The sequence below is a fragment of the Lactuca serriola genome, chromosome 4 (assembly GCF_051521515.1).
Source record: "Lactuca serriola cultivar US96UC23 chromosome 4, Lser_US96UC23_V15, whole genome shotgun sequence".
In the NCBI taxonomy this organism is placed as follows: domain Eukaryota; kingdom Viridiplantae; phylum Streptophyta; class Magnoliopsida; order Asterales; family Asteraceae; genus Lactuca; species Lactuca serriola.
In genome coordinates, this window is record NC_136411.1 from 283714614 (window position 1) to 283786702 (window position 72089).

At 35.1% G+C, this 72089-nt stretch overlaps 1 protein-coding gene and 1 long non-coding RNA gene across 4 annotated transcripts; both read right to left on the bottom strand.

Annotated features, from left to right (window-relative positions):
- Window positions 1-27967: 27967 nt before the first annotated feature.
- On the bottom strand, window positions 27968-30866 carry LOC145097091 (uncharacterized). 2 transcript variants are annotated; one of them, XM_079034591.1, is made up of 4 exons: window positions 30760-30866; window positions 30561-30635; window positions 28742-28837; window positions 27968-28277 (listed from the first exon to the last, which is right to left on the bottom strand). In XM_079034591.1, the coding sequence occupies exons 3-4, from the start codon at window positions 28833-28835 to the stop codon at window positions 28135-28137; spliced, it is 237 nt and encodes a 78-aa protein (XP_078890717.1). In that variant the 5' UTR covers window positions 28836-28837; window positions 30561-30635; window positions 30760-30866; the 3' UTR covers window positions 27968-28134. The 2 variants fall into 2 exon arrangements, with proteins under 2 accessions (XP_078890717.1, XP_078890718.1); XM_079034592.1 differs by lacking the exon at window positions 30760-30866 and adding an exon at window positions 30731-30755.
- A 14842-nt stretch (window positions 30867-45708) lies between these two features.
- LOC145100626 (uncharacterized) lies at window positions 45709-47311 on the bottom strand. 2 transcript variants are annotated; one of them, XR_013705168.1, is made up of 3 exons: window positions 47005-47311; window positions 46083-46286; window positions 45709-45961 (listed from the first exon to the last, which is right to left on the bottom strand). It is a non-coding gene; the product is annotated as an uncharacterized LOC145100626 (long non-coding RNA). The 2 variants fall into 2 exon arrangements; XR_013705167.1 differs by having other exon boundaries at window positions 46369-47311.
- Window positions 47312-72089: the final 24778 nt, after the last annotated feature.

Sequence of the window (72089 nt, forward strand, 5' to 3'; positions counted from 1 at the left end):
CAAACGTGTCACGATCTGTAGTAATATGGAAGCCATAGAACTCGGGTGACATGCTAAATCTACTTGAACGCCTAAGATGTAATGACTTGTCCATCGGTTCAATCGGAAACTCTTCCTTTAGTGGACTGCTAGTATCATCTAAGGTTCTTTCATTAGTTGACTCTTGAATTTCTTCAAGGTCAGTGGTACTCCTACTATCCTCTCTGAATATGATCTCTCTCTCTCTCTCTCTCGACTCATTTTTGTGCTAGAAAGACCACGTTTTCACTAGGTCTATAGAACAAATATCCAAATGAGTGCTTTGGGTAACCAATGAAAATACACTTCTCACTTCTAGATGCTAGCTTATCATGAGTCTCTCGTCTCACGAAAGCTTCACAACCCCATACTTTGATATGTGCTAACGAGGGAACTTTCTCTGTCCACATCTCGTGAGGTGTTTTGGCAAGCTTATTTGTATGGATAAGATTGAGGATGTGGATGAACTGTCTCTAAGGCATACCCTCAGAAGTGAATTGGAAGAGAATCACAACTCATCATGGAATGAACCATGTATAACAAGGTCCGATTACGCCTCTCAGCTACACCATTCAATTGTGGTGTCCCAGGAGGATTCATTTGTGAAAATATTCCACATTCCTTCATATAGTTGTTGAACTTGATACTAAGATACTCTTTGCTTCTATCAGATCTTAGCATCTTTATCTTCCTACCCAACTCATTCTCGACTTCATGTTTAAACTCTTTGAATTTTTAAAGGTTTCTTACTTATGCTTGATTAAGTAGATATAACCATATCTACTATAATCATATGTAAAGTCACAATGAATCGATTAGCATCCCTTATGGATGAACTAAAGGGTCCACACACATCTGTATGTATGAGATCCAACAAACCTTCACCTCTTACACAAGATCCAGTGAAAGGTGATTTTGTCATTTTTTTCCCTAATACAAGATTTGCATGTATCATTTGAGCTTAGGTCAAATGATTCCAACACTCCAACCTTCTAGATTTGGGCGATGAGTTTCTTGTTAATGTGTTCAAGACGTCAATGCCACAAGCACGATTTTTCTATACCATTAGAAGAATCAATATCAAAAACATTATTGTCTTAATTATCAACACACGTCATAGTTTCTAGACACCATCACAACGTAAAGCTTAAAATATAAAAACACCATTTTTATAAGTAGAAATAGAACTATTCAAATCATTAAATGAATATCTAAAACCTTGTCTGAATAAAGCATGAAAAGAAATAATGTTATGTGTCCTCTCTGACGAGTAGCAACAATTTATTAAATCTAAACAAACACCACTACTAAGCATTATACTATAAAATCCAATCTTAGTGACAGGAGAAGACTACCTATTCCCCATGATCTAGTTCATTCTTCTGTGCTCCACCTCCTCACTTTCTCTTAGCCCCTGCAAATCAAAAAAAATGTAAAATTCATATCCTGTATCAACGACCCAAGAATGAGAAAATGATGAGTTATTGGATGAAGTAGTATATATATATATATATATATATATATATATATATATATATATACTTTGGGCATCTTCGTTTCCTATGTCCCTTATCATTGCAGTAAATGTCACAACTAGCTAGAAATTTGGATGTTTGTAACAACAACAATTATATCAAATGTGAACCAAAAATGTGAAATCATGTATGATGTTTATTCAATAACAGCAAAACTTCCATCAAACACTTTATAAAATCACATCAAATAGTCAACAAAAGGTTGGAAGCCCTAAAAATCCCGGTTTAAGTCCATTTTGGACTATGATTTCCTTATTGGGCCTAATGGACCAATAAACTTCCAATTTGACTGCTTTGGGCTTAGAACTCTTATATGGGCTCTAATTTGGACCCACTTTCATTTATTTTAACATTTTGGTCCATATTGGGCCTAGAATGAAATAAAATACCCTAATGGACCTTATTGGGTCACAACAAATTTATATAGCCCTAATGGGTCATAAAAATCATTCCTTGATTTATTTGGGCCGAAAATTTCATAATTAAGTCATAATATGGGCTTAAACACAAGAAGCCCAATATTCTTCCTTTCCTTTCTCCTCTTATCGGCCCAACAACCCAACATGGAAGAGAGTTGACTTTCATTCGCCACCTCTTTATAACCTCTTGGATCTCCATGCAATAACTCATGTTCCCATGCACACATCACTTCACTCACTTCTCCCCCCCCCCCTCTCTGTTTCCTTCGGCCGAGAGTCTCCCAAACACACACACTTCACAACAAAACTCTCTCTAAATCACTCAAGACTCATCCCTTCTTCTCCATCCAAAAATCTCGAAATTTTGCTTGTGTTTCAAGAGGATTTCACAAGATAATCATCATCCTTTGGTAAGTTTTCACATGTCTAAGTTATAAAACTCCTCTCTCATGTAAGATCACTCATTCTAAACAAGATTTTGGTGATCATACTCCTAGAAAACTCCTTAAGTTCGAGATCTTACAAGGAGGCTTGCTAAGATCAAGTTTTCTTCATTTCTTCCTTCTAAACCAAAAACAACAAGCAAAGGTGAGCTTCATACCCCTTTATTTTCGGTTTTCATAAGTTTTATGGGGGAGAATACAAGTAAAATGTGTAGATCTATGTGTATGTGTATGCTATGTATGATTTTATGCATGTATGTGTGATTTTATGTGTTTTTGTGTTGAATATGTAAACAAAAAGGGAAGAAATCTCGAGATCTATTTCATAAGAAGGAAAAAACATGATTCTAAGTTATTTTACACTAAACTAGTCAAGAACAATAACTTATAAGATTATGATAAACATATTTCACCAAAAAACTCATTTTTGGGCTTAAATTGTTAAAAATACAAAAGTTGGGTTAAAAGTTGCCAATCACGTTTTCTTAAAGGTCCAAAGAGTCAAAACAGTTAAAATAGTTGTTTTTATGAACATTATGATCTTCAAAGGACTTAAAATGTAAACATTAGCTTAATGGGCTCAACTTTGGGTTTTTCGGCCCAATAAGCCCAAAAATTGCAAAAATATGACATTTAAAGGGGCTGAAATGGTAAATTCGTCAAAACAGGGGATAACAAGTGTAACAAAACTATTTCAAGGATTAAGAATGCTTTTCTTTTCCAAAAGGGATCAAAAATGTTAAGTTTTTGGATTTTGGGCCAAAATTGTAAAAGTTGCAAAAGTTTGGGTTTTAAACCAAAAAATACTTTTCTGGAAGGGCTGAATCTGCCAAAGAATAAAATTTGAGCTAAAAACATCATTTAAACAAGTCTATGATGCAAAAGTGTCAAGAAAATGTTTTAAGGGCTTAAAATGACTTTTCTTTTATATAAAAGACTAAAATTGTTATTTTATAAAAAGAAAGGGGCTAAAAAGGTTAAACAACTATTTTTACACCAATTATTTTATTTATAGAACAAAGAGTCAAAAATACTAATCTACGGCTTACAACAAAAACATCGAAAGACAAATACACGTATAACTCCAAATATCGTTATAAACAAATCACTCGGTCTGGAGTCGATACAAAAATACCAAATCGTACAATCAAACCCTCCAAAAATTATACAATGCTTAAGACAAGTAAACGTTCCAAAGACCTTGGGCTGAAAGCCTCAAGTCATGCTTGTTGGATCTTGAAGTCCATTAACATGACCTTTGGGCCCAAGGGGATAATGATTATATGTTATTGGGCCTTCTATGACCCAATTTCATATAAAGGTACCTTTAATGACTTTTAAGTGCTATTGGGCCCTAGAGATCCAATAGTATTGTCATAAGGTCAAAGTAATCAAATGGGAGAAGGGCCAACGTGTCGTTCGCATCCCCGACATCCTAAAATAACTCACGGAAGTAGCAGGACTTCGTACTCCTCTTCTCCCCGTTTATTAGGATTATGAGTAATCAAAATAAACAAATTCAGGTTGTTAATCAATGGTAAACAAGGTTGTTTGGATTAAGTGAGTGATAACGGGTGACGCCTCTAAGGATCGTTCGTAAACTGTAGTTATAACTAGTCATTACTAATGCATGATTATAACAACTCACAAACCTTAATTAATCCAACACCACCCAAGTAATCAAGGAAGAGTAATCAAAAATCATTCATTGTGGCGGTATCACTATTCGAGAAATAATTGTATTTTATGTTTTCGGAAAACATCGGGTTTTTCGGGGAAGTTCAACATTTTGCACTTACGGTTGATACAAAGTTTTTCAATTATACACGTGTTAAAATCATCATGCATATATTTACGGAATTTCACACCTTTTTATAAACAATTGTCTTTTCAAAAAATATCGGATTTTTTGGGTTTTACTAACTACACGAATCATTTTTATCACAACATTACTTATGAACTCACCAACATTCCATATGTTGACCGTTTTCCAAAATAACTTGTATTCTCAGGTCACAGGTAAACTGAGGAATAAGTACCAAGTATGCTAGTGTGTTTTGTTATTGAAAACTATCAAACAGTTTATGTATGGATTCGTAACGTTAAAACAATGTACTTGATGTGAACAATTCCAGTTGTAATATATTGATGCATGGTGATGTTTATGTTATGATTCATGTATATTCATTGTGATGATATTCAATTTAAGTCACGTAAGCCCTCGGATGTTTCCGCCGTCTGGTTCGGGGGTGTGACAGTAAAAGCAAGTGGGCTCTTTGGGATCGAAGGTGTGAGAAATGTCAGGACTGGGCTTGGCCATTGGGTCACTGCTAGATGACCCGACACGGGCCTTGACCTTCCAGTTCTGATTGGGAGGACCTTTCCTCTTCTTCCCCTTTCCTTGACCAATGGCCAGAATGGTAGCTCTAGAAGGATTAGGGTTTGAGTTCTTACCCTTCATTCCTGCCTCAACAGTCTACAGTAGGTTGTGCAATTGAGCCAAGGTGGTCTCATTGTTTTTCAAATGATAGGTCGGGATCAACTTATCATAATAACTTGGTAAGGAGATTAGGACTATGTCAATAGCAAACTCCTCAACACAACGCACATTTAGCCTAACAAGGCAATCTACGTATCGTTTCATTCTTTGCACATAGCTACACATAGATTCTCCCTCATTCATCTTGAATTCCATGAGGGATGTGACCACTTCGTACTTCTATTGAATAGTTCACTTATGGTACTTTTACATAAGGCACTTGTTCATCCCATAAAGCCAGCAGCCCTCATAAAACCTTAGCAACTCAGGGGTCATAGTGGTGACCATGACACAAGCAACTTTTGTTGCATCATCGTAGTGCTTTTGTTAGGAGGCGTATTCTTCAAGAGTAGCTTTGCCTTCTTCAACTTCAATAAGTTCTTTCTTAAGAACATACTCTTTGTTCTCGAATCTAAGGGCCATCTTTATATTCCACATCCAATCATTATAACCGGATCCATCCAATATGACTTTGGAGCAGATAGAGAGCAATGAGAAGTTATGGTGGTTGGAGGAGCAGGAAGCAGAAGCATCAGTTGGAGTAGACATTTATAAAAGGAAGCTAGTTTTATTTAGATAAGAAAAATCCTTAATATAGTAACCTAAAATAAATATTAAGGCTAGGACACAACTATATAATTCACAACTTAGAATAATTTAGTGAAATTCCTAGGTTTTTTGAGATTCAATGAAACTATTCAATGGCATATTTAATTGCAAATTATGCTCTTCTGTTTGTGAATGGGATGCCGAGGATCACAAAAAAGATGTGAATAACCATGCAAATGTGCTTGGTAACCTCATTATCATTTATCATCCCAATTGATGCGTTGGTAAACCACACACGCTCCATCAACAATGATAATTTATGAGATACCCATTACAACTCTTTATTAGTCCCTATTAGTGTGATGGTTAACCACACACGCTCCACTAACAACTTATAAAGTATAATGTGCAATTTCATGGGTTAGCATACTAATTCACATATTTCCTAAAGTAACTAGATTTGGGATTTTTATAAAAACAAAAAAGGTTCTAGTACTTTTAAATAGAATTATACCTTTAATGAGATTTAGTTGTCCTATCAAATCCTTAATGCTAACGAACCTCCACTAATCAAGGAAGCGGTGAGTGAGAGTGGACACCCATTCAACTACCATCTTATAGATAGTTTTCTTATAAACCACCCCCTCCCCCTTATAGACTAGCTTCATGAATGAGGCATACTATCAATTTGACTGACTGATTCTTATACGTATAGTAATTAATCCTTTAATATTATATATAAGGTGTATTTTAAAACTTTTCAAAATACTAGGTTTATAGTTTAAATTTAAAAAATTAATAAACTATTAATTTAAATTTAAAATAAACCAAATAATTTAATATTTATCTATTAATTTAAAAATTAACTAAAATGTTAAAGTAGGTAAGGATTAACTAATTAAATTAATCAAATAATTTAATACTAATCCTAACCTTCTAAATTTCAAAAATTATGGTATAGGATATATCCAATTTTATAATTATCGTATTCAATTCAAATTAAACTAACAATTATCTAAAATAGGAAACCTTAACAACTAGCCATATTTTCAAAAACTTGGGGCGGAAGGCTAGGGTTTCAAAACCCTAGCCCAAAATTTAGATTACAATGGGAGGAGGCTAGGGTTTTGACAAACCCTAACCCTAGTCGAAATTATAGGGTTTTAGGGTTTAATTTCTATAAACTCTAATTGATCAATTTTGCTATTATAGTTAATCAAATGAAAACAAGCTAAACGCTCTGATACCACTGATAGGATTTAGGTAAAACAATTAAAAATAAAACACTTAAGTTTGCATGCAACCTCTATGTTTTCTCTATTGAAACTGTAACAAAGGACTTCAAATAAGAAACCCTAAGAACCCTAGTTAATTTTCGAAAACACAAATTAGGGTTTAGGATTACATACCTTAATTGTTATTATAGCAAATAACAATGATCCTTTCTTGTAGATCACTTAGAAGCAAGCACCATAAGTGTCATGCCTCTAATGGAATCACACCCAAACTAGCAAGAGAATGATTTAAGAGAGAGGAGAGAACACAGAATAATTTCGTCCAGGCCTTAGGCAAGATAGAAGTGAACGAAATATGGGGCTAGGGATGGCTTTATACAATTGAGGAATCATGGGGCCAAAGATAGGGTTTAAGGGATAAGCCCTAGATTGATTTACTTGGTGACCAAGCAGCCTAATCTCCTTATCCAAGGAGCCTTGGACGAAATCTTCCACACTTATCCTAGAGGAATTTTGTCCACTTAATCCCATGAGATTCTAGATGCTTCCTTCAACTTTCAATAAATAACCAAACAGTCTATGTACTTTTAATTAATCCAATTAATTTATGATTAATTATTAATAAAATAATATCTTTTCAATTCAAGTATATAACAATTATAGTGATGGGCTTAGACACCTAATCCAAAAGATATTTTGTTCCTATGCTTGTAGGTAAAGGAATGAACGAAAATTAATGGCCTTAGGGTCCTATTTATATTTTAGGTAACTTGTAGGTAAAGGCTTATTTGAATTAATTAAATAATAGATTTAATCATGATTCAAATCTTGTCCTTATATGCAACCAAGAGGCTTCTGGAAGCCCTAGAAGAGCTTCCAAAATTGTCCATGCCATGGAGGGTTCTAGAATTTCTTCATTTGTTCAGCTATTGAACAATTACATTTCACCCCTTGCACCTTAAACTAATTGCAATTAATTCTTGATTAATTCTTATTAATAATTAATTAATTCTAATTGATTTCTTATTAATTTATTAACCATGTTTGAAGGATCTGTCTCCCAAATTTTTATGGACATTGACAATGGCAATATTGGTAGTCCATAAAAGGTTTATCTTCCCAATGTAAAGGGATTTGCCAAGGTCAAACCGTTTGACCATATGGTAAAGAGAAAGGATAACTATGAGATAGTTCTATGTGCTAATCCCAAAAAGCTTCAAGTGTTTCTATTGCTAATTAAAGGGGAATTGGATGTGAAGCTACGCAGACTACCTGAAAGATCTTAGAGATAGTAAAGTCAAATTATGCGACTCTGCTTCGGGTACATCCACTATATAACTCCATTATTTTATTAAGTTCCTATTCATAGATTCTTAATTCATGATGTGATAGTCACATTTTGATGTTTTGCAGAATTTAAGAGAAAGAAGGAAGCTTAAGAGGATTAAGCTGAATCTGATCGTGAGAGATGGATCTCGGTCGCATAGTTCAATGATCAGATTTTTGAGCTGCTGCTTAGGAGTTATGATAGATTGCTTAGTAAATATCTAGACACATAGTTTTCATATATTAGTATTGTAAGAACAAAAATTATCCGCTCATTATCCATAAAGTGAATTTTTGTTTTTATCTGGTTTACTTTATGTTTCCTTGCATTGGCATTTATGAAAATTGGTGGCTACATTTCTAGTAATGTTAAATATGGATTTGATTCTTAATTATATCATTTGTGATAATGTCATGATTAACCAAGTGAAAAGGAATTCTCATCACCCAAGTTTCAATTGGATAGAAACTTGGAGTCATACAATTTGAATTGTGTGATGTATGAGTACCTTGATCATTAGAAGATCATGACTAATTCGTTGATCACATGTTTATGTGAATCGAGTGAAGGACTAACGGATCTAGTACACATTGATGTGGACTATTTAGATCCACCACAAAGGACGATAAGTCTATTCGTCATGGTTTACTGATGGTTTGGTAAATATGATTATGTTTATAAGACTAAGCATAATTCTATCACCTTGAAAAGTTTTCAAAGTGTAATAGAACGAATAAGAAGAATCTGTTAGGCAGAAAGATAAAGGTTTCTCCAATCTAAAAGGAAAGGAGAGTACTTTAGTATCATGTTAATGATTATGGAACCATGTCAAAAATTGATCCTTGAAGAAAATCTCAGTGCAATTGTTTGACTAAGAAGAGGAATTAGATATTGGTGAAATGGTTTAGTCAAGAGATGAGTCATACTTCGTTTCCAATCAAGTTTTACAGTTGTACATTAATACTATAAATTGTATCTTGAAGCTTGTTTTATACTAAGTAGGTTTATAACACCTCATAAAATGTGCAGTAATAATGTTTTCTTACTCTGACACATTTTGAATTGGTAGTTATGATGTTTTTGGATTTAAAAACAAAGGATGAACTAAGACCAATTCAATGAAGTGTTTTCTTCACAAGAATCCACACTAACTTTTGAATATTTTTTTACTCGTCAAGGAATGCTCCTTGAGAGAGAAACATATATGTCGAGAATTTAGTGGGAATCTTATTGATCTTGAAGAGTTTTAGGAGTCAATCAAGAATAAACCTTTTAGTTATCACTAGCACACGACCCTAGGTTGATAACCTATCGTGTTCAGTTGACACATTCTTGTTTATATGCACCTTCATGTTGTGTTAGAAATGCTTATGAGTTCTATGGTTCTCATTTGACTGCAAAAGGCAGAGCACGTTGGTCGGTGATAGTACTGTTGGGTTTTATTTTAAAAATAGTTTCATAAACGCTAAAAATATGGCAACGGGAGACTTTAATTTTTTTTTGAAATAACATAAACATTTTATACCCACCAAGGATCTTCTTGAAAGTTATAGAAAAATAAAAACACCAACCAAAAAAGAGGTGAAAAATAACAAACTTTATAGTTCTTTGGGTCCTCTAGGGAGGCTTGGAAGTTGATGAAGAATGTGGAACCTTTGAGACACCAACAATAACTCAACTTGATGTAGATGCTAGTCCAAAACTCTTAAACCCTTAAGCTTTAAGTTTTTATCAAAGTAAGAACATAAAGAGAGCAAAAGATGCAAGTGATCTTCAAAGCATGAAAAATAGATGAGAGAGTCTTACCACTCTCTACATTTCATGGTTTTAGAACCAAAAGCCAGAGCAAAATGAAAGCCCCATGAACCTAGTGTTTATAGCATGAAGTAAAGTCCATAAGTCATTAAGCATTTATCACTTTATGACTTTAGACATAATTGTCTCCCATGCTTGTAAGACTAGCCATGCCCTTTCATTATAATAATGGAAAAGCCATCCATCTTTATGTCCCCTCTTACTTTCGACCATCATGAAAGAAAAGGAAACGGAGCCAAAAACTTGATGTGCACAAAAGTACCCACTAATTTTAATATTTATAACCTAACAAACTTAGACTATCTATGCACTTATAGGCAGTGTACCTAGTCAGTTTATAGTATAGCTTAGGTAAGTCGGGTGTCGATCATAGGGAACGGTGGATTAATTTAAAATATTTGATTATATGTTACAGGTCACACGAAAATAATAAAGAAAATAATCTCAAACTAACAATTAATTAACAACTTTCGATAAACTAACAGGAAAGCAAATCTCTTCAGGTACTTTGGTTTAGATAAATTACACCTTAAAAACATAGACAATTGCATATATAAATTCATTTATTCATATTCACCGATTCCTAAAATGATTAGATTCGCGTTCACTATAACCAATCCTTTAGCAAACAAGTCAATTTAAACAGTGATCAGTTGATTAAACTAACATGCTTCCTAGTAATCAGTTCGTATCAAGCAAGACTTGTAAATATAGTTAATCAATTTCGACATTTAATTAACCTCTTGTTAATGGTCATCAAACAAGGCTCACACATTAACTTACTTATTCTCAAATTAATTCTAGTTTCACATTCGTTATTTCTAGTCTTATAATCTCGATGGTCATCAAAAAAAATCATAAGAGGCAAGCAAATCAAGCAGATGTTCATACAACTTAATTCACTTAACAATTAACAGAAAATAATCATCATTAACACATGAGGATCTTTTAACAAGCTTGGCAAGATAAATTAAACACAAATAAACTATTTAATATAGCAATTAGTCTAATAATAAAAGCTTCATTCAATCATAAACACAAAGTAAAAGGTTTTTACACCCAAATCAGAAACTAAATACAGAAAAGTACCACAATGGAATGCTAAACATGGTCACGTTAACAAATCATATGATTACCGACATGTATCCGCTCTCCAATCCTTCCGATCTCCGCTCCCGTTAGCTTAACGGCCTTTCGGCCGCCTTCTAGACCCTCAAAACGGCTTAACAGAAGTTAATTGTCGACTAAATTAGGTTAGAAGTCGAATCCCCTCTCCTGGTTAGCTAAAAATCGACTTTTATAATCTTTGTGGCCGACCTAAGTACGTTGGGCGTACTTAGGATTACTACGCGATCAAGTCTATCCGGTGCAAGCGTGTACGCAGCACATACCATTAACTTACGCGGGGCGTAACCCACTTCCTCAGCATATTTAATTTCTTTTAGCTCCTAAGTCCGGTTTCCGCTTCGGTCTTTTCTTTTGTGCTTTATTGACAACGAATAGCTGCAAAACATAATTCAAAGCATTATGAGTACTTTTTAGTTCTAAAATAGAATAAATAAGGCCAAAATATTAAGATAAAGTGCATAAAAATATATATAAAAATACACATATCAAAATACCCCACACTTAGCCTTTGCTTGCCCCCAAGCAAATTTACTTTTATTTACTAATATTGCACTAAACAATCCATTTAAAACTCAGCCATTATGCCAAGACCTCAACGCATACATTTGTGTCTAAAAATTTTCCTAAAGTACCCCCCCCCCCCCAATATTTTAAATACTCACAATCTTCATAAACACTCGCCCACTTTTTCCGAACAATGCTCATTTTATGCAACCCTCCGAATCCATCCGCAGAAAACCTCCTAACCTCAAGGTATTTTTATTTGAGCAACCCAAGCATACATAATCTAAATAACTTCTAATTCATGATACCATACTAAAGTTTTTGGAATTCTTCATTTCTTATCATTTGATTTTTTCTCGATCTCTTTGAATTCACTTTTTTTTTCTTTTGATTTCTTCGGTATCTTTTTTTTTTTTCTTTTCTCTTTTTCTCTTTTTTTTTTTTACATATTACATGTACCTCACTTTTTTCACTCAAATCCCTACATGCTTAAACAGAGGCGTTCAACCTCAACCTTTATTGGTTAATGATAATAATTTTCCTGGATATATTTCAGGTTTAGGCTGCTAAACATATTGCATCCCTCAAACCAAGCGGGGTTATGTTTTTGTTCCATGATTTCACTAAAATAAGGGAGGCCACAAATGCACTATAACATATATTGGCTCAACTAAACATTTGAGTTCTCATCGGATCATTTCATACAATATTAGCAAAAATTTAAATTATCACTAGAATTTTCTAAATTAAACTATTATTTCAAGTTTTTTTTTTTTAAATTTTAAATTATTAAATTTTCCAAATCTAGCAATTTCATTTATTCTTTTAATTTTAATTTACTTTTACCGACCCCCTACCCCACACTTATTTCATACAATGCCCTCATTGTATGCTAAAACGAATTAAGAACATAAAAAGGAGAAAAAAAAAAGAACAGACTCCCCTGGGTAGTTGTGACGAGATCGAATGGGGCTGCTACAAGCTGCTTCAAATATCGCCGAAAGACTGAAAACTGGAACTGCTGCATCTGAATTTGCCGAAAAATAAAATCAAGACCACCATCTTCGAAAATGTGGTGCAAAATATTGCAATTAAATGCAATGTATAGTAACCATGACGTGGGAAAGTGTCAACCACGTCGTCTTGTCAAGAATGACATCCTCTTCTCGCGATGAAAATCCCCCATAACATAGGAAAGTGTCAACCATGTCGTGGCAGCCGGGACGATACTTCTTCCTCACATCGAAATAAAACTCTATGGTGTGGGAACTGCTCATCCATATCATAAGAGTCAAAACATTGTGAAAATGCCAATCCTCAAAACGATCGCTCACGAAATAAATATGCACCCCACACTTATGACAAATTGTGGGTCTTGACTATAATCTTCAACTCTCATACTGCTCTCTCTAGCAACAGTCGGACCTAGCTGTTGAACTTACTGCCAGCTTCCTAAGGGCGAAAATTCTGCAGAAATCTAAACAACCAAAGAGCATCAACATGGAAAACAAAATTAAAACAAACTAAATCAAAGTTTAATTACATACCAAATACTAAAAAAAAACTAAACTAAACTAAAAATAAAACAACAAAAAAAAAATAAAAAGGATCACTCATCATCTCCATCATCATATGGTTGTGTCCCAGAAGTACCGGCCCCATTAAATCGTGACTGGAATGGTGGTGGAAAGGGAACCGAATACTGAAACCCCTGGTGGGCAAAGAATGCGTTCAATGCATCCCCATACCACCGCTGTTGCCTGTCCACATGTGCAACATACTCGCTAAGGCAGTCAATGCCCTGAGCTAGGTAGCGCATATCAATCTCTCGCTCAGGTCCCTGCTGCGCTCCCCGAGGAGCAGGTCGATGCCGCTGGACCCGTCTCGGCTGTGGCTCGGCGGCACCCTCATAATCTGCTCGATCCCTCAAAACACCATCACCACCCCGCTCTAATACGCGCATCAACTCCAATAGCTGAAGACTCATCGGCCTCATGTCGTGAAACACCATCGATCTCGTGATCTCACGCATCAGCATCTGATATGATCGAGCTAACCGCGTGATAAAATGCCCTCCGCAGATCGGGCTATCCCCCCGAAGACCCCTGGCCCTCCGTCCCAAATATGCAGCTAACGCAACGGGAAGGTTCAGGTGCCTCCTTGGAGTAACTAGTGCCCATAGAAAATACAGGTCCGTCGAAGGCACTCTCTCACTATTCTTGTGATGCGTGAGAGACATAGAAATCAACCGGTGCAACATTCGGTAAGTAGTAGACTGAATCATCCCCCCTCGAGCGGTAGATGGTGTATAAATTCCTCCCGTAATCTCGGCCCAAAAGGTGTTCTCGTTATAGTCTTCTGGCCGGTCTGTGAGACAGTCAGCAAGGAACGTCAGGAAGTGGACACTCTTCGTCTCATCGGCTGTGTAAATACCAACCCGAGTAGCTAGCTCTATCACGCTGCATTCCCGGCTCACTCCTCCCAGTCTGAAAGCAAAGGTTGTCCTGTCATCGAGTGCCTTCCTAGGATCATAGGAAACTGTAGCGTAGAACTCCAGCAAAAACTCCCGATATACAGGCTCCTGGATCCTGAACAAACGCGCCCATCCCTGACACACAAACAATTCCACACCACTCGCGTCCGAGTGTGTGTATTGCAAAAATTCCTGGATCAATGCAGCAAGTCCAGTCCTGGTAGCCAACTCCTAGTCAAATGAGGGTGCAATATCAATCTCCTTTGTGAGAAGCAAGCTCAAATTGGTAACATAACACGCCCGGGTAGCATCGTTCAACGTTTGCGGAAATTGTAGAAAACGATGATCAGTCACATCCTCGGGTGGGTTGGTTCTTTGCGTCCTTCGAGCCATAATCTACACAAATAAACACAAAACCAAACAGAATATAACAGCATTAATAATTTTTTTTTAAACCAAAAAATTGGTCCTTTGACATTGAACTTACGCGGGGCGTACGTCCAGCATACGCTGGGCGTACGTCCAGCGTACGCTGGGCGTGCGTCCGAGTTCACTAATCTGTCCCTGTTCGTTCTAAAATTAATACTCATCTCAAAAACTGTCAATTTAAGCTCATACGCAAGTGGTCTGATAAGTCAAACACATGGGGCATACATGTTAGCAAACGGAACCAACCGTGCGGTCCAAGGCAATAGAAAAATCAATCCTTCATGATCTCTTTGTCTAGTGACAACACTTAACATAAAATCATGTATAGCAGTCAAGAAATCGAAGTCAACAGGGGTACCCTTAGCGTACGTCCCTGAGGTCAAATCGATGGTGTGGGACGGGATTAAGACGAAATTAGGTTCGAGGGTTCAGTGTATTAACCGAAATCGGTCCATTCAAGCCCTAATCAACTCATACATTTGCGAAATCGGCCCTAATTCAAGAACCTCATAAACCCTATATTTCGAACAAAGGCTAAATGCAGCTTATTCCACCGATTGAAACACAAATACATGATATTGAGTAACCGAAAAGCTTACTTGTGTGTTGGATTTAACAAGAAACACAAAAAATTGAGAATCTTTGGAGGCTTCTTCCGTCCACAGCGTATGCGAGAAAGAGGTTTTGAAAAGAATAACTAAACAGTCAAAGGGTCAAAAGATATACCTGGTCGCTGATGTACGCGGGGTGTAACACAAGGGTACGCGGGGCGTAACCCCATCCCCCTGAAATGTTCATTCGCGATTCGGGGCTCATTACGCAAGGCGTAATCCTACTTACGCAAGGCGTAAGTTTAAATGAAAATTTCCCTTTTTCTTTTAATTGAATTTCCTTTTCTTTTTAATCATTTAATCTAGGGACTTAAAATCTAAAAAAAATTTCTTTTTAATTTCTTTAGCTAATGATGACTTCACGATGAGTGATAAAAAATTAAAATATATATATATATATATATATATATATATATATATATATATATATATATATGAGACGTCATAACCACTTATCTTTGTCGAGATCAAACGACAACGGTTGATCAAAAACCTTTGCATGCAAGAATTGGTTTGCGAAAACACCCACTTTCGGGACCCGTTAGAATATTTCCTTTGTTTTCCTTGCACATTTAACTAAAAGCGGAACAAGAAGTGACCTAACTAGTCAAGAACAGCAAGAGCTCGGTCTTCCACTTAACCACCACAATACGCCTTGCTATACTACGCCTCATGGATTGAGTTGGACAGATCAACAAAGTAGTAGGCTAAGCAGGTCAAGAATTCCCTAATCGCTTTCATTCCCGAAACCCATGCAAAAAGTAACGTCAAGCAATGTGTACAATCCCAAATTCCTGCAAAATAAAAACAAGAACCTTCCCGACAAGTGAAATGATATCATCAAAAATCAAACTAAAAATAAAAACTAACTAAAAACAAATAACGAATAATCAAATAAACTAAATTAATGACAAACCGTTCGCCGGCAACGGCGCCAAAAACTTGATGTGCACAAAAGTACCCACTAATTTTAATATTTATAACCTAACAAACTTAGACTATCTATGCACTTATAGGCAGTGTACCTAGTCAGTTTACAGTATAGCTTAGGTAAGTCGGGTGTCGATCACAGGGAACGGTGGATTAATTTAAAATATTTGATTATAGGTTACAGGTCACACGAAAATAATAAAGAAAATAATCTCAAACTAACAATTAATTAACTACTTTCGATAAACTAACAGGAAAGCAAATCTCTTCAGGTACTTTGGTTTAGATAAATTACACCTTAAAAACATAGACAATTGCATATATAAATTCATTTATTCATATTCACCGATTCCTAAAATGATTAGATTCGCGTTCACTATAACCAATCCTTTAGCAAACAAGTCAATTTAAACAGTGATCAGTTGATTAAACTAACATGCTTCCTAGTGTTCAGTTCGTATCAAGCAAGACTTGTAAATATAGTTAATCAATTTCGACATTTAATTAACCTCTTGTTAATGGTCATCAAACAAGGCTCACACATTAACTTACTTATTCTCAAATTAATTCTAGTTTCACATTCGTTATTTCTAGTCTTATAATCTCGATGGTCATCAAAAAAAATCATAAGAGGCAAGCAAATCAAGCAGATGTTCATACAACTTAATTCACTTAACAATTAACAGAAAATAATCATCATTAACACATGAGGATCTTTTAACAAGCTTGGCAAGATAAATTAAACACAAATAAACTATTTAATATAGCAATTAGTCTAATAATCAAAGCTTCATTCAATCATAAACACAAAGTAAAAGGTTTTTACACCCAAATCAGAAACTAAATACAGAAAAGTACCACAATGGAATGCTAAACATGGTCACGTTAACAAACCATATGATTACCGACATGTATCCGCTCTCCAATCCTTCCGATCTCCGCTCCCGTTAGCTTAACGGCCTTCCGGCCGCCTTCTAGACCCTCAAAACGGCTTAACAGAAGTTAATTGTCGACTAAATTAGGTTAGAAGTCGAATCCCCTCTCCTGGTTAACTGAAAATCGACTTTTATAATCTTTGTGTACGACCTAAGTACGCTGGGCGTACTTAGAATTACGCGCTGCGTACATAGGATTACTACGCGATCAAGTCTATCCGGTGCAAGCGTGTACGCGGCGCGTACCATTAATTTACGCGGGGCGTAACCCACTTCCTCAGCATATTTAATTTCTTTTAGCTCCTAAGTCCGGTTTCCGCTTCGGTCTTTTCTTTTGTGCTTTATTAACAACGAATAGCTGCAAAACATAATTCAAAGCATTATGAGTACTTTTTAGTTCTAAAATAGAATAAATAAGGCCAAAATATTAAGATAAAGTGCATAAAAATATATATAAAAATACACATATCAACCATCATGAAAGAAAAGGAAAAGGAAGTTTATATTTTATAAACTCAAAGTTTATAAAATATAAACTTTGTCTTTTCGCTAAAAGACAAGAGGCTTTAACTAGTCCAAAAGTTTGTTCTTGAATTATTAAATCATACATTATGAAATAATATGTTAGTCGCTAATGAAAATTAATTATTTCCTAGAAATAAATAATTTCCAATTTAATTATAAGAGTTTTATTGAATATTTATTAAAATCAATTTCTAATAAATAATTAATTGTATCAAGTTGTTGTAACTTAATGCAATAAAGCTTTGAAAGCTAAGAGGGAATGTTTATATAAGTTTATATATATATATATATATATATGTGTGTGTGTGTGTGTGTGTGTGTTAAAATCCATGATGTAATAAACTTTCCCAAGTCAATAAGTCAACAATGAATTAAATGGGTCAAAGGTCAAAAGAGCAAAACCACAAGAACATGGGATTTCGATTGGCACTAGACCGAAATCACGTGTGATTTCCATTTGTGCCAAGACCGAAACCACAAGTGATTTCGGTTGGTGTTGGCCGAAATCCCCTTTAATTTTGGTTCAAATGTTGACCGAAATCTCTTATGATATTTAGATAATTATGTCACTTGATTGGTGGGTTACTTTTCCAATACGATTAATTACACAAACCAATGTAAAACCTCACACCGCCTTATCCTCCTACTTACCATATATAATCATGAAATAGGATCCTTCACAAACACTTCTCAGTAAACATATCACCTCATATTCTCTCAAGTCTTCAAACCCATTCTTCCCACTCTTGCTTTCTCTCAAAAACTAAGACCATCTTCCTAGCTAATTCAAGGATTGTTGTAAGTATTTCTCATCTAATCTAGTGTTCTTACAAATACATTTCATGTTAGTTCATCAAATTTACACATTATTATGTGTTAAAAATATTAGGATACGACTACCGTCACGTACTCTAAACTCGAAGAGCATCATTTTTGCCTCGTTATCTAGCCGCAAACACGCATAAGGTGAGTTCATACCCCTACATTTTCCAAATTTTTTCTATGTTTTAGGGGGGAATACAAGTGGAACACAAGGAAACTTGTGTTAAATTACAAATCGTTACTTATGTTTTCTTACATTATATATATATATATATATATATATATATATATATATATATATATATATATATATATATATATATATACATACATACGTAAAATAATGCTACTACCAAAATTACAAACTTTTACATGCAAAATCATTAATACACAAAGATTTTCATTTCGACGGAACATACATTTACAGACTATAATAGGTATAGTTTATGGAATATTCACACTATTTTTACACTATGAAAGGATAATACATACACTTACAAGAAAAAGGGATTTTTCATATGTAAACCTGTTGATACAAATTTTGTGAGACATTTGGCTTCACCGTAATTTTAAGTACATAACATAAGTCATGTATTATAAACCATAATCTCTTGTAGGGAGAGCGTGATACTTGTGTATAGATCTATACGGGACTGACAATCACGCACGTAAACTGTTAGCTAGTTAGACCAGAAGGTCTGACAAATGTCATAACATTCCGACGCCTGAAGAACGTCGTCACAGGACAACTAGTCGCTAGCATGGTTATAATAACTCACATGGGGTATTAACAACACATTTTGGTTTACGGGGCTAACAAACACTTAAATGGTTTTATATACGTATAAAACTACATACACTATTTTAAGTAAGGAAAATACTTATACATTTTGGTCTCGAAGAATTTAAGACTACAAATTCATTTTATAGAAAATATTGGATTTTCTGGAACAAACACTATCATTTCATGAACAAACGGCTTACAACTCATTTTATGGAAAATACCGGATTTTTCTAGAAATAAAAACGATACTTTACACAGAAAAGTTTACAGTTACTCATTCAAATTCTTATGAACTCACCAACTTAATTGTTGGCACTTTTTCAAAATTACTTTTATTCTCAAGAAACCAGTAAAAACAAGTAACTATCAGTTTTTTAGGACGGGACGCTAAAGCGTCAATTCATTTTGTCATTATGCTGTAATTTATTTGGAAACATGTAACTCATGAAACAATGTAACCTTTTAAATTATATCTATGGTGGTTGTGTTGCTTTATTTACTATTACTCAATTGTTCTGATATTGTACATGACGTCATCCGCCCCCGAACGTGTACGTCGTTCTGGTTTGGGGTGTGACAGATTGGTATCAGAGCATTGTTTATAGTGAACTAAGTATATCAAACCACGTAAGATATACAAACTATAAACAAAATGGGACTAAAACTCTTTGACGTAACATTTTCGTACAAGTATACTTTAAAATATTATGATATTTTTATAAAAGTATAAGTACAATCATACTCACTAGTTCAGTGTCGTGACAGTAACAAAACAAAAAAAAGTATTGAGATAAGTTGAACACTACGAATAGGCCTCGGGGTATGTAATCAGATCAGGGATGAATATAGTCTGATCAACTATATTTATCTGGGATGTGACCAACGTATGTCAAGGAATGATCGTAGTGAACAACAAGTCTAAAACTTACCAACCCCTCATACCAAGAAACTCTAGAACAAAACATACAAGTTTAAAATACTATAGGAGTATTTTATGATACAAGAACCATAACAAAAACGCCTAAGCCTCGATATTTATAAAACTAGTAATCATTAGGAACCTTCTCACAAAAATAAAATCAAATCCTTCACATAAAAACTAAAGACCCTTATTGGTAGATCTATAATTGCAAAGTGTGTATGCTAAAGTTATATATGATTAAGATTCTATAGACTTAGGATTTATGATTCATCTTTAAATCTTGTTCCTTGTTTGGTTGTGGGTTTAAAGTGGAGCTACTTATCCAACGGTCTATTCGATCTTGATTATATACAGCTTGTATACATTAGGTAATTATAGAAGGACCTAGTATCGCCACAATTTTATTATTTCTATTAAAATTTTATTTTTTCCTCAAAAATATTACAGAATTATACACTTAATTTTTTCATATATTTATCATATCCCTATTCTCGCACAGACGCAATGGCAGGATTTCACAAACCAGGAGATCCCTATTTCCCTCACCAAGGGAATGTTGGTTGGATCATAGAGGATCCTGAGGAAATGATGGAAGAAGACCTCGAAGACGATTCAAAAGAGGAAGAAGATGAGGAGGAGGATCAGGAAGACACCGACTCGGAACCAGAGGTCTATAATCCACCTCTTGTCCCCACTCCCAAACGAAACTTTCAAGTCCTGACGCCTCGATGGGCGGTAGATTTAAAGAGATGGAGCCAAGAGCAGGACCAACGCCCTCCCTACGATATGGAACGAGGCTTCTACAATCTCGACAGAGGGGGCTCAGCAGAGCAGACAGGGATCTCCCTGTCATAGTTTGTCGCATCGCTCAACATGGTGAACAAGCAAGGGCATTCATCAACCACCTTATGGAAGTTGGTGTTACCACTGAGATCACCGCAGTTTGCCTTCGTCGCCTGAACAAAGACCATGATCTGACCAGGAACCACACCGAGGCTCTTCAAGAGGAAGTGACCACAGCTCGAGCTGAGGTTAGAGAGTTTCGGGAATGCCAAGCTACATTAGAAGGACGTGTGATAGAAGCAGAACTCAATTGATAGAAGCCAGAGCGGAGACTAGGGCAATGCATACTTTCATATCTACATTTTATGGCCCTCAGAACAACACCCGTCACGAGTAGTGCTCACATTTTGATATGAGATGTCAAACCAACCTTAGACCATTGTTCTTTACTTGTTATCTCTAAGCACCTTATAAATACGTTTTTTCAACAAAAAATAGACACAATAATCTTGCTCTTTGTTTAAAAAACAAATCAAATGTTTCCTTCAGATTTTAATGTTAAAAATCATCGATTAAATTATAATGAAACAAGAAAAACAACGTAATCATATGCCAAAATGCAAAAATGGTACAAACGTTATTTTTTATTATTATTATTTTTTTGTCAGATGCGAGTTTTTCATAAAAATAAGTATTCAGGATTCTATCGGATAAAAAAAGTTGACTGTTTAAAAAAAACATTGGTTGTGTAAAATCAGTAGATTTGTTAAAATTGTCAAATTGAAAAAAAATTGTAAGGTTTTATTTTTGAAAAAAAATTAAAAATAAAAAAGTTTATGTTTAAATAGAAAAAATCATAAATGTAAAGTCTTTTATACAATTACGGAATTACCTATTTAATCTTACCTCAAAAGATTAATTTATTGAAGTATATACGAAGCTGTACCCTCGATCATCCCTCACATGCATACTGTACTTTCATGTGAAATGCTGAACATAGAAAAGATTGTGTTGCTTTCTTGTGAGCTATGTCACCTACCCCTAAGATAAATTGCTACATTTCCATATATACCCTTTGCTATAAGATTTGGTGCTTCATACAATAATAAAGTAAATATAAGGTCTATTACACGAAATTGACCTCTTGTAAATAGACTTTAAATTATTGAGAAACACTTACCTTACTGCTGTAGTTTTTATAATTTATTTGGTGATTAAACAAAATTGACCTCTTGTAAATAGACTTTAAATTAGGTGTAATAGACCTTATATTTACTTTATTTATATATATATATATATATATATATATATATATATATATATATATATATATATATATATATATTGCTTAGTTTCATAAAAAACATTATATTTTAGTTTTTTTTAACCATCAAAATAATTTTTTTTGAACCGCTAAAAGTTTTTATTTTTTCAAAACCGTACATAAAACTTTAAATGTCATAAAACCATTATATTGGGATTTGTTCTGTTTAACAACTCAAAAATAAATAAATAAATAAATCGTTTTAACCATTAAAATTTTAAACTTTTTTTCTAGAATAACATCTTTCACCTAAAAAATAATATTCCAACTCTTTTTGTTTTTGTAACTCATTAATCGAAGAGAGAATAAAATGGAGTAGTGTGGCAGAGCAAAGACCAGTTTTCACGCACCGATTAATCATCCGCTTCAAACATTAGGCTATGACTTACTCTTTGGAGTCACTGCAAGTAAACATCCATGGTCACAGGAACTGAGTAGTGTCAGGATTTGAACATGAGACAATAGATTATTTTCCATAAATTTTATCAAGTCACCACAATTCAAATGATTTAGAATCATGTTTGGTTGGCATAAGGAAGAAATGAAATGCAACATTCCTCCTCGCATATGTTTTTGTTTTCTTTGGTTAATTTTCATTCAACAGGAAAGGATTTGTTTTTTTTTTATTCCTTTTTGGAAATATAATGATGTATATTTATAAAATAACATTTTTTATTTATTGATTTTACTCTAATTAATTGTATATTTATGATAAAGTACATTTTTAATGACTCGTTTTATTTGTTGAGCCAAACAAAAATGACAATGAAATGTAATTAACCATTTCATTATTTTAGTCATTCCCTAAATTGTTCTTTTCCTTATTTTAAAGTTGTTTTTTTTTGTAAAAAAACAAAACAAACTTTATTGGTTTAAAAAAAATGCATTAGTTTTTATGGTATCTGTTATTTTCTTAAGGGATAATGACTTAGAAGTGTAACATAGTTTATGTTGTGTTCACGTTTAGTCATTGAAGTTATTATTTGTTTCACATATTACCATTGAAGTTGTTTGGATTGTTCACATTACATCCTTATGATCGGTTGTTGTAGGTAACATAGTTTAGGTTTTGTTCACATTTAGTCCCTAAAGTTTTTTTGTCCACATATTAACATTGAACTTTTTTTATTGTTCACATTACATCCTTATGAACTTGTTTGGACAGTTTACATTATATCTTTATGACCTTCCAGCTCTTGTCGTCTTCTATGTTGCTATTGAACCGTTTTTCAACTAAAACAATTGATTTAGTGGTTTAAAAGAATAAAATAGTTTTTATGGTATCTGCCATTTTCTTAATGGATAATGACTTAGAAGGGTAACATAGTTTAGGTTGTGTTCACGTCTAGTTCTTGAATAGATTTTTTGTTCATATATTACCATTAAACTTGTTTGGATTGTTCACATTACATCCGTATGCCTGGTTGGTGTATATAAAATAGTTTAAGCTTTGTTCACCTTTAGTCCCTTAAGTTTTTTTGTCCATATATTAGCATTAAATGTTTTTTGATTGTTCGCATTACATCCTTATGAACTTGTCTGGACAGTTGACATTATATCCTTATGACTTGGCAGCTCTGGTCGTCTTCTATGTTGCTATTGAACCGTTTTCAACTAGCTCATATGCGAGGTGTTTCAGTTTGAGCTCGGACCTAATCAATCTTTCATCTTCTTTAAATTGTCATAACTCATATGTTTGAAGTTGGAATATCATAATCTTTTTCAGCACATAGTTTTTTGTGTCTAGTTCATTTTAGACTATATAAACACATTTTGTTACATGTTGATTGAGTTACGGGTCCCGAAACATAGGGTATCAAATTTGATTTATGTTATTTCAACATTTAATTTACTGTTTGTACTTAATTTTATAAAATATAAAAACCTTATTTCTTTTATATATTGGGTTAATTTTTGTTGGTTGATTTGGTAATATATTATTCATTTGATTCAAATCATTAACTAGTTGTACCGACTGCATAAGCACATGTGTCGATTCCAATCGGGTATTGAACCAAAAATTGGCACCAACTACGAAACTGATATAGTCTAACTGAACCGAGTTCTCATTATTAGTCTTAATTGGTTCCGGTTCCAAACCAGGTTCGGATAGGTTGTTCGTCGTAGTTCCAACTAAGCACCATTGGCTTAGTCGGCCTTTATATGACAACCCACCCAATATCATGCATGCTCATCAAACAATGAGATCGGTCATAAAAAGATCAAATCATTTCTCTAGTGATGTGAATAAACTACGGTAGAAAGGGTTAATGACTTATAAGGGTAACATAGTTTAGGTTTTATTCATATTTGGTATCTTATTTTTTTGTCCATATATTACCATTGAACTTGTTTGAATTGTTCACATTACATCCTTATGACCGACTAAAACCTACACTAACCAATCATAGATATGTAATGTAAACAATCTAAACAAGTTTAATGGTAATATGTGGACAAAAAATAACTTCAATGACTAAACGTGAACACAACCTAAACTATGTTATCATTCTAAGTCATTATCCCATTTCTTAATTCCAAACATTGGTGATTAAGTCATAAAAACAAATTCGTTTGATGGTTAACCTCAATAAACTTCAAACTTTATGGCTTTTAGGGGTGTTCAAATGCGGATATCCGAAAAATTTGGATAGTGGATTTTAGTATCCGAATCCGTATCCAAAATTTGGATACGGATTCAATTAATTCGGATATCCAAAAATTTCATATTTCTTCATTATTTATAATCAACTAAATGTAAAACCTAATTAGTATAAAAATATTAAAATACTAATCAACATAAACACTTGAAAGTTTTTAACACCAAATAAACTTTCTTAAATAATTTTCGTAACATTCTTCATCTTGATTGCAAAAAGGATATTTAGTGATTACTTGGTAAGAATCTTCTTATATCTAATTCTAAAATTTATAAGAGTCCTTAGCTTGTTGCCTTCAAGAAAAACAATAATAAAAAAGCTTTTAGAAGATATCTTTGTTGATTTTATTCACAGTAAAGTTTAGTAATTCTCAAATAACCATGACAATTAAATAATTATACATAGGATTTTCTATTCTAAATGTTAAATACAAGAAGGGAGTTAGAGCATCTCCAATCCACTTTTATTTTCCATTATTTCCTCTATTTCTTCCTCCAAAATAAGGATGAACTTTGAGTTATGGGTTTTAGTCTCTCTTTTTATATCTTTGTATATTTTTAGTTTATTTTTATCTATTAATAATAATTAAATATAATATTTAATACTTAGAATATTTAGTTATTTATTAAATTATATTAATTAATTATAAATACAAAGTTTGTTTTTTGTTTATCAAATTCATATAAAATTTAAATATAATCTTATTCATTTAATATTATTGTAATGAAAAAAAATATAGATTATATATTTGTTAAAACCAAATTAATAGGAGTGTATGATAATTTATATAAGTTGGAAGATTGGAATATATTAAGAATATACTTTTTAAAGGTAAAAATATGTCAAAAAATGAAATAAAGTTGAAGATGAAACACTATTTACCCTATTTTTTGAAAGATTGAAGATGGTCTTATGAACTTATGGGGAATTAAATAGCATAGGATGATAGGAATAGTTGTATTACTACCTATGTTCATATTAAAACTAAATAAAGAAGGTTTATAAACAATCACAACGAACTCTACGAATAAATGGTAGTGTGTATAATTGTATATTATATACTCGAACAATATAAAAAAATTGTAAAAATAAATAAATAAACTTTTTAGATATTATCCAAAATTTTATAAAATAGTTATTTGTATCCCGATCTGAAAACCAGAGATCCAAATTTTCGGATACTTTTAAATGGATTTTTGAATTTTCGGATTCGGGTATTTTTGAACGTCCCTAATGGTTTTTAATTAATTTAAAGTTTCACGCAGTGGTTCTTTAATAAGTAAATAAAAAAATATTCAATGGTTAAACCAAAAGAAATTATTTCATTAGTAAAACCATTAAGGCTAGAGGGAGTGGTTACACTCCTAGGACCCCGTGTTACATCAGTTTTTTGAGTGACACCTCATTTTTCTCTCTTAACACTTAATTCTTAGCATTTTGTAGGGAATGATAACACTCCTAACATTTGGATAAAAAATGTTTTTTTTAATAAAAATTATGAATTTTGTGGGCTTAATTCAGATTTGGGAACAAAAAGAGTCCTAGGGAAATTTGGGAAACTTGTTATTTTCTTTATGTTTTTTAATTAGACTCGAATTCTTTTCCAGCATAAATAGGGCTTCGTTTTCTAATGTTTTGTAATCAACTTTCATTCTCGTTTCTAATAAAAGCTTGGTGAACAAGCAGTTTTCCCAAAAAAACATTTCTTCCCCTGTTTGCGTTTCTTTCTTCCCTGTTTGCTCATCTTCTTCTGTTCCAGACTTAGGGCATGTTTGATTTCAACTTACCGGGTCCGGTCAGCGCTGACTGCTGACTCAGTCAGCAGTCATCTGTTTGATGAATACAAAATATAGCTGATTCGGTCAGCATTAATTAACCTCGGTCAGCCAATCCACTTACCCGGTAAGCAAAAAATAAACTCCTGACTGAAAATAAGAAGCGTACCCTTGCTCGCCTCCAGCTTCCTTCGCTGTTAACCTAGACAAAAGCGACACCTACTGCAGCTGATCGCCTCCATCGCCAACAGCTTCTCCGGCGACGATTACACAGCGCCATCCTTGATCTACACCTCCTGCACCATCTTCTCTACTGCAGGTAACGTTTTCTTGTGTTTTTTTTTTTTTTTTGCTTTTTTTTTATGACTTTACCCAAGTGGAGAAATCTATTGGTTTTGAAAATATAGAATCTTGATTTGATTCCATTGTCTTGTTTCAAATGGTATTGAATGTGCATCTGTTTGTAAATCTATTTTTGGAGCAATGCCACTCTAAAATCCGCTAGAAAATGAAGGAGATAAGTTGTGCACACAACGTGTTTGACAAAATGCCCAAAAGAATGTTACATGCTTATGAGATCAAAATTTATTTGTATGAAATCAAAACTTATGTTGTATGAAATTTGTTAAGATAAGAAAGTGTTATATGCTGTGAATTTTGTTAAGATAAGAAATCAAATTTTGTTAAGATAAGAAAGTGATATATGCTGTGAATTTTGTTAAGATAAGAAATCAAAATTTGTTAAGATAAGAAAGTGATATATGCTGTGAATTTGTTAAAATTTATTTATATGAAATCAAAATTGATGTATGTTTAATTTGAATTTTATATGATAATTTGTGTTTTTAGAATTTTTTTATCCAGCACAAGAGACAACACAAGGGTAATATGGTCATTTTTTCATTCAGTACAACCATTCAGATAAATAATCAAACAGCATAAACTCAGTCAGATATGGACTCAATCAGCATTTCTAACTCAGTCAGCTTCTAACCTAGTCAGCTCTAACCCAGTCAGCAACTATCAAACGACCCCTTACCCGTGTTCAGTTCTTATCTAAACCTTGGTGAATAAGTTTGAATTCACATGTTTGACTTATAAATTTATGTTCGATTTAAAGATGGATCCTTTCAAGTAGCAACCCACCAATCACATTCACCCTCCGTTCAACCTAAGAATCCAGTCTTACCAATAAAAATCCAAACTGCAGTCAATTTTATGAAATTTGACTTTTTTCTCAAAAAAAAAAAGCCATATTCCACTTTGGAACCAATATATAAAAATCCAAACTGCAGTCAATTTTATAAAAATCCAAAAGCAGTTCCTAATGAGCTTGCAACATTTAAACGTTTATTTATGCAACAATTTTTTACCCTTTAATCAATTTATCGAACAAACAAACTACACAACCTCGTTTCAACTAATCAAACACATTACAGTTAAAACATTTGCATATTTTGGCTGTAGAGTGAAGCAATAAAGTAAACAAGCCAATCAAAGATTTATTAAACTTCAAGTTGCAGCATGAAATGCTTGGTTTACAGAGTATTAGCAAAAATATAAAACTCTCATGCACTAAAAATTGTAATGACATAAGAAAGAAAGTTCAAGCAAGCATTTGAGGTAAAAATTGACCAAATTTAGGATTTTTAATCATGGGCCTTGACAATGAAATTTTGGCGGCTGATTGGATTCATCACCACGGGTGGGCCCGCAGTACGAGGCCATGCCTGGAATTTCTTGTCGGTCTCTTCCCACCATCCCTTGTTTGAAACCGTAGATGGAGTGGTACCTATCGTAATTATTTTAAAAATAAATAAATAAATAATGACTGGATGACATGACAAGACAGTACAGGTTGTACTTTGTTTGGGAAAAAAATTACAGTTTTTGTCTTATGGAAAAAATGTGAGATGCGGATTCGATTTTGATCTCTTGTTAGTGCAAAAAGACATGAATTGCCCTTGTTCTATTAATCAAAAATAGCCCTAAAAAGGTTCTCTTGTCATGCCATGTTATGTCTAACATACCGAAAGTAGGAGATTAACTTGAAATTTGAAATTTTATAATAATCATATTATATTTGATAGCGACTATATAAAAACTTTATGACTTTCATAGGACGAAGGGGGTCATAGTTTTAGATTTTTTTTAACTGGACAAGCTTTTCAGGGCTATTTTCAATGATGAGGATAAGGAGGGCATTTACGTCTTTTGGACAGACAAAAGATCGAGGGCGAATACATAATTACATACCTCCGAAAATCTTCTTGTCAGCGATAATATAATCGCATGTGAATGCAAGTACAAATGATCCTACAAGAGCACCAACAATCTTGGTTCCACTCATTTCTTCAAATTTATGCAAAAATAAAATAGAATCAAACATCAGCCACAAAACAGATTTTGATGCTCACAAATTGTGTGCTACAAGTTAACAACATCAAATATATATATATATATATATATATATATATATATATATATATATATATAGGGGAGAGTTCATGCGAAAATGCAAATAATTTGCGAAAACAAGAAAACAAGAAAAACCTATGATATTGTGTCACCTCAACATTATATTTTGGAAAATAATTCATCTAAACTTTGAAATACATGATGATAATCAATGATAGATGAGAAATTGTTTCATATTAGCAAAGTATGATTTTTAATATTTTTTATGAAAACATAAATTTAAAAATGATTAAGGACGTGAAAAAAAATATAATTATCAAAACCGTCTTTAAATTTATATTACCATAACATCATTTAATGTAAACTTACTATCTTTAATTTATTGCTAATAAATTTATTTTTTTATAGTACATGTGTTTGATTTTCATAAGATAAAATCTGTTTTCGCGTTTTCGCAAGATATTTATATTTTCGCATGAACCTACTTCTATATATATATATATATATATATATATATACTTACTTCATGTGTTTATACTCTACAACCTACATTTCCTAACTCCTAAATTTATGGGCTTTAATTTTTTATAAATGAATTGACATTTTCAAAATCTCCATTATTCTGCCTTAGTTGCTAATGCATTGGTTGTAGGGAAAAAGTGCAAGGATGCAAAAAAAAGATTATAAAACACAATTCTTTAATGAAACATACATGAGAAATGAACTACAAATTTGGTTACCCTTATTGGTGATTTATTATGGTTTGAGTAAGAAAAATTTTGTCCCTATTTCCAGGTTTTGGTCCCTCTCTTGTCAAATTTAAAAGCCAAAACGATAAATTTGTGAAAATGATGATTATACCCTTGAATCTATCTTCTTCCTCTTTATTTTGGAACCCTAAAAATTACAACCTCCTTGTCTAAAATATTAAAACAACCTTCTATCCAAAAAAATTTTAAAAATAATAATTTCTAAATCTAAATCTAAAACCGTTTTGATCTAACAAGTAGAAAGGTAAACACCATAGATAGCATTATAGAATTCATAACAAACAAAACAAAATTCCATATCAACTTAGAAAGTCAAAATTAATGCCATCATCACAAAATCCTAGAACATTATAAGTCTTATGAAAAATACATCTGTGATTCCTCAATAAAGTATCAACTGAAGTTCAATTGCCAAATAAAAATGCAAGAAAAATAACACTGTAGCAGTATTATTATTGTAAAACCTCAGAGAAACAAGTTTTTGCAAAAACTTAAAAAACACTGCCTAGTAGTACCCTACTGAGAAAGTAGCACTAAGAAGTAAGTCAATAACAAATTAATACTTCTGGAGGGTGTTGGTTGATTAGGTTAGAACATAGAAATCTGATTACAATGCCCATTTTTAACACCAATCAACAAGAACCGTGGAATCAATTCAACAGTTGTAGACATATAATCTATGTATTAGAAACAAGAATCACCAAACAACATCAAGAATCACCAACAGCATGGTATTATTATAAGTTAAGAATCAATAATCAATATTGAAAATAATCAAGAATTAAGAATCACCAAAAACCATGAAATCAAATTCCATACCGATTGAAATTTACAGAAAAATAGAGTAGCGAGAGAGAGATAGCAGCGAGTTTTACAGAGAGACATACCGATTGGAAGGACGATCGGACAAAGTGACGCTGCCTTGGTATGCTAACCGAATCACCGACGGATCTGCAAAAAATCTGCGAACACAAATGAAATTCATCAGCGAGAACTTTAAACTAACCCTAAAATACAAATTTACTACTATTTCCTAATACAAAGAAGTTCATCATACATATGAGAGAAGGGAGGGAGAAAACGAACCAATCTATGAGAGTTGAAGATCTGGTGATGTTTAGGGTTTCGGTCGCGAAGAAATGGAATAATCGATTATTTGACCATTTGGAGTTTACGAAATTTCCAGATTGGTCCCTCAACTATGGTATTAGTTAAAAGGGGCTTAAACTATGGTATTAGTTAAATTTAGTTAAGCTTAAGAAATGACTTTTTTTTTTTTAACTTATTATCCATATAAGTTAAAATGCATGTATGGATAAATTATTATTTTTATTAAATAACTTATAATGGTCTGAAACCATAAATAAATCATTTTTAATAAGTTACTAACTCTTAACTTATCAAAACTTTTTATAACTTATAGTCGTCCAACATTTCTAGAAAACATTTTTTTGTCATTTTACTATAAGACTAAAATTGGTTGTTCAATTTATAGCGTTTTAACATTAGATAAGCTAATCCAACCATTTAAAAAAACATTTCGTTTTGACACCGTTATAAGCTAATAAGTTATAAGTTTTTTTATGTTAAATAAATCTATAATTTTCCATCCCACATTTTCATTATATAGTTCAATACATATCGATTGAAGGCAAACGGACAACAAGCTGCGCCGCTAGCCTTTTCTGGATAGCAAAACACTCTCTAAATGGCACTTTTAAATAAGCTTAGCTAAACACTCTCTAAATGGCACTAGAAAAATGACTTACAGTCACACCAAAAAAGTGTGACCATATGCGTATAGTGACATGTCACAACTAGGAATTTGAAGCCTTGTAAACATTGAACAATGATAACAAATGTAAACCAACAATGGGAAAGCATGTAAGATGCTTATTCATTAACAACCAAATATCAATCAAACACATCATATATGCACTACAAATAGCCAACAAACTATTGAGAACCAAGAAATCCTTGTTTAAGTCCATTTTGGACTAGGATTTCCTTATTGGGCCCAATGGACCAATAAGCTTCCAATTGGACTATCTTGGGCTTAGAACTCTTGAATGGGCTCTAATTGGACCCACTTTCATTTATTTTAACATTTTGGGCCATATTGGGCCTAGAATGAAATAAAACACCTTAATGGACCTCATTGGGCCATAACTAACCTAATTAGCCCTAATGGACCAAAAAAATCATTTCTTGATTTATTTTGGGCCAATAGTTATCTAAATTAGCTATGATTTGGACTTAGGCATTTAAGGGCCCAATTCCTTCCTTTTTCTCTCCAAATCTCGGCCCAAGCCCAAAAGAAAGGGAAGAGTTGACTTCTTGCATACCACATCGTTTTTGTATGGGGGATAACTAAGCATTACACTACAAACATCCATGCACTTCTCATCTTTCCATGCAATCTCACTCTCTCCTCTCCTCTCTCTTTTGTTCTCGGCCGACAACACAAAGAAACACACACACCTCACCAAAAATTCTCTCTAAATCACTTAAGACACCTCTCTTCTTCTTCATCCAAAAATCTCGAGTTTTGCTTGTGATTCAAGAGGTTTTCATCAAGTGGTTCACATCTTTGGTAAGTTATCTCTTTGATTCATAACATATCTCCTTCATTTTACCAACAATCTTCCTTATCTCATACAACACTTGTGATCTTGCACCTTAGAAACATCTAAGTTCGAGATCCTCCAAGAAAGGTTGCTAGGATTGAATTCTTCTTCATCTTTTCTTTCCAAAACCGAAACCACACTCAAGGTGAGTTTCATACCCACTTGTGATCTTGCACCTTAGAAACATCTAAGTTTGAGATCCTCCAAGAAAGGTTGCTAACTTAAAATGTAAATTTTTAACCTAATGGGCTAATTTTGGGCTTTTCGGCCAAATAAGCCCCAAAATGCAAAATTTTACAAGTTGAGGGTCTGGAAATGAAATTTTCTGTAAAACAGGGAGTAATTAGCATAATAAAATGTTTATAAGGTTCAAAAATGCTTTTCATTATCAAAAAGGACTAAAAATGCAAACTTTCTAGATTTTGTGCCAAAATTGTAAAAGTTGTGAAAAATGGGTCCTTAACCGAGAACCACTATTCTAGAGGGGCTGAACTGTCAACTAAATAAACTTTGGGGTAAAATCGTGTTTTCATCAAATAAATCATACAAAAGTGTCAAGAAAAGTGTTTTAAGGACTAAAAATGAAATTCTTTTATATAAAAGGACCAAAAGTGTTATTTTTATAAAAGGATGAGTAATTAAAAAAGGGTCAAACTCTACTTACAAACAATCAAATTAAGATACAAGATCCGCGAATTACCGACGAAAATGGAAAACAAATACACTCTCAACAATACATATCGTTACCAAACGAATTGATTCGGTCTCGAATCAATAACAATACAAAATCGTTAAACCAAAATAATCCGTTAATCACGCGATAACTATAATAAGTCAACATACAAACTTTGGGCTTGAAAGTTTCAAATCTTGCTTGTTGGGCCTTGCTAGCCCATCAACATGATCTTTGGGCCCAAAGGGTTTATGCTTACGTGATATTGGGCCTTTTATGACCCAATTCCACGTAAAAGGACTTTCAATAGCTATAATGTGTTATTGGGCCCTAATGGCCCATTAGTACTGCTAGTGAGGTCGAGAAGTCAAATGCGAGTTGAGCCAAGTGTCTTTCGCATTCCCGATAGCCTTGAATAACTCCTGGTAATAAAGGGGGCTTCGTACCCTCCTTTCTCCTCGGTTGTTGGGCTATGAGAAAACAAAGTAAACAGATTTAGGACGATAAACAATAGTAATCAGGGTGGGTGGATTAAGTGAGTAGTAACGACCGACGCCTTCAAGGATCGTTCGTAATCTGTAGTTATAAACTAGTCATTTTCCTAATGCGCGATTATAACAACTCACAAACCCTAATTAATCCAACGCCACCCGGGTAATCAAAAACAATTGACATATCGGTATAACAATAAACAAGTCATGTATTTTACGTATTGGGAAAACATCGGGTTTTCCTGGGAAGTTCAACATTTTCACTTGTGTGACGTATACAAAGTTCAACAACTATACATGTTTTAAAAATCAACAAACATATTTACGGATCTTCACACTTTTTTTTTAAACAAATACTCTTTTCAGAAAATATCGGATTTTATGGGTTTACAAACTACACCAAACCATTTTACTACAACATTTCTTATGAACTCACCAACATTTCATTTGTTGACGTTTTTTCAAAATAACTTGTATTCTCATGTAACAGGTAAGCCGAAGAATAAGTATCAAGTTATGTCATGGTGTTTTGCTTAGATTATCTATCGAACGGTTTATGTTATGAAATTGTAATGACTAAAACAATGTAATGGATGTAAACGATATCAGTTGTATTATTTCAATGCATGGTGATGAATGATGTTATGATTCATGTATAATCATTGTGATGGTATTCAATTTAAGTCACAAGAGCCCTCGGACGTTTCCGCTGTCTGGTTCGGGGGTGTGACAGGTTGGTATCAGAGCTTTGTTTATAGTGAACTAGCATATCTAACCACACATTGATATGAAACTATAAACCAAAAAGAGGGACTAACACAACTCTGAACAAAACAAGTAAAGCATAACAATAAAAACACCCTTGCTTGTATTAGGAAAAAAGAACATAATACTGAACCAAACAAGATAATGCTAGTATCTCGGTTAAGCCAAGACTGTTCTTAGTCGTATCAAGGAGTGGATGTAGCCTGATCAACTACATTCCCTCCAAGGTACAACTATCACATGTCCTGAGGAAAACGGGATAGCTAGGGAACCTAAAAACATACCCCTTTATCCCCAAGAAGAGAACACCAATTCAATATATTTAACAACTAAAGCGGCATAGGTATGATATTAGCATAATTATACACTCTCGCAGACAACATGGTTGGTTTTCACCACCCCGGGGATCCTTATTTCCCAGACCATGGGAATAACGGATGGTTGGACGAAGAGCCTGAAAAAGAGCCCGAGGAAGACCCCGAGGAAGACCCCGAGGAAGAATCTGACGGGGAACCGGAGGCAGAAGTCGAGGGCGAACCTGCCGAACCAGTAGAAGACCAGGAGGAGGAAGAAGATGAAGGAAGCCTCGAGGAGGAACCCATCGACAACAAAGGGGTTGATTCGGACGCGGAGTCCGAAGTCATCAACCCCCCTTATCCGATTAGGGTGCCCGCTTACCGGGTAGGCCCCACTGGTCCTACACCCCCTGGGGTATTGATCTTTGGAGATGGAGCAGGCAGCATGGACAACGACCCCCATTCGGCATGTCACGTGAGTTCTTTGACCTGAGGGATGGAGGACCGGCCGATCGAGCCCTTCCAGTCATGGTGAGACGATTACAGAACACAGACGACCTAGCTCAGAGTACCGCTGACCAGGTACATCAGATATGGACTAGGGTCGAGCGTGCAGAGCAGGAGACACGAGACGTCCTTTGAGAGTTCCACATGAGGCAGGTGAGGTAGGAGTCCCGACTCCAGGACACAGAACGACAGGTGGCTCGTCTTCAGGGAGCATCCACTTCCTCAGCACCACCCCCGGTCACATCTCACCGCGATTAGGATTAGCCGTATCAGTTTTTAGTACTATGTCATTAGGATCTATGCTATGTACCCCGACTCTATGTTTAAGTGACTACACTACTCATAGCCGTTATGCTGTCAGACTAGTACCGCTGATGTATGCTTTTTTGAGCAAATTTTTCATGTATCAAAGTGCGGGTAATAGTAATGAAAGATTTTACATGTTTTACTGTGACGTTATAATCTGCTATGTGCTACGTATCCATGATTGTATGCTAAATTGTGGAATTACTTAAGTTTATGCCACACACCTAGTTTATAGGATCACAACCTCACAAAAACCACAGACACTCAACATCTTTCCGTTCCATGACAGAAAGATGTCTCAACGACCCACTCGCGGAAACCCTGGGCCAACCCCACCCGAAGTCGACTCAGCTGCATTCCAAGCAGCTGTATCTGCTGTGGTCACCGCAACGAAGGCACAAATTCATCAAAGGAACAATGGAGGAGTCAACGGACAAGGGGCCGGTAGTTCGAACAACAGGATGAATCAAGGACCCACCAAAACATGTTCCTACAAAGACTTCACCAACGCCAAACCACGAACCTTTAACGACACTGGAGGAATGATCACCCTAAAACGATGGATCGAGAAGGTGGAATCGGTATTCGAGATATGCAATTGCCCTAAGGAGATGAAGGTGAAGTTTGCCGCATGCACTTTCTTTAACCAAACGCTCACTTGGTGGAACGGACACGTGGAAGCCATGGCACTCCCCGTAACCAATTCCATGCCATGGACAGAGATGAAAGAAATGTTGATGGCCGAGTATTACCCTCGAGGTGAAATTCAGAAAATGGAACAAGAGTTGTGGAATCTCACTATCCGAAACGCTGATATAGATGCATACATATCAAGGTTTAGCGAACTGTCTCTGCTGTGCCCTGGCATGATTACCTCAGAAGGTAAGAAGATCGAGCGATTCATCTGGGGACTAACCTCCCCAATCCAAGGAAACATGATAGCTGCAAATCCTGAAACTTTCGACAGTGCCAAGAGATTGGCCAAGAAGTTGTATGACCACAACAACAAGAAAGGTGAGAAGCCAGTGGAGACTGAAGTTAAGAAGGAAAATGATAGCAAGAAGGGGAAGAACAACAAGAGGAAGGGACGTCAAGGCACCGAATCGTCCAAGAAGCAGCAAACAGTGGCAGTTAATGCTGCGACCACTCAAGTTCCATCCACACCACATGCTCCAGCCTCAGCTGCCCCAAGTACTCCTAGACCTTATTCCGGTAATCTTCCTAAGTGCAAGAAGTGAGGTGTCCATCACAATGGAGAATGCAGAAAGATGCAGTGCACCGGTTGCAATCGGAAGGGGCACACGACAATGTATTACAGGACCTACCCTCCTCAGAACCAACAACAGGGAAACAACAACAACAACACCAACAATGGCGGCAACAATGCAGGACCTAGCCACACCTGCTATGGATGTGGAAGGACTGGGCATTTCCGTCGAAACTGCCTCCAACAACAACAATCCCAGAAATGGAGGAACAGGAAGGGTGCTAACCATGGGTCAGGGAGAAGCGATTCAGGATCCCGTTGTCGTTACCGGTACGTTCCTCCTAAACCACACTTATGCATGCATCCTATTTGATACCGGAGCAGAGCGAAGTTTTGTGAGCAATAAGTTTAAACATTTGTTAAAACAACAATCCCAGAAGCTCAATGAAACCTTTACGGTGGAAATGGCCAATGGGAAAACCGAATCCACTGGGGAAGTCTACATCGGATGTACCCTAACTCTAAATCAACACGTCTTCCGAATAGACTTAATGCCTGTTTCCATTAGGAGTTTTGATGTGATTATTGGCATGGACTGGTTAAGCCCCACCATGCTGAAATTATGTGTCACGAGAAGGCTGTTCGCCTTCACCTTCCAAATCATGAAACCCTAGTTATTTACGGAGACAAACCTAGCACGAACCTTCGTCTCATCTCGTGCGTCCAGGCACAGAAGCATCTGTGAAAGAACGATTTGACGTTCCTGGCGCATATTGTGGATAAAACCAAGGAAGAGGTTAACGTTGGAGACATTCATGTAGCACGTGAATTCCCATACATATTTCCTGAAGATCTTCCTGGAGTACCCCCAGAGAGACAAGTTGAATTCCGAATTGATCTTGTTCTAGGAGCTACTCCCATCGCTAAATCGCCTTACCGATTAGCTCCTGCTGAGATGCAGGAATTGTCCAGCCAACTCAGTGAACTCCTGGGCAAAGGTTTCATCCGACCCAACTTCTCGCCATGGGGAGCTCCAGTCCTCTTTGTCAAGAAGAAAGACAGATATTTTAGGATGTGCATTGATTACAGAGAGCTGAATAAGCTCACTGTCAAAAATCGCTATCCACTCCCACAAATCGACGATCTATTTGACCAGCTCCAAGGAGTCAGTTACTTCTCTAAGATAGATCTACGATCTAGGTACCATCAACTCAAGGTCCGGGAAGAGGATATTCCCAAAACCGCTTTCCGAACTCGTTACGGACATTATGAATTTGTCATAATGCCCTTCGGTCTAACGAATGCCCCTGCCGCATTCATGGACCTAATGAATCGAATATGCCGACCATTCCTCAACAACTTTGTTATTGTATTCATTGACGACATTCTAGTTTGTTCTCGAAGCGAAGAGGAGCATGGCCAACATCTCCGACAAATCGTGGAAACCCTGCGAACTGAGAAGCTATACGCAAAACTCTCCAAGTGTGAGTTATGGTTCCGTAGTGTGAACTTTTTGGGTCATGTTGTTAGTCAGGAAGGAATACATGTGGATCCTTCTAAGGTCAAAGCCATCGAAGGATGGGCAGTTCCGACAACACCCACAGAAATTCGCCAGTTCTTAGGACTTTCTAAGATCGCCAAGCCACTTACCTCGCTTACACAAAAGGGCGTACCATTCGAATGGATGGACAAACAAGAAGTTGCATTCTGAACTCTGAAGCGAGCACTCTGCAGTGCCCCGGTACTATCACTACCAGAGGGAACGGAAGATTTTGTAGTCTACTGTGACGCTTCAAACCAGGGATTAGGTTGCGTTCTCATATAGCGTGGAAAGGTGATAGCTTACACGTCCCGACAACTCAAGACATATGAAGTGAATTACACAACCCACGATCTAGAGTTGGGAGCAGTGGTCTTCGCCCTAAAGATTTGAAGGCATTAACTTTATGGTACGAAGTACACCATCTTCACGGACCACAAGAGTCTTCAGCATATCTTGAATCAAAAAGAGCTGAATATGAGGCAACAAAGATGGGTTGAACTATTAAACGATTATGAGTGTGAAATCAAGTACCACCCAGGCAAGGCTAATGTGGTAGCTGATGCCTTGAGCCGGAAAGAGTACTCTAATCGTCGCGTGAAAACTCTCTCAATAACCATCCAATCTCACCTAACCACTCAGATCAGGGCAGCCCAGTCAGACGCCATGAAGGTAGAAAACAAAACAAGCGAAGCGTTGCGCAGAATGGAGAAGAATCAAGAGGTGAAAGAAGGCGGAGTATACTATTTCATGAACCGTATTTGGGTCCCTAAATTTGGAGGATTTAGGGAGGTAGTCATGAGTGAAGCTCACAAGACGCGATACTCCATCCATCCGGGTTAGGACAAAATGTACTTGGATATTAAGCAACATTATTGGTGGCCTAACATGAAGGCAGAAATTGCCACCTATGTCAGCAAATGCCTTACTTGCGCCAAGGTAAATGTGGAATACCAGAAGCCCTCGGAGTTATTACAGCAACCAGTAATTCCCGAGTGGAAATGGGAAGGGATTTCTATGGACTTTGTGACCAAGCTACCCAAGACGTCAGATGGATTGGACACTATATGGGTAATAATTGACCGACTGACGAAATCCACTCATTGCCTGCCAATAAAAGAATCCTACAAGATGGAGAGGCTGACAAGAATATACATTCGAGAAATCGTGAGGCTTCACAGAGTACCTATGTCTATCATCTCGAATAGAGATAGTAGGTTCACTTCATGTTTTTGGCAATCACTTCAGAAAGCACTGGGAACCCATCTCGACATGAGCATTGCTTATCACCCACAAACGGATGGTCAAATCGAACGAACCATTCAGACGCTCGAAGACATGCTTCGCGCATGCGTGATAAACTTTGGGAAGTCCTGGGATACCCACTTACCCTTAGTTGAATTCTCGTATAACAACAGTTACCATTCGAGCATCAAAGTCGCTCCTTTCGAAGTGCTATATGGACGTAAGTGTAGATCGCCGTTGTGTTGGGCTGAGGTGGGCGACACCCAGATAGCGAGGGAACTAGCATCAGACAAGACGTTAACGGGACCGGAGATCATACGTGAAACCACAGAAAAGATAGTTCAAATCAGAGCTCGACTACAAGCATCGCGCGACCGAAAAAAGAGCTACGCTGATAGATGGCGAAAGCCCTTAGAGTTTCAGGTCGGGGATCGAGTGTTGTTAAAAGTTTCGCCCTGGAAAGGGGTCATTTGTTTTGGAAAATGGAGAAAACAGAACCCACAATACATTGGACCTTTCAAGATTTTTGCCCGAATTGGTCCAGTGGCGTACCGACTGCAGCTACCCGCTGAGCTCAGCAGTGTTCACCCCGTGTTCCATGTTTCCAATCTAAAGAAGTGCCTATCCGATGAAACTCTCGTCATTCCCCTTGACGAAATTGAAATCAACGAGAATCTCCTGCTCGTTGAGGAACCAGTCGAAATCATGGACAGGGAGGTGAAGCGTACTAAGCAAAGTCGCATCCCGATCATGAAAGTACGGTGGAACGCGAAGCGTGAGCCAGAATTCACGTGGGAATGCGAAGATCAAATGAAGCAAAAGTACCCTCATCTATTCTAGCATTCTCAAATCTAGCTTTCAAAAGAATTTCGGGACGAAATTCCCTCTAACGGGGGGATAATGTCACAACTAGGAATTTGAAGCCTTGTAAACATTGAACAATGATAACAAATGTAAACCAACAATGGGAAAGCATGTAAGATGCTTATTCATTAACAACCAAATCTCAATCAAACACATCATATATGCACTACAAATAGCCAACAAACTATTGAGAACCAAGAAATCCTTGTTTAAGTCCATTTTGGACTAGGATTTCCTTATTGGGCCCAATGGACCAATAAGCTTCCAATTGGACTATCTTGGGCTTAGAACTCTTGAATGAGCTCTAATTGGACCCACTTTCATTTATTTTAACATTTTGGGCCATATTGGGCCTAGAATGAAATAAAACACCTTAATGGACCTCATTGGGCCATAACTAACCTAATTAGCCCTAATGGACCATAAAAATCATTTCTTGATTTATTTTGGGCCAATAGTTATCTAAATTAGCTATGATTTGGACTTAGGCATTTAAGGGCCCAATTCCTTCCTTTTTCTCTCCAAATCTCGGCCCAAGCCCAAAAGAAAGGGAAGAGTTGACTTCTTGCATGCCACATCATTTTTGTATGGGGGATAACTAAGCATTACACTTCAAACATCCATGCACTTCTCATCTTTCCATGCAATCACATTCTCTCCTCTCCTCTCTCTTTTGTTCTCGGCCGACAACACAAAGAAACACACACACCTCACCAAAAATTCTCTCTAAATCACTTAAGACACCTCTCTTCCTCTTCATCCAAAAATCTTGAGTTTTGCTTGTGATTCAAGAGGTTTTCATCAAGTGGTTCACATCTTTGGTAAGTTATCTCTTTGATTCATAACATATCTCCTTCATTTTACCAACAATCTTCCTTATCTAATACAACACTTGTGATCTTGCACCTTAGAAACATCTAAGTTCGAGATCCTCCAAGAAAGGTTGCTAGGATCAAAAAGTGTTTCATACCCCCTTCTTTTCGGTTTTTATGAGTTTTATGGGGGAGAATACAAGAAAATGTGTTGATCTATGTGTAAATGTATGCTATGTGTGATTTGATGCATGTATGTGTGTGATATCATGTGTTTTGTGATGAATATGTTATCAAAAAGTGTGTAATAACCGAGATCTAAGACATGAGAAAGGAAATAAACATAACTTAAGCTATTTTCCACTAATCAATTCAAGAAAAATAGTTTATAAGGTTAGGATAAACATACTTGAACATAAAACCCATTTTTGGGCTTAAATTGTCAAAAATACAAACTTGGGGTAAAAATCAACAAGTCACGGTTCTTGAAGGGTAAGAGGGTCCAAAACAGTTTCTATAAATATTTTCCTGATTTTTAGAAATTTCTAAGGACTTAAAATGTAAAATTTTAACCTAATGGGCTAATTTTGGGCTTTTCGGCCCAATAAGCCCCAAAATGCGAAATTTACAAGTTGAGGGGCTGGAAATGAAATTTTCTGTAAAACAGGGAGTAATTAGCATAATAAAATGTTTATAAGGTTCAAAAATGCTTTTCATTATCAAAAAGGACTAAAAATGCAAACTTTCTAGATTTTGTGCCAAAATTGTAAAAGTTGTGAAAAATGGGTCCTTAATCGAGAACCACTATTCTAGAGGGGCTGAAACTGTCAACTAAATAAACTTTGGGGTCAAAATCATGTTTTCATCAAATAAATCAAACAAAAGTGTCAAGAAAAGTGTTTTAAGGACTAAAAATGAAATTCTTTTATATAAAAGGACCAAAAGTGTTATTTTTATAAAAGGATGAGTAATTAAAAAAGAGCCAAACTCTACTTACAAACAATTAAATTAAGATACAAGATCTGCGAATTACCGACGAAAATGGAAAACAAATACACTCTCAACAATACATATCGTTACCAAACGAATTGATTCGGTCTCGAATCAATAACAATACAAAATCGTTGAACCAAAATAATCCGTTAATCACGCAATAACTATAATAAGTCAACATACAAACTTTGGGCTTGAAAGTTTCAAATCTTGCTTGTTGGGCCTTGCTAGCCCATCAACATGATCTTTGGGCCCAAAGGGTTTATGCTTACGTGATATTGGGCCTTTTATGACCCAATTCTACGTAAAAGGACTTTCAATAGCTATAATGTGTTATTGGGCCCTAATGGCCCATTAGTACTGCTAGTGAGGTCGAGAAGTCAAATGCGAGTTGAGCCAAGTGTCTTTCGCATTCCCGATAGCCTTGAATAACTCCTGGTAATAAAGGGGGCTTCGTACCCTCCTTTCTCCTCGGTTGTTGGGCTATGAGAAAACAAAGTAAACAGATTTAGGACGATAAACAATAGTAATCAGGGTGGGTGGATTAAGTGAGTAGTAACGACCGACGCCTTCAAGGATCGTTCGTAATCTGTAGTTATAAACTAGTCATTTTCCTAATGCGCGATTATAACAACTCACAAACCCTAATTAATCCAACGCCACCCGGGTAATCAAAAACAATTGACATATCGGTATAACAATAAACAAGTCATGTATTTTACGTATTGGGAAAACATCGGGTTTTCCTGGGAAGTTCAACATTTTCACTTGTGTGACGTATACAAAGTTCAACAACTATACATGTTTTAAAAATCAACAAACATATTTACGGATCTTCACACTTTTTTTTAAACAAATACTATTTTCAGAAAATATCGGATTTTATGGGTTTACAAACTACACCAAACCATTTTACTACAACATTTCTTATGAACTCACCAACATTTCATTTGTTGACGTTTTTTCAAAATAACTTGTATTCTCATGTAACAGGTAAGCCGAAGAATAAGTATCAAGTTATGTCATGGTGTTTTGCTTAGATATCTATCGAACGGTTTATGTTATGAAATTGTAATGACTAAAACAATGTAATGGATGTAAACGATATCAGTTGTATTATTTCAATGCATGGCGATGAATGATGTTATGATTCATGTATAATCATTGTGATGGTATTCAATTTAACTCACAAGAGCCCTCGGACGTTTCCGCCGTCTGGTTCGGGGGTGTGACAGGTTGGTATCAGAGCTTTGTTTATAGTGAACTAGCATATCTAACCACACATTGATATGCAACTATAAACCAAAAAGAGGGACTAACACAACTCTGAACAAAACAAGTAAAGCATAACAATAAAAACACCCTTGCTTGTATTAGGAAAAAAGAACATAATACCGAACCAAACAAGATAATGCTAGTATCTCGGTTAAGCCAAGACTGTTCTTAGTTGTATCAAGGAGTGGATGTAGCCTGATCAACTACATTCCCTCCAAGGTACAACTATCACATGTCCTGAGGAAAACGGGATAGCTAGGGAACCTAAAAACATACCCCTTTATCCCCAAGAAGAGAACACCAATTCAATATATTTAACAACTAAAGCGGCATAGGTATGATATTAGCATAATTATACACTCTCGCAGACAACATGGCTGGTTTTCACCACCCCGGGGATCCTTATTTCCCAGACCATGGGAATAACGGATGGTTGGAAAAAGAGCCTGAAAAAGAGCCCGAGGAAGACCCCGAGGAAGAATCTGACGGGGAACCGGAGGCAGAAGTCGAGGGCGAACCTGCCGAACCAGTAGAAGACCAGGAGGAGGAAGAAGATGAAGGAAGCCTCGAGGAGGAACCCATCGACAACAAAGGGGTTGATTCGGACGCGGAGTCCGAAGTCATCAACCCCCCTTATCCGATTAGGGTGCCCGCTTACCGGGTAGGCCCCACTGGTCCTACACCCCATGGGGTATTGATCTTTGGAGATGGAGCAGGCAGCATGGACAACGACCCCCATTCGGCATGTCACGTGAGTTCTTTGACCTGAGGGATGGAGGACCGGCCGATCGAGCCCTTCCAGTTATGGTGAGACGATTACGGAACACAGACGACCTAGCTTAGAGTACCGCTGACCAGGTACGTCAGATATGGACTAGGGTCGAGCGTGCAGAGCAGGAGACACGAGACGTCCTTTGAGAGTTCCACATGAGGCAGGTGAGGTGGGAGTCCCGACTCCAGGACGCAGAACGACAGGTGGCTCGTCTTCAGGGAGCATCCACTTCCTTAGCACCACCCCCGGTCACATCTCACTGCGATTAGGATTAGCCGTATCAGTTTTTAGTACTATGTCATTAGGATCTATGCTATGTACCCCGACTCTATGTTTAAGTGACTACACTACTCATAGCCGTTATGCTGTCAGACTAGTACCGCTGATGTATGCTCTTTCGAGCAAAATTTTCATGTATCAAAGTGCGGGTAATAGTAATGAAAGATTTTACATGTTTTACTGTGACGTTATAATCTGCTATGTGCTACGTATCCATGATTGTATGTTAAATTGTGGAATTACTTAAGTTTATGCCACACACCTAGTTTATAGGATCACAGCCTCACAAAAACCACAGACATGTGGCCGTATTATATTAGAACATGTGGCCGTATTATAAAAATGTGGCAATTGGGTAGGGAATTTTGTTCCGAAAATCAATCATTTTATCCAATATTGTGGCGTTAAACCATCTTTAGATACGTTTATTTAGTAATTGTAATAACTGTATATCATCAAATGACGACATACATGTTGTTTCAATGTGACTTTTTGCTATTAAATTGTCACACTATTTAAAGTTTATTAAGACTATTGGGTATCTTTTTCATACATGCAATTACAGTAAATCTGACCATGTTCACTAAATGGCCACATGTAATTAATTTCATAAGTGGCGATTTTCTAATAATTAGTCACAAAAACAATCTTTTATTGTGACTATTGTTTATCGTATAGAGACACAAAATTAAGTTAAACATGATCATAAGTATTATAAAGGCATATATTTTATTAAAATTACAGATTTAATATTAGCTTACAGCCATATTTGTATTATTTATCATGATCGATGCTATCATTCAGACATATAAATAGTCGTAACCATGACTATTTTATATCCTTTCGACATAGAAAATCAATTAAAAATAACCGTAATTTATCGTTAGACACAATAGTGTTTGTAATTGTGACTAATATTCACTTTATGACCATAAGAATTTGTTTTAAATATAACCGTTTTTATCATTTAGACATTAAAAAATTATTGAGTATGACTATTGTTTTTATTATAGTCACATACATATACTTAAACCATAGGTGCACGTCTCTTATTGTCACATAAAAATTTTATAATTGCGACTATTGTAGAACTTGTAGTCACATGGATGTAATAATGCATGACACATTGTTATGATTTTGACACACAAGTATTGCTTAATCGTAACAATACATAAAACATTAGTCACGTGATTATTTAATAAAGTGAGTTGTGATATCTTTTTAACACACCAAAATTTTCAATGTTGAAATGTTTTTTTTTATTATGATATGACTAATATCTATCTAAAGCCACATGAAATTTCTGTAATTGCAGTTGTATGTAACATTTGGTCACAAGTTTGAATGAACATCGACAATTATAAAAATGATAAAACCCAAAAACATAATATTATTAAGAATAATATAAGAAAACTCATACATAAGTTTGCAATTTAAATAGTAAAGACGAAAACTTGTAATCAAGACATATCTATAAACCTTGCAAATGGAATTAATATATTGTAACCTAAATTAAGAACCATATCTTCGACAGTTTTGGCTTGTCCATTTAGCACGTTGTCTGCTTGATCGTTCCATCTAGCTGCTTCTTAGAAATGTGAAGTTTGGTGCTTTGATTGGATGTTGGATTTGGTACCTATCGTAACCTTATAAATGTAAGTAGAATGCTCATATATACAGCTAAATGAAAGTACATTGCTATTAGTTGCATTTAGCTCATTTAAATGCTAAATAGAAAAAGATGGATTTGAATTCACCTGCTATGCTTTAAGGTTGAAGCTATTCCAAGAAGTTCTACAACACTAATTGTTCAACCCATTAAGCCAATATATCTGACATCATTTTGAAAAGTTTGATGACAACAACAACAACATTATCAGTTTTACATTTGGTCTTTGCTGTAATCACATCTTTCATTGGTGAACTGTATTTGTAGGTAGAAAATGTTTGGTACCTAGAAACTGCATTTCAAGATCCAACATTACATTACAGACTCGAATTATTTGATTTCTGATTTTCTATCTAACAATATTAAATAGTTACCATCCAATTTCGGTAGCTTATCAAATGACAACATCTATTCAAGAACTAATGGAAGATGATGAATGTAATCCCAATGCACTGACCACACCATCCCCTTTTTTCCACCTTCTTGTCTATGTAAAAATAATCAGGGTACTTGAGAGATAGGAGCCAAAAATTGAAAAACAAGAACAAGGCCCCTATTACCTTAAACAGAAAGTAAATGGCATGTGTACAAATACGTAGCATTTTTAACATGAAGTTCAACAAGTATCAAATTCCCATCATAAATATAGAGAGATATAACTTTAATTTACAAGAGGTAAGGGTGAACCAATCACCTGAGATTAAAAGGGGCAAAAAGATGGGTAGAAGAGAGGCAAGGCTCTGAAGAGACAAAATCACGGATTAGGTTAGAGGGAAAAGAGGGGCGAGATTGTCATTGTTGCTTTTCTTTTATCTGTATTCGACAATGGGGTGTGTAGCAAGACTGAGATGAGAATTTTCGCATGAGCCGAGATAGACAATCTCGTGATTGTATTTGCGAAACTAGTGATGATGCTCATTCTATTAGAATATCTAGCAGTACTACCAAACAGATTAAGATTCAACTTAAAAAAGGTTTATCAGGTTATTTTTGAATGGACAAGAACTAACCTGGAAGATGACGAGGTTTGACGTCGGAGGATTCCAGAGGATTAGAGGATGTCGCATGAGAAGGAACGCCAACAGGGTATATCCAGAAGAGCATAAGCCGTCGGAGGTTCGATGCGACCTTGTACTGACGACGGTGAGCGACGTGAAATTAAGAATGTGATTCAGATGGATGGTGAGCGACGACAAAAAAACGACCAGAAGAAACGGAAAGCTCAAATCGAGTGATGCGATATTGGTGATGGTGGTGGCGGCCGAAACAGAAGACGAATAGTACTGGGTGGTTGGCGGGCATTAGGGTTAGAGAGATTTGATCCCATTTCAGAAAGGTCGTGTGAAGTGAGGTCAATAAAACTAGGTCATTTGAAATTTTGGGTGTGGGAAATTCAAATATTTTAGATTTTGTGGAAAATTCAAATATTTTAGATATGTGGATGGAATACCCAAATTTATATATCTTAAATTTATAAAAAAAAATATTTAACTTTTTAATAAATACTTTTTGTTAATTATATTATTTTATTTTATAATACACGTTATTATTTATTTATTATCAACTTAAAATTAATATTTGTTAATGTAATCATAATTTAAAAATGTTTGTATTTATCAATATTTATAAAATTTTGATGACAATATAAATATTTTTATTTTGGTATTAGATTTCTGATGCATTTTTAATATAGTAACATAACATATATAAAAAAATTCCGCGTTGACCTGGCAGCTCGACCCCAGCCAGGGGCTCTGCCCCCGAACCCCCGTTCATTCAGGGACTTCATCCTAAATAGCATTGTACTTTCAACTAAGACAATTTTAAATAAATGTCCACTCCACATCATCTAACTTGTTCAATATTTATCAAGGTGACATTCATCAATAAATTAATTATATTACACTTAGATAATGTTAGTGATGTAAAATCACCAACAAGGTACAGTGAGAGTTGGTAGGCATGGGAGTGTGAGTGTAGATATGGATATTGTCATGTCATGTCCTCGATAAAAATAAATAAATTGTGTCATGTTGTGTTAGTAAAAAACACAAACAATCACCTGACTTGTCACCCTAGGGGCCATTTATATAGGTGTAAGAATTAGGGTTTCAGTCATTATCCTTATCTGGTTACTTAGCCACCAAGCAGCCCATAAGATAATTCTAGAATCCCTATCATGGACGAATTCTTAAGGCTTTATCCCTAGAATCCGTCCACCCTATCTACTAGGGTTTCCTTGCCAAACTTTGTAACTATCACATAATTACAGTTCAACCCCTTAAGTTTAATTAACTTCTTTTGATCACAAAACTAATTCTTAATTTTATTATTGACCAATTTAAGTAAACAAATATGATTTCTCTTTTAATATATTAGTCTTATAATATATTAATAAATCATAATTACCTCTTTCTATATTATTCCTCTAGTCAAGTTGCTTTGGTGAAGACAACCCATAAGGACCATGCACAACCGGGTCAAGTACATACCAAATATAGTTATGGACTTAGACACTAATCCAACAAGTAGTGGGTGGTGGAGGTGGGCGGTGGTGGCGAGTGGTGGTGATGGTGGTGAGTGGGGTGGTGGTGATGGGTGGTGGAGGCGGGTGGTGATGGTAGGTGGTGGTTTTTGTAGGTGGGGTGGGGTTGGTGACGGCGGGTGGTGGATGCGGGGTGGTGGTGATGGGTGGTATTGGTGGGTGGGTGGTAGCGAGTGGTGGTGATAATAATGGGTGGTGGTTTTGGTGGGTGGTGAGTGGGTGTGGGTAGTGGTGGTGATGGTTTATGGATGTGGGTGGTGGTGGTTGGGTGGTGTTGATGGTGGGTGGTGGTGGTAGCGGGTGATGGGTGGTGGTTGTGGTGGGTGGTGGTGCTTGGGTGACAGGTGGTGGTGGGTAGTCGGTGGGGGTTGGTGGTGGTGGGTAGTGATGGGTAGTGATGGGTAATCGGTGGTGGTTGGTGGTGGTGGGTAGTGATGGTTGGTGGTGGTGACAGGTGGTTGTGATGGGTGGTAAATAATGGTAGTGGGTTGTGTTGGTTGGGTGATGATGATGGGTAGTGAAGGTGGGTGGTGGTGGTAGGTGGTGGTGCTTGGGTGGTGATGGTGGTGGTAGTGGTGGTGGGTGGTGAATGGTGGTTACATGTGGTGGGTGGTAGCGGGTGGTGGATAATGATGCGTGGTGGGTAGTGATGGGTGGTGGGTTGCAATGGGTGGTGGGTAGGGATGGGTGGTGGCGGTGGGTGGTGGTGGCGGGTGATGGTAATAGATGGTGGAGGTGGGTAGTAGTGGCGGGTGGTAGTGGTTGGGTGGTGATAGTGGTGGTGAGTGGTGGTTGGTAGAGGTGGCGGGAGGTGGTTGATGGTGGTGGTTAGTGATGGGTGGTGGTTGGCAGTGGTGGTGATGGGTGGTAGGTAGTGATGGTCGATGGTGTTGGTTGGGTGGTGAGTGGTGTTAGTTAGTGAGTTTTTTAGTTGTTTGTAACTTATTTTTGATTTATATATATATATATATATATATATATATATATATATATATATATATATATATATATATATGCAATCGTTATGATGATCAAATGGTCGATCCATGTCACTAAACCTAAACTTATAACATGAGTCTGGTAGTCATTTGAAGGGTAATATAACATTTTCAATTTTAAGAGAGATCAAATCGAAAACCAAATTACTAAAACGTATGAAAGCTTATAACAAACCATAATGACTATTTTTTTAGTTTCTTTATAGAGTAACATAAATAAAAAGAAATATATATATTTTGATTATTTTTTTTTGAGTATTTAAAGGTCTTTGGAAGCAAAATCCATAAAAAGTTAATCAATTCATAACCCATAAAAAAACTATATAAAATAAGTAAATTGACATTCCTTATTGTTTTTGCAAACGAAAAAATAAAATTCAATTTCCATGAATTCAAAATCTTTAGAATTTTTGTTTTTTACAAATTCACACTCCCTCGCTTTTTGCTGTTTTCCCTCCTTTCATTCCCATTATTTATTTCAATTCCACTCCTCATGATTTTGGATAGAATCCTAAATCCGATTGCCCCTGCTTCTCATCGCCTCTATAGAGGCAAAATTATTTCCTAAATTTTATATGTTGTTTTCCTTTTCTCCTTCTAAGCTTGTATTGCTTTCTCCCTTCTTTCTCATTCCTTCACTCCATCTCCTCTGATTGGACCGGCTCCACAACAACATCCATATTCAAATCTGCAGGTTAGTTTATCAGTAAGTTTTTCATCAAACAATAAATTGATTTCAGTTGACAAATGAATGACATCTATTAAACTTTTTGTGGAATGGATGATTATGAAAACAAGCAGGACTAGCAATACACAAATATTAATATTATCCACACCCTAATTTCAAACTTCAAACTATCGGTTATTACATCTGAAGAGATATTCAATTACGGAATTCACCATCATCATCCAGTAATATTGAAAAGCCTTACAATTTCCCTGCCTTACTACTTAACGCAAAGACCAACCGAACTAATCTGCATCTTCGGTTCTCCAATTTTCGACTGCCTTCTTTCCCCCAGAATCGATGTTTCAACAACACCCATGGAGGTTGCGGTGAGGTAGAAAAACAAAAGGAAGGCTCGACGATGTCCAGACCCAACCATATTCGAGGTTTTTCTTCAGTTGTTGGGAAGGAGTCGACCTGAACCATCCATCAGTTCCTGCTTGCTTGAGTGAAATGTTGATGAACACTATTTTCACACACACACACACACCCACTCTTGACAGATTCCAGTGGCTCTCTCTCTCTCACCCTAAACCCTAAAGTCTCTCTCTCACCCTAAACCCTAAAGTCTCTAATTCTAGGATATTTATATCGATAATTTTGCTTGAGTGACAATGTTGATGAACACTATTTTCACACACACACACACCCACTCTTAACAGATTCCAGCGGCTCTCTCTCTCTCTCTCTCTCTCTCTCTCTCACACCCTAAACCCTAAAGTCTCTAATGCTAGGATATTTATATCAATAATTTTGGTTGAGTTGAATGCCTTTCAGGTAGAGTCCTTACAGGTCCGAGAGAGGGGAAATGGGGGAAAACGATATGTTGCGCTCCTGTGATGGTAAACAGAAGAAGACAATGAGGTTCCAATACTTGTCAATTCTAGTCCCTAGGATTAGTCATAATGACAGAATCTACCCTAAGTTCAACTTAATTTAACTAAAATGGTTTCTGAAAATAGCAATTTGCACCCTAGACATGCAAGTATACATTTAATCAAAATAATCTAATTTATTTTATTAATTACTAATATCCTTATTATTATTATTATTATTATTATTATTATTATTATTATTATTATTATTATTTATCCGAATAGATAATTACTCCCATGACCCCTCTTAGCCCTCTTCATCATTTTTTATCATTTTCTTTTTGTTTTATAAAAGTTGTGAGAGGGTCTCCCTCTCCCAAAAAAAATAAAAAAAAGCACAAAATATATTAATAAGTCACTAGTAAATACTTACAGCAACATATTTTTGTTTTGTGTAGACATTATATGTCTTTTATACCTAGATTTACTGATAGACACACATAATAATTGTAACCATAACCAAATGCTACTTACACTCACAATATTTATTTTTTAAAGTCAATTCATCATATTGTGACACACATAATAAAATGCACATAACCATATACCACTAAAAGTAACTTGTTTTCTTGCTTTTACTAAGTAACTAGTAAACACCACCTATGGACACACAAATATTTAATGTGACCATATATATCACCTTTTAGCTACATTGAATTTCATATGTCTAAAAGGACACCATGATATAGAAACATATAAAATTGTCTCATGTCACCATATATTTATCTATTGTCTCATATAAAAAATATATCATAATGCTAATCAGTATTCGTAGCTAATGGTGATATCTGGTCACAACGTTCGAGTGTGGCTAATAATTGTCACATTTGGTATAATTAAGTGTGGTTAAAGTTTTGATTATTTGTACAATGGCCACAGAAACTAATTTAAATGTATCCAAAAGCAGTCATTGAATTTTTTTAGTGACATTTGGCCACAATTTTAATAAAATGTGTCATAGGCCGTTTTTTGAAAAATGTGATCGTAGGTCATTTTTGTACTAGTATGGATATTGATATTCTGGAAAATTAGAAAAATAACCAACGAATCTGAAACGGGTTCGGATTCAATGGACCCTATTTAATGCAATTTGGACTTTACACCAAGACATAGGATATATCAGACTTACTGTCGATGTAAAAAATGTCGCTCGATCATGATGATATTGAGACTTTACATGTTAGTTGTAACTTCATTTACTTGTTTTTGTGGTTTTTTTTTATCAAGTAACAACTTAATAAATGTAATATGAATGTTAAAAAGTGTCTGAAATACAATGAACTTGTCTAAAATCAATTGACATTTCATATCCAAAACCTTATAAAGTTACTTAATGTTTTATTAGTCACCTTATAATGTAACCCCCCCCCCCCCCCCCCGGGGGGGGGGGTTTCCTGCTAGATTAAATCATAGGCTGTAATCATTTTGGTCAACGATTCTAATCCTTACATGAATGAATAATAAAATATTATTCATATATTTATGTGCTTGTGTGTTTTATAGGATGTTTTTATGAAAATTATAATGGTATTAGTAATAAAATAAATAACATTAAAATATGCATCGAAAATAGAAAGATTACTTATGATAAATAATCTTAATTTTGTTTTAGTATACATTAAAAGGATACCGGAGATATAATGCGCGTTCAAATCCGACTTCATATGAAGAAATTATGTTTCTCCGAAGTTTTGTGATTAAATCGGTACGACTTTGTGTATCGTAAAAAGTAATTTTTTGATAAATTACTTTTTAGCCTAAGTAATCTAAACGAAAGTCATAGTAGTTGTTAAACCGAGAGTGTGCATATAGAGAACATCTAAATATGACTTCGTGAGAGGAAGTTATAATTTTTCTAAGTTTTGACATAGTTGCATTCAGCTCAAAAATCATATTTTAGATTGGTCAATTTTTATCCAAAGTAATACAAACGAGATTGAAGATCTTGTTAATAGAAGTCCAACGATATAAAGTCTGTCAAAAACGGACACCGGATGAGAGAGTTATGTTTTTATACGGGTTTTAACAGTCTAAGCCTATGTGAAATATATAAAGTCAAGATTAGCCGACGGAATCTAAACAAAAGTTGTAGATCTCGTCAAGAGATTTCTGGGGATATAAAGAATATCAAAAACCGAGTACGTATGAAGAAGTTACACAATAGAAAATAGAAAACGCCTCGAATGAAGTGGTGTAGGGAATGGATAAGAATTTTGAGCTCATAGATGATGGAATTCAGTACTTCATGAAACGAATCTGGACGCCAAAGTTCGGTGGCCTTGGAGAGTTGATTACGAACAAGGCACACAAGACTAAATATTCTGTTCATCCTAGCTCAGAAAAAATGTACCTGGACCTGAAAAAGATATGTTGGTGGCCAAACATGAAAGCTGAGATTGCGGCTTATGTGGGCAAGTGTTTGACCTATGCCAAGGTCAAGGTAGAGTACCAAAAGCCCTTGGGATTGTTGCAGCAGCCAAAAATACCCGAGTGGAAGTGGGAGTGGATTATCATGGACTTCATAACAAAATTACCCAACATTTCGGGTTAGGGATGAAAGTGGGTCCAAACTCGGACCGGATGGACCCGGACCCGGAAAACCCGGAACCGTTTAACGAGATTTTTTTGAACCGGAAACCGGACCGGTATATAGGAACCGGTTCCGGGTACGGTACCGGGTAAAGTGGGTCTAGAACCGAAAAACCCGGAAATAGGAAAGTGGGTAAGGTGGAACCGGGTAAAATGGGTTAAGATCCGGAAAACCCGGATTTTATTATTATTATTATTATTATTATTATTATTATTATTATTATTATTATTATTATTATTTTTATTATTTTTTGTAATTACCTCAATCGCATAATCTTTCAACCGTTATAAAAAAAATTAATAAACAAAAAATTACATTTAGGTTATTGACGACATTGATTTTTTTTTTTAAAAAGTAACATGATATAACAAAGTTGGTTTAATATTACTGTGAAATATGAGCTTTTAGTTATGTGATTGTAATATATATTGTACGTTCATAGGGATGAGTTAATTGTAACATGATTAGAAGTTCTAATTAAAAAAAATAGTTAGAATATTTAAACAAGAAAATGAATATATAACCTTTTGTAAAAGATCCATTGTAAATAGGTTAAAAGTTTATAGAACTTTAACCCATTAAGGCAACAAAACAAGTTGATACTAAAAATAATAAAACTTTTGATTTCACTCTTTTTGATCAAATACACTATTATATAGTCAAATTCACTCAAATAAAACACCATAAGCCAATTTTTTAAAATTTCCTACAAATGACGAAATCACCCTTTTTAATTAAATCATTGTTTAACATATAAAACCAAACTTATAACCATTTATCTAATATTAATATTACATATAAATTATGGTTCTTACAAATAAAGTTCACCAGAGAGGAGAATGGGAGATATGCTGAGATTTTGTTAGAGGAATGTCATGCTTTATATATGTGAGTTTTCCACTACTTCAATGTTTTGTTTTGTTTTTTGTTTTTTGTATGAGAGCTCATATGCAAATTGAGATTATGATAAACAACCATCTCCAATCCTACATCCATTTTCTTTAGATCAAAAATGTATAAATAATATTTCATCTTTAACCGACACTATTTTTTATACAAATTTCTATACCAAAAATATATGCCTAGTATATTCATTTTTTAAAACTTATATAGATTATGATACCCATCAACTTATAATCTTTTTTACATTTATTTATATTTCCTATATAAAAACTTTATAAAACGTACAAAAATTGGTTCCGGTCCATTAAATCTGATTCCGGTTTTTTTACATATCCGGTTCCAAAAACCGGTTCCGGTTTTTTTACCTGGAATACCCGGACCCGTTGGACCCGTACCTGAAATACCCGGAACGCAGATAAGACTAAATTTGGAACCCAATACCCGGACCGTTTAAACATTTTCCGGTTATACCGGTTCCGGTCCGATTCCGGTTATGGTCCGGTTTTTCGGTTTTATAACTCATCCCTACTTCGGGTGGGCTCGACACCATTTTGGTGATTGTTGACAGATTAACCAAGTCCGCCCACTTCTTACTGATCAAGGAGACTAAAAAAATGGAATCGTTATCAAGGACGTATTTCAAGGAGATCGTGTGTAACATCCCAAAATTCAAGGCCAAAAATTTCGTTTTTTTTAAATAAATTATACCATAAAAACCATCGTTATAAAAACATTCATAATGATATCTCATGTCACAACCAATGTCTCAATAATCCAAAACATGTCACCACAAAAACCATTTTTGTGATTAAATCGGTACGACTTCGTGTATTGTAAAAAGTAATTTTTATAATAATTACATTTTAGCCTAAGTAATCCAAACGAAAGTCATAGTAGTTGTTAAACCGAGAGTGTGCATATAGAGAACATCTAAATATGACTTCGTGAGAGGAAGTTATAATTTTTCTAAGTTTTGGCATAGTTGCATTCAGCTCAAAAATCATATTTTAGATCGGTCAATTTTTATCCAAAATAATACAAACGAGATTGAAACTGTAATTTATCAAAAAAAAATGTGTGTGTGTGTGATGCGCTGCTACACCGCCGACTCTTTCCCCTTAGACGAAGAGGTACCTGAAACCAAAACTAAAATTGTAAGCACAAAGCTTAGTGAGTTCCCCCATCATACCCATAGCACATAATCATCGGTATCTTTCAACCGGTAACCGGGAGCCACCTTCCCCTTCGGTATCTTTCAACCGGTAGCCGGGAGCTACCCTCCCCTTCGGTATCTTTCAACCGGTAACCAGGAACTAACCTCCCATTCGGTATCTTTCAATCGGTAACGGGGAGCTACTCTCCCCTTTGGTATCTTTCAACCGATATCCGGAAACTAACCTCCCCTTCGGTATCTTTCAACCAGTATCTGGGGACTATTTCGCCCCTATCCTTATCATATATTACAGGTCATAAACATATTGGTTTCATACTAACATACATAAGCATACTGAGTCACATAATGACATATCATAATCATACTACCACACATGCATGGGTTTTATCCACCCCTTCGATATCTTTCAACCGGTAATCGTCCTCGGTATTTTTCAATCGGTAACCAGGGCTAGTGTGCCCTACTACTGAACACATTCTCAGCACAGATATAGCAACCAGACAATTATCACAAAGATAACCATCTCAACCATAATCACATACTGGTGGGTCGACATTGGTACCTTAGACCCACCCCTATTGAAAGGTAACTCACCTCGTAAGGCTGACTGCTAAAAAGTCGATCGACATATGTCTGACTGCTGCTCCGGTGATCCTCCGGCTACAATTCCCATAAAACACTTAATCAGACACTGATAACTGTTCTTAGGGTAAAATGACTATTTTACCCCTGACCTAGTCAAAGTCAAAGTCAAAGTCAACTTCCAATTGACCTGACTCGCCGAGTTGGGCCTCCAACTCGTCGAGTCCCTACCCTTCATCTGTCCTTTTTCACGCCTCTACTCGTCGAGTTTAGCAATGACTCGACGAGTTCTCCTTCTAAAACAAACTCGAATGAACCTTCATCCGACTCGCCGAGTTGCATGAACAACTTGTCGAGTTCATCCTTTTCCTACAAAAAAGTCTTGACCTTGACTCGCCGAGTTGTATGAACAACTCGTCGAGTTCATCTTCAACAGTTGGGAGATTGCCTTGGACTCACCGAGTCTGCTCATGCACTCGTCGAGTCTTATGAACTCCAGGTCTATGGCTAAGTCCAATGCGTCGGGTCACTCCCCTGGACCCTTCTAAGGCCATTCTAACACTCACTGGGTTCCTTTGAACCCTAACAGAAAAGGGAAGTCATGCCTCGGAGTCGCCGAGTCCCAAGAACAACTCGTCGAGTCGAGGTTTTCCAAGTCTCATTTCTTGATTTCTGATGTACAACAATTGTCCAAATGATAGATCTAGGCTCCTAAGATCAATCTAGCACGTAAATTTACGAACTTTACGTGCATGCATGGGATTATGAGCTAATAAGACCCTAAAAGAAGCTCTTGAGTTTCATGAGGCTTTCCATGGGTGCAAAGGAAGTCCCTTTCTGCCTTCTAACCCTTTACACCCCGTTCCCGAGTTCAACTTAACGAGAGAAAGGAAAGGAAATGGGAGGCAATTAGAAGAAAATAAAAGAAATTGGTGTTCCCGGATTTCATTAAAGGAGCGAAATGGAAGGAAGTGCAGGGAAATGGGAGGATCATTTTCCCTCCTAACTTTCCTTTCGATTTGGGAGGATTTGGAAAGAAAGAACAAAATGATTCATTTTCCTTCCACTTCTCTCAAACTCGGGAACACAAAAGAAAATTTTGTTTTCCTTTCCTTTCTCTTCTTTTCTCTCAGGACTTTCTTTTATCTTCTCTTCTCTTCTTTTGTTAAACTCGGGAACGAGGCGTTAATAAGCATAGATCTGAAATCTTAACCCTCACCATGCTTGCAATCATGGTTGGTCACCAAGAATGGCTTATAAAAGCCCTAAATCTCCCCAAAAGGGATCTAATACAAGAAGGAGCAAGGTGACGACTTTATACCTTCCAAGGACTGTAGATGATGCACAAGTTCGACTCCTCTGGCCAACCTCTTGATTCCTCAAGCTTCTCCTTCCTTCTTGCCACCACAAACCACCAAGAATCACTAAAAAGGCCTTAGATCTTCACCAAGAACGATTAGGGTTTGATGTGAGGGAGTTCTGAGAGCATAATGAGGGAGGCTGAATAAGACGTTTAAATAGGGTGAAAACCCTTAGATTAGGGTTTTGTCCAGCCAGAGTCTACTCGTCGAGTCGTGCCGCCGACTCGACAAGTCCGCCACTTAACCCCCGGGTCCAAGTCGCTACTACTCGACGAGTTGGGCCATTAACTCATCGAGTCTTAGTCCAAATTATGAAAAGAAATACTTGAATGAAATACATACCAGGAACCGGGTGCTAAATCGTGAGACTGGACGGTGTGCCACTATCCATCATCTCAGATAGGGATAGTCGATTCACTTCTCGCTTTTGGTAATCGTTGCAGAAGTCCTTGGGAACCCGACTCGACATGAGTAGAGCTTACTATCCCCAAACAGACGGTCAGAGTGAGCGAGCCATTCAAACCCTAAAACACATGCTTCATGCTTGTATGATAGACTTCAGCAAGGCATGGGACGCTCACCTGCCCTTAATCAAATTCTCCTACAACAATAACTACCACTCCAACATCAAAGTCGCTCTTTTTGAAGCTCTTTACGGACGCAAATGCAGGTCACCCTTATGTTGGGTTGAAGTTGGAGATACCCAATTAGATAGGGGTCAAGCAACGAATATCACAATCACCGACCCAGAAATCATACATGAAACAACGTAGAAGATTGTTCAAATACGAGAACGACTGAAAGCATCGCGAGATTTGCAAACGAGCTATACTGAGAGTAGACGCAAACCCTTGGAGTTTCAAGTTGGAGATCGAGTACTGTTAAAAGTCTCGCCATGGAAATGGATGATATGATTTGGCAAATGAGGTATACTTAATACACGATATATATGACCTTTTAAAATCCTTGCGAGGATAGGTCTTGTAGCCTACAAGCTCTGACTGCTACATAAACTTAGCAATATATATCCCACCTTTCATGTGTTGAACCTCAAGAAATGCCTATTCGAAGAAACCCTTTTCATTCCGTTAGACGAGATCGAGGTCAATGAAGGTCAAAATTTCATCGAAGAACCGGTCGAAATCATGGATAGAGAAGTCAAGAAAACGAAACAAAGTCACATTCTAATAGTAAAAGTCCGTTGGAACGCTAAGAGAGGACCTAAGTTTACTTGGGAATGTGAGGATAAAATGAAACAGAAATACCCCCAACTATTTTAAAGTCCCTAGGAGCCCGGTACCAAAAACTAATTTCATGACGAAATTCTTTTCAACCGGGGGGGGGGGGGGTGGTGTGACACCAGTCACTTTTGGTTAATGAAATTCAAGCATAATTAAGGCAAAAATACTACATCTCCCACAATTATTATGATATATGAGAAAAATATTCAATGAAAGTACATTGCCCTTTAAAACTTTAAACTGTATGTAAGTTGGTATATTTAACACTACAATATATATGTGACAAAATAGATGATCGCTGAGTGATTATCAGGTTATGACAACATAACTGTTGGATTAGGTGTCTAAGCCCGTAACTATTTTGGTATGTACTTGACCTGATTATAAGCATTGTCCTTTTGGGTTGCCTTCACCATATCAATTGATAGGATGAACTAAGGATAAATAGGATTAATTATGATTTATTAATATATTATATGACTAATATATTAAAGGAGAAATCATATTGTTTAATTCATATTGATCAATAATTAACTAGAATTAATTTTGTGGTAAAAAGAGATTAACTAAACTTAGAGGACTGGAACTGTAATTATAAGATAATTGCAATTGGGTTGATGGGTTACCTTGGAATATAGGTTGGACGAATTCTATGGGAAGCCCATAAGGAAATCATCCAAGGGATATTCTAGAAGGATTTCATGGGCTGCTTAAGGCTTAAGCAGTCATATTAGGGTTTCCACCTGAAAACCCTAGCAGCCACAAGTATAAATAGACCCCTAGTGTAAGGATTTCGGCCCTATGCTTCCTGGTGTTGCCCAAGCCGATTTCATCCCATCTCCTAAGTCATCTTGTTGCTAGTGATGTTTGTGACTCCATTAGATGTGCAACATTTGAGGCACTAAGATTTCACAGGTCAAGGATATTCAAGGAGGACTTGTTATTACTACATAACAAGAAAGGTAAGATCCAAATGCTAGTTTATATGTCAATTTGATTGTTGTATGCTAGTTCTTAGGATTATTGCTTTGGTATTCAATGTTGTTGTGTTCATAGTAGAAAAACCTAGATCAAAGCAATTAGGGTTGCATGAACACCATAAGAATGATCTTATGCTCATAACCCAACATTGGTATTAGAGCCTAGGTCATTTTTCTAGTGAATATATGCAAAAGTGAACCACCAAAGATCTTGAAAATCGAATTTTTGGTTTCTGATTGGCAGACTCGCCGAGTCCATGTATGGACTTGACGAGTAGGTTCTACTCGATGAGTTCCATAGTGGACTCGACGAGTCCAAGGGTCTGTTGCCGGGATTTTCGATTTTTTGGCCAGATTTTGTTGAGGATAATTGCCAAAACTCGTTTTTCTTGCCAAAATCCAAATTTTTAAGTTTGGAATGGTTATCCTCATCAAAATTGATGGACGGTTAAATATGGATGATATAGGATTATTATTAGTCAAATATCTGACCTGGTAAGTTTGAAAAGTTTCAATTTACACCCTTTAGGTTTTATAGTTTAAATTTGAACTTAAAAAGTTTTAGTTTTGAAATTTAAATAGTTAAACCTAATGTTTTGAAAAGTTTCAAAATTTGTCCTCAAGTTTTGGAATTTAAAATTTAATTAAAATGTTTTAATTTTGAAATATTAAATTCTAAAACCCTAGTATTTTGAAAAAGGTTCAAATTACACCCTTATGGTTTTATTAATTTAATTAAGAGTTTAATTAAAAGAGATAATTAATAAATCCATAATTATATGGTTTAAGTCAATCAAATTAAAAGTATAATTTGTTAATAGATTAAACCACATAGTATTTTAAAAGTATAAAATACACCCTTATACTATATAGAATTAAAAGTTTAATATTATATATGTATAAGTAAAATGTCAGTCTTACCGTTAGTAGGCCTCATTCACGAACCTGGTCTCTATGGGGTGTTTAAGGAAATTGCCTATAAAATGGAGATTGAATGAGTATCCACACTCACCTACCGCACTCTTGACGAGTGGACGGTCGTTAGCCGAACGAGTATGATAGGACACAACTTTCCATTATAAGTATAATGAAGTACGAAGTAACTAAACACTTTTACAAATTCCCAAATCCTAGTTACTAATGTGGAGTTGGTGCTAATCCATGAAATTGCACATTGCACCTTGTTGGTCGTTAGTGGAGCGTGTGTGGTTAACCGGCAACCTAATATGGGACCAATGAAGGATGAAAATGGGTAGCTTGGTGTTTATTATAGATCAATGAAGCGTGTGTGGTTAACCGGCACATTGATTAGGTGATTTGTAACATCGAGAGTACCAAGCTAATTTGCATGGTTATCCACACCTTGTTTGTGATCCTCGGCATCCCAGTTACAAACTTGAAGGGTACAATCGAGATTTAAACATGCCATTGAAAAGTTCAATGAATCTCAAAAGATCTAGGAGTTTCAATTCATTTAAAACTTAAATTTCGTTTTCGTTTTCAAGGTGGAAATTGGTAAATTGTCATTTACATACCTTCAAATATTCTGCAATTTGGATTATAGCATCCCTCTTCCATATTATAGGATATTATGTTGGGTCCTAGCCTTAATATCTCATTTGGGTGTTTTATTAAGGACTCAATTAACTAACTTGAATTTCTCCCATTTTGTATATGTTAAAGTCTATCAACTATGATATTCCTGAATCCGTTGGAAAAAGTTTTCCACTTGAAGATGATGTTCCATGATTGGATTGTGGAAATGGAAATCATGCTTCACTTTCTCCACCTCCTCCAATAATTCTCCCTGACCCACGTGTTCGAAGACTTGAAAAGTTCAAAGTCACTCAAGCCCTATTGACAAAAAACACAAAGATGGAAAAATCTGTATGTGCTCATGTCTTAGATATGAAGTTGCATATTGATAGATTGGGAATGTTGGGTGTCGATGTCTCAAGGAAGTTGGTTGTTGACTTGGTTCTTCAGTCACTTCCTGAATCATATAGTGAGTTCATCAGAGAGTACTATGTGATGAACCACGATGTGACCCTCATTAACTTGACTTATTTGCTTATTGCTGCTGAATCAACAATGATTTAGCGCACTGGTCAAGCAAATTTGTCTGGTAAATCAATGTCCCAACCTTCTAGGGGAAATGGCAACATTGGAAGTCCAGAAAAGTTTTCTCTACGCAAGAGAAAGGCTGAGTCTGAGATAGTACCGTGTACCATTCCAAAAGAATCCATATGTTTCTACTACCAAAAGAGGGAGAATTGGTTACGAAGATGCCTTGACTACCTGAGAGATCTAAGAGATGGGAGAGTCAAGATGTATGATTCTACTTCAGGTAAAATCCACTATCTAACTCTATTAATTTCCTGTTTGTAGATTCTTGATACATGATGTGATAAGATTACATTTTAATGTTTTGTAGGATCGAAGAAAAGAAAGGAAGCTTAAAGGAAAAAGTGAGCTAAGTCTGATCACGAAGAAATGGATTTCGATCGCATGATTCAATGATTGGATTTTTGAGCTACTACTTAGAGTTATGATAGATTTCTTAGGAATATGTAATAGCATAGTTTTCAATTGAATTTGTGTTGTAAGGACAAGTTTTCTGCAAATTTTAATAAATAAAATAAATTTTGAGTTTTGTCTTATTTATATCTCCTTGCAATGTCATTTGTGAAAATTGATGTTTGTGTGTTTCTATTATAAGAAATATTAAGTGGATGTGATTTTTAGTTATGTTATTTATGGTAGTGTCATAATTTTATAAGGAAAGATTCCCATCACCCAAGTTTCAATTGGGTAGAAATTTGGAATCATATGATGTATAGAAGTCTTGGTACTTATAAAATTAAGATTAATTCCTTGTTCACATAAGTATGTGAGTCAAGTGAAAGACTAAGGAGATCTGGTACGCAATGTTGTGCACTGGTCAAGACCACCACAAATAATAATACGATTATTCGTCATGATTTACTAAAAGTCTAGTAAATGTGGTTATGCTTACAAGATTAAGTATAATTCTGAATCATTGAAAAGTTTCAATGAATGGCAGAACGAATAAGAAAAATCAATTAGGCAGAAAGATAAAAGTTTCACCAATCTGAAAAGATGGGAGAGTACTTTAGTATCATGTTTTATGATCGTCTAATTGATTATGAAACCATATCATAATTGATCCTCTAAGGGCACCTTAGTGCACTAGTGTGGCTAAGAAAATGAATAGGAAATTGTTGAAATGGTTAAATCAAAAGGCGAATCATACTTCGTTCCAAAAAAATCAAGTCTTAGAGTCATACTCCAAGACTGTGATTTGAGTGACACATCTTAAGAAGTTTTTAACACACTCATCAAATGTGGAGTAGAAAAATGTTTTTATTACTCCTACACATTTGAAATTGGTAAGTTGTGATGTCTTGGATAAGACAAAGACCAACTAAGACCAATTGTGTGTAGTGTTTTGTCTTGATAAGAATCCGCACTAACTCTTGAATATGTGTTTGTCAAGAAATGTTTCTTGACAAGAGAATCTTATATGTCAAGAGGTCAGTGGGAGTCTAAATGATCTTGAAAAGGTTCAAGAACTAATCAAGAGTAAACCTATCGTGTTGACATATTCTTGTTTCTGTGCCATTCCAGTAAAGTTACTTATGCATATGAGTTCTACGAGTTCTCAATAGACTACATAAAGGCAAGCACCTTGTTCAATGAAAGTGCATTGAGTAGTATAGGTTAGCTGCTAAATAACTTGGAAGCAATGGTGGGACCCTTGATGGCAAGAAATTAAGAATGAACAAGTTCAGTCCATATGAGTTTAGATTTGTCTTAAACCTTGTCTTACGATTATGGTTATGACAATTCACATGGATAGGAACACGTACACCTTAAAATCTAAGTGATAAGGTTTCTCTCCGCTTCATGAAAATGATTGTGAGGAAACGCTTTCACTAAGAGAGATTTTAAGGAGATAGAAATTATGATATTTGTATTCTCAAATTTGGTTATGATTATGGCATCCCTCTTCATAGTTCGAATTGTGAGAAATGACAGTAAGTCTGAATATTCGGGACTTACTATTGTAGGTTCTGAAATAGTTTAGACACACATGTGAGCTACCTAAGGAAAGGTGTATGAGTTTGAGAAGCTTAGATAAAGGCTTATCGAAGCATATCGTATTAGAAATATGAACATTGGAAGTCAATAAGTATTGATTTCTAGAGGTCCAACTGTTTTTTGAATACGTGTCAAAGCTAGTGGGAGCATAAATGTTATGCTGGTATGGATATAATTATCATGTTAGTGGGAGCATGATTATTATTTTAAGTGTTGCAAGTTAGCAATATTAATTATAGAAAACAAAAGTTTCACTTTGCAAAGTTGTAGGGGTTGAAAAGTTGTTTTACTATAATTAAGGGAGAGATTATTATACTTCATTTCAAATCTAAAAGGTTAGATCGAGAAATTTTAATTGAATTTAGTCAAAAGACATATATGAATGTTATGTTGAAAAAATTTAACATAGGGGCATTCTATATATGGCAATATTATAGCAAGAAACTGGTAAAGTATGTTTTTCATTGTGAATCGTGTCCTATACGCTTCGGGTATAGGATCGATTGTATATGCTGTAATATTCGAACGTTCTAAATTTTCCAAATGCCTATGGCATTAAGAGGAAAAAAGGGCTAGAACCGGATTTGACTAAATTAATTAAACAACTGTCATCTAAGGTTCGCCAAGGATTGGTCACTTGTGGGGAGTTTGAAGTATAGTAACGAATGGACCATAATGACACTATTATGATTAGATATGATTCTGTTAATAACGAGTTGTCGTATGGAAAATATGGAAATGTTTCCATATTGGGAGTTGGATATCGAGAATCTATGTCTAGATTAGAAACTTTTATGCAAGAAGGATGTTCAAAGGAATGTACTTTGAATGTGAGACTTCATATCTATGGAATTGCCTTGTAGAAATCTCCAATAGAGCACTTTGTAATATCATTGGCAAAGTCTTGGTGGCTTTGATGCTGTGACATTACGAAGGGATCGCTGCATAAATGTTAGATTCTAACATATTCTAGTAGTGGCGAGAATCTTGTATTCTTACACTAACGACAAGGATTAGGAGTTGTGAAATGAGCATCATTGGAAGTGTTTTCAATTGATCTATTTGACAAAGTATGGACCATAGGAAAATAGAGTGTGCATGCTTGGAGCATGGGACAACTGTTGTTATAATTCAAGTAATAAGTTGATTATCTGAAACATTATACAATGAATAATGTGTAATCAATATAGTGACTAAATAAAAGGAGTTTTGTTTATACTCAAAAGTTTGGGGCCATATTGGATTCGATTATTCTTGTGTTTCACTTTGCATGTTTTGACTTCCTGAATAGTAAGATTATTCAAACCATCCATAGTCGATAAATACTTTGGAAGTTGGTATTGAAGCTAGACTGTCATGAATCTGACTGTAGATTGTCTAAAGCGTCTTAGACATAGCAAAAGTCTGCTACAATGTTCATGAGTGCTCCTGAAATAAGATTTGAATATCAGCTTAAACCCACGCTCACTTGAATTACTTCATGGATTTTATCACGAGTGATTAGTGAGACAATAATATCTTATATTCTTGAAACGGAGACGTGTGAGTTGTAATTTACAAGTCGGTTGCACATTGATAATATGTAAACGCACCAGTAACTTGGTGTTATAAAACATATTATTGTGTGTGATTTGATGAGTAGGTACAAGCGAGAATTTGATTCGAAGTTTATCCGTTCCTTTTACCCAAAGTGGGGTAAAAGCGATATATGTGGCCCCCTCGATGATTTAGTGATGACACCCTAAGCGCTTGGCCAAGTTGGGACTAAGTTGATGTGTTCAATTGTAGTCTGTTGTCAGTCGTCATAAATCAGAAATCGGGAAACAACAGATGAACAGAGAGAGTGATTATAATCCATGTCTCAATTCATACGATGTCTAGAATGGAGGAATATATGATCCCTTATCTAAAAGACGCGTTACTGATAAGATCAGAGTTGACAGCGGCTTTTGAAAGCTACGATTGCTGATCAGGTTCTAACGTCATATGCAAAATAGTTATTAGACTTATCCAAGTGGGAGACTGTTGGATTAGGTATCTAAGCCCATAACTATTTTGGTATGTACTTGACCCGATTATGAGCATGATCCTTTTGGGTTGCCTTCACCATAGCAACTGATAGGATGAACTAAGGAGAAAGAGGATTAATTATGATTTATTAATATATTATATGAATAATATGTTAAAGGAGAAATCATATTGTTTAATTAATATTGATCAAGAATTAATTAGAACTAATTTTGTGGTCAAAAAAGGTTAATTAAATTTAGGGGACTGACACTGTAATTATAAGATAATTGCAATTGGATTGATGGATCACCTTGGAACATAGGTTGGATGAATTCTATGGGAAGCCCATAAGGAAATCGTCCAAGGGATATTTTAGAAGGAGTCCATGGGTTGCTTAAGGCTTAAGGTAAAAATAATACATCTCCCACAATTATTATGATATATTAGAAAAATATTCAATGAAAGTACATTGCCCTTTCAAACTTTAAACCGTATGTAGGTTGGTACATTTAACACTACAATATATATGCGACAAAATAGATGATCGCTGAGTGATTATCAGGTTATGACAACATAACATCATACAAAGTGTATAGAAATACAACATACAAATGACATTTAGTGTGTAACGTTGGGCGTACCCCATCTTACGCTGGACGTACTCACCTGGCTGCCACCTCGCATGCATGGGATGAAATGCAAACTTTTCCATTCAGGGACCAATTCTGCCAATAACTTCAAAGTACTATAACTTCTTCGTTCTAAGTCCATTTCCGATGAACTTTATATCCACTAAAAGGTGGCATGAAGCCCTACACTCCTAGCTACTCCCCAAGCCTTAAAACCTTTCGAATAAAACTCAAGACCCATAAAAGACTGAATCGTCAGATAACGCTTATACCCTTATCCTCCGAAGACACAATCGAACACTTCAAAACCGGATGTTACATTGTCCTTCACAATAATAACGATTTAAGTTAATTTTAGTTACTTATTCGCCATAATTATGCAAATAGACTAAGGGATTAAATTTCAACTTTTTACATAAAATTTGGGGTCTGTTTGGGCCTTGTTTTTCCCACCTTAAACTTCATATTTTTCAAAATTGTATCAGATGAAGATAGATCATGTCCTTATCTTTAAAATTAGTACTACCATACATTCATACGATTTTTCTACGATTTATGGTGAATTTTACAAAACTGTCTCGCATGACAGATCATTCCGGACCAGTCTGGGTAAAAGGGCGTTTTTACCCTAGTTGGAGACATTTATTGATTATGTTCAAAACTAATAAAGTTTAGAGAACTCAGCTAGGAAACTTTAAACACTAATTTCGACCAAAAAGGGTTTTCCATAATCGAGATATGATCTTTCAAAGACTTTGACTTTTTAGGGTTAATTAGTTTCTTAACCCATTAAAACCTAATCCAGAGTGGCTTATATTCTGGAAACAAGTCATTAACATTAGTGGCTACCTATTGAGTAAAAAAAATCCAACAATACCTCTAATATCACACTTTAAAGTACATTGCTTAAAATAATTTTTTCCCAACAATTAGAGTTTTAGAAGATTTGACCCATGTTCAGTGTTTTGGCCATAACTCCTCAACCGTAACTCCAAATCATTCGAATCAGGTATACCTGGAATGTAGACACAATTTTCCACAACTTTTATATCTAGTGATTTTCCCTAATTCGGCCTCTATGTTTCGTAAATAGGTCTGAAAATTCAGGACAAATTGTTGTTCCAAAAATTGCACACAAACCAAAGAAAGATAAGAAGAAATTGAGTGAAATATGAGACTTACTTTAACCAATCAACATCACCAAGCAATCCCCCTTCCTCCTATCACCATAGCCGACACCACCCCTCGTTCCTTCTTCTTACCCGCTTCTTTCTTCTTCTCGTTCTAGGGTAAACACGACACAACACACACTTACACACATTTTTTTTATAGTAAGGATCGGCTCCACCCTATTAAACCCAAGAGAGGGCCGATCAGCCCTCCTAATAATCCAATATTATGGAGTTTTTGACCAAAATGATGTTTTTGAAAAAAAAATATTTACCATATAGGTGTATTTTTAAAAATATTTACCAAATAGGCGTAGTTTCAATAATTTAATAGTTTTCAAAAAAAAAGTTTTTTTTTAATTCCTTTTACTGTTTTTAATATACTCTTTTGACTTTCTTTCTGAACTTTTTGTTTTTTTTTTTTTCTATTAATGTTTATCAAATTTTTTTATAAACGACAATATAACCAAAATCTTTTAAGTACAAAAACCAACAATAGATTTTTATAAAATGTTTTTTTAAGTCAAAATAAAGGAAGACATATTAAAAAAATAGTTTGATTTATTAATATGACTTTATATCTATTGTTTTTGTTACAGAGATAGTGGTTTTCAAATTAAGTTATATTGACTTTTTTTTTTTTTTTTAAGAAACATTTGTTGGCTTTGTTCTAAAAACATTGTACCAACAATTTTTTGAATCTAAAACAAAACATTAAGGACAAACGATTTTAAAATTAAACTATTTAATTTAAATTGATCTAGTATAGTTTTAAATATATACATGTGTATTTTGGATAAAGAAAAATAAATACCCAATTTATTTCTTTTTGTGCAAACCGACTTTTCCTTTCTGCTCGTTTTATGTAAAGAAACTAAAAAAACACCTTTTTTTTTCTTTTGTCACTATTGAACCGACGAGAAAAAAAACATTTTTTCCTTAATACTTCCATTTAAATTATATAAAAAAAAACATATTTGAAGAAAAGAAACATTTTTCCATATATTTCCATTTAGATTATATGCATATAAAACATTTTTCAAGAATTTTATATGTACGTTGTACATATTTTTTTTTATTAATTTACATAAAATAATACAACGTAAAAAATTATTGCAAAAAGTTAAAAGAATATAGAAAAAAAGTATATTAGAAAAATGGTTAAAAATAATTAAAACGTAAAAAAGTTAAAAAATATCAAATTTTGAAACTATACTATATGGTAAATATTTTCAAAACTATACATATTCTGTATATTTTTTTTTCAAAAACATCATTTGGTCAAAAACTCTATTTATCAAAGTCGATTACTGCCAATTCAAAACAATAATCTGACCATTTTGCCAATTTATCAGATGAAGCGTCAGACCAAGTCAAGAACTCGAACTCTAAATTTGATGTTTTAGTAGAACTTTGACTATCAAGGTTTCGATAATCAACACGTTATCAACAATTTAAAATTAAAAAAAATAATAAATAAATAAAATAAAATTTATAGATATGTTATTTCAAATAACTTGAACCATCAGAACAGTTGATAACAACAACTAGTGATAGGATCGAACTGATATAAAAAATCAACCAATAGTAAGAGATCAGATCGATTGAGCATTTAAATCATTAGAAAGATGTAAATCGATCATAAGTATAAGTTCGATCATAAGAAAATTGAGAAGATATAATCGAAGTTGTATGAATCTCGATTTGCAAAATGTATTCAACTGAACCTCTGAATCCTCGATTAAGAAAACACGACACGGAAAAACTGGAGAATAAAGTATACATAAATTTAAACAAGTCTTGGGCTCGAATGATTTGATTAAATGAACAGTTATGAATCAATAGTATGGGCTTGAATGAATCGATCTGTGAACAGTAACAAACTCAATGTTTGGGCTCACATTTAATAGTAAATGGATCAAACAAATTGGATCAAAATGATTTTAATGCAATTTTAGCTAGATAAATGATTGGATCAACAAATTTGGCTAGACACGAAATAGATCCAACCGGAAATCATGATAAGCAAAAAAAAAAAAATCAAAGAAATATATACACGATTTAGAAAATTGGAGAGACTCACCAAAAAATATCGAATCTTTTGTCGATTACGTAAAAATGTAGTCAAATCATGATCCGTTCCATGAACTAGTTGTTTGAATCTTCATGATTTGACTTTGATACCACTTGTTAGGACATGAAGATTTGATTTAACATTGCGGAAATGTAGAAGTGAATAATCGAAAAGAACAAATTAACGACTAAGCACAAGTGCATAGATAAAATGGAGTAGAGCAAGGCTAGGATTGGGAGCTTAGATTTGAAAATTACCAATATAATGATGGATAGAGATTCTCTTAGGATGGACAATACTTTAACTATTAAACAACGAAACATATATTTTGTAACACAGCAAAACGATTGTATGGGAAGCTTACTCTTCTCTATCATTCATCAAGTATTTATACCGTAAACTATTAACCTTTCATTAACTTTAAGCGATTGTTAGTTGATGAGATAGAGTATAAGGTTTCTAAGTATGATCAAGTATCAAATGATTCATATGCTTATGGTATTGTTAACATTAATGATTGTTTGGATGATGATCATTTGGTTGATATTGTGAACGATATTCTGTCTAAAAATGAATAAATGAAAATTTTGAAAAAGACTGAGACTTCTATACAAAGTACTTAACAAAATTTTGCTGATATCGAAAATGATTTTGATAATATCAGGGAAATTAAGGGAGAAGAATATGTAGATTGCTCAAAATTGGCTGTCATTAAAATCATTGCGTTAACCAAAAGCGAAAAAAAATGATGATTCAAAATCGAAGCTAAACAATGATTCATCTTCGACAAACAAAATTGATGATTTTTAAAAGTCTGTTATTGTCGAAGACATAACAAACTATGAAAGCGACAGTCAAAATGTTTTGTTCGTTTATTTAGCACTTTCACGGTGGATGACGTTTAGTATGCACAAGATCATTTCCGATAGCCTATCGTTCAATATTTTGTTATTTCGATTTCCTTTTTAAAGTAGTAGGTCTTTTTTTGAAAAAAGTTTGGATTTTCCACCTTTTAGCTTTCTTTTTACACTATCCATATCTGACTTGAGTTTTGATATTGTTTTCTTGTTTGAGGAGTTGGTATTTCCCAAAGTCATAATATCTAAATCACGGACACATATTTCTTCATTTGGAGTGTTAATAATTATCCAACAAAAATGACATTGCTCCAAATAAATTTACTACTACATTATTGTGACGTGGGCATGGCGGCATCTTTGTTCATCTTGTGTTAGGAAAACGGGGGTTCCAATTGTCTACGAGTTGCAGTAGGAAAAGGAGTGTGGGGCCATTTAATGGCAAACAAGCATCATAACCTTTTGTCTCCGCCTCCCTACCATGGTGTTCCACCCAATTCCAAAATTATATACATGACATTTCCTGAGTTTATATATATATATATATATATATATATATATATATATATATATATATATATATATATATATATATATATATATATATATATATATATATATAAAAAGGAGAGTTCAATTGAGAAAAAAAAAGGTTGAGAATGGGAGACTTATTCTCAGCCACTCATTTATTTTTGCCGCAAAAACCTTCGTCGTATCAGCGAAAATGGAAAAAGAATAGACATGTGTTTTCAACAAAACATAATAGTCTTTTTCGTTTTTTTTTTAATTTTTAAGAAGCTAATTTTATCGAAAAATTATTTTAAATATACCAAAATTCATGATTTTTTATTCTCTATAAATAGACATCCATATTGATATAGTTTTAAAATAAAATAATTTTTTTTTTATATTTTCAGCTATCGTTATTCATAAGTGAATAAAAATGAATCAAGTTTTTTCTACAGTACATTGGTTATTCACTTATGAATAAAAACTATGATTATTATTATTATTATTATTTTTTTTTTTTTACATTTTAAGTATCATTCATATGTGAATATAGCATATACTAAACATAGTATATTCATATTTAAATATTAGACGATTCATTCACTTGTGAATATTAGATGGTATATTCACTTATGAATATTAGATAATATTTTCATATCTGAATATTACATAGTATTACATGATATATCACATGTGAATAATACATAGTATATTCACTTGTGAATATTAGATGATATATTCACCTATG

Excerpts from the sequence above, each read along its gene's own strand:
- LOC145097091 (XM_079034591.1), bottom strand. The coding sequence starts at position 28,835 with ATGAGTGGAACCAAGATTGTTGGTGCTCTTGTAGGATCATTTGTACTT. Across the intron at positions 28,278-28,741 it reads TGACAAGAAGATTTTCGGAG|GTACCACTCCATCTACGGTT; the intron begins GTATGTAATTAT and ends TAATTACGATAG.